General features: G+C 43.8%; 1 protein-coding gene across 1 annotated transcript; it reads right to left on the bottom strand.

The window, feature by feature from the left end:
• Positions 1–37310: 37310 nt before the first annotated feature.
• MAT2B (methionine adenosyltransferase 2B) lies at positions 37311–52109 on the bottom strand. Its single transcript, XM_054037598.1, has 7 exons — positions 51966–52109; positions 46270–46464; positions 45184–45298; positions 44612–44764; positions 42866–43059; positions 40773–40886; positions 37311–38922 (listed from the first exon to the last, which is right to left on the bottom strand). The coding sequence occupies exons 1-7, from the start codon at positions 52026–52028 to the stop codon at positions 38752–38754; spliced, it is 1005 nt and encodes a 334-aa protein (XP_053893573.1). The 5' UTR covers positions 52029–52109; the 3' UTR covers positions 37311–38751.
• Positions 52110–72089: the final 19980 nt, after the last annotated feature.

Genomic DNA, 72089 nt, shown 5'->3' with positions numbered 1-72089 from the left:
TCAACACCTAAAAAGGATGAATCAGTCCAAACACTGCTTGAGCAAATAAAATTTTTTAATGTACAGAAATAACCCTATAAAGGAACTTGCAATCTGGCTTAATAGCTTAGTGCACTCCACTTTAGCCTCCATAAGTCACAATAAAATGGCAGAGGATTTCAGCCCTGCATCCTCTTAAGCTGCAATAAATCAGTGACAGAAATGGCAAACAGAAACCCTGGCAAAATTCAGGACACTACTATTTATTTTCCTGAGAATATTTTGTTCTAGGGCAGAAATGCCAAGGACGCTTGTAATAGAATTGTTACATAAACTGGGAAAACGAAATAAAACAAATACTCTAAAAAAAAAAAAACCCATATCCAACATATTCGCCAAAACTGTGTTATACATACTGCAGATACATCATTTGTCAAAGGTATGAATCAAAGTCTTGTAGTAGTATTTCAATTGTTTCAAATTTGCCCACTGATTATTCTACATATATTAAATACAAGTTTAGTTATTACAAAATATCTTCTTTCCAATCAGATATTGCTTATAATTAAGGCTATGATTTAGTCACAGGTATTTTCAGTAAAAGTCATGGACGGGTAACAGGCAATAAACAAAAATTCACAGCCCATGACCTGTCCATGACTTTTACTATAAATACCTCTGACTAAATCTTGGGGCTGCAGCTGGGGGGGGGGGGGGGGACATGCCTCAGGGCCCACTGCTGCAGGGGCTACTGCTGTGGTGGGGGCACCCCGGGGGGGGGGCACTGCTGTGGGGGGGGCTGCCCTGGGGGGCCAGCTGCTGGGGCCGCTGGAGCAGTGGCTGCTCTGACCACCCCAGGGACTGCTGCTTGGGCAGTCTCCGGGGCCAGCCTCATCAGCCGCTGCTCGGGCGGTCCCCAGGACCGGCTGCCTGAGCAGTAGCCAGTGCTGCTAGCTCCGGGCTACTCCAGCTGCCCTGAGCCAGCTGCTGCAGAAGTCACAGAGGTCACGGAAAGTCATGGAATCTGTGACTTCCGTGACCTCCATGACAGACATGGAGCCCTATTTATAATATAACAGGTATCCAGTTTTCTAATACTGGAAATATTTGTGTATGTTGCACAATAAGTTTGATTGCACATACTATATGAGAAACATATGAACATTATAGGAATTGGCACACGAGATCAGACCAGTGGTACATCTAATCCAGTATCTGATCTCTGATGGTGGCTAGTACCACACATTTCAGAGGAAAATGCAAAAAAACCCACAGTGGGGTAGTTATAATATAACCTGTCCATACGGAAAGATACTGTAGGTGTCCACAAATAAATGTGAAAATCATGGCTCCAATAAAATGACACTACTCATGTGAGTAAAGTTGCTTATGTGTAAGTGTTTGCAGGACTGGGGCCTATGTGCACACATATTGTTGAACGCGCACTTTAGAAGGTCTGGGCAGTATTCTGCTGTTTTAAATATTAGGTCCAGTGTGTGGAATGTTAAACATAGTCCCTATTTCCACAATTGGCAAATGTATGTTACTTTTTATTTCAAATTAGTGAAGGCTAAATTAGTTTTACAGGTGATCCTATAAACAGCAATTTACATGCTGAGATCATAAAGCCAAATGTAAAACGCCTCTTTCCCAGGATCTGAAATCAGCTGATTAATTTCAACTTGACAGTGTGCCCTCAGGACAACAGAAGTTTAATTCATCTCACTCACGATACTTCTAACTAGTTTTACATAGTCACTAAATAACTAACGAAGAGGAGTTATTTTGTAGACGAAATCCCTCTAAATGAACACAAATTAAGTGAAGTGGATCAAGAGTGCCTGTTTCTGATACCAGAGAAAGTAAGTAAGTATCCTTCAGTGCTAGAGAAGTGGAATATATTCCTATTACAAGAACTTTAGACAGGGTGAGATAACAGCTGTGTTTAATACTCTGAATCATTTTCGTTCTCAGAACAAGATTTAATAATAGAGAAGGAACTCTAGTGCACTAAAAAAATACAGAAAAGCATTAGTAGCTGATAACTAAATGGTGACAGCAGAACATGATAAAGTGACATCCTGATTGGGGCATCTCCTGGCTCATTAATACACAGAAGGCTCTAAGTATTTAAACAAATATTTTATATAGCTACATGTGAAGACTTTTGTCATAACTATAAAGGGAAGGGTAACAGCTGTTCTGTGTACAGTACTATAAAATCCCTCCTGGCCAGAGACTCCAAAATCCTTTTCCCTGTAAAGGGTTAAGAAGCTCAGGTAACCTGGCTGGCATCTGACCTAAAGGACCAATAAGGGGACAAGATACTTTCAAATCTTGGGGAGGGGAAGGCTTTTGTTTCTGCTCTTTGTTTTGGGTGCGCGTTCGCTCTTGGGACTGAGAGGGACCAGACATCAATCCAGGTTCTCCACATCTTTCTAAACAAGTCTCTCCTATTTCAAACTTGTAAGTAAATAGCCAGGCAAGGCGTGTTAGTTTTCCTTTGTTTTCTCAACTTGTAAATGTATCTTTTACTAGAGTGTTTATCTTTGTTTGCTGTTCTTTGAACCTGAGACTAGAGGGGAGTCCTCTAAGCTCTTTAAGTTTGATTACCCTGTAAGGTTAATTTCCATACTGATTTTACAGAGATGATTTTTACCTTTTTCTTTAATTAAAAGCCTTCTTTTTAAGAACCTGATTGATTTTTCCTTGTTTTAGATCCAAGGGGGTTGGATCTGTATTCACCAGGAGTTGGTGGGAGGAAGGAGGGGGGATGGTTAATTTCTCCTTGTTTTAAGATCCAAGGGGTTTGGATCTGTATTCACCAGGGAATTGGTGAAGATTTCTCAAGGCTTCTCAGGGATGGGAATTATTGGGATGGTGGCAGCGGACCAGAGCTAAGCTGGTAGTTAAGCTTAGAAGTTTTCATGCAGGCCCCTACATTTGTACCCTAATGTTCAAAGTGGGGATACAGCCCTGACAACTTTATATTTTGTTATTTATTAGGCCTTATGCAAGACTCCTTGGAGTTGATGGGAATCTTTCCATTGACTTCAAGGTGCTATGGATCTAGGGCTTAAGTCCAAACTGTAAACTCCCTTACATCCATACAGCCCTACTCTGGATATCTAAGTTTACTCAATGGACACAGAACTAAGAGAAAACCTATTAGGCTGTCCATGTCATCCAGCTGCCAGTGCAGGACTTCCATTTGTGTTAATAAAAAGGTGACACTGAATAATTAGGACTGATATATTCTTTTAATAAAAGCTCAATAAAAACTACCCCCAATATTCTAATGTATGTTTCCTCTGCATTAGAAGGTGGATGTGTTTTCTGCATGGTATATTTCCTGAAGACATTATAAGTACAGGCCTGATCCAGAATCCAGTGAAGTCTGTGGGACATTTTCGATTTACTTCAGTGGGCAGTGGATCTGGACCTATATGCGAGCCAGCACTAGACTCAGAACCTGCCTATGTGAATGTTAAATAGAGACATATGGAGTTGCTCTTTTGCTCATACTACATAAGGGAGCAGTGAAAGGATGTGTCTGCTTGAGTAGTATCTGCCATCCCATAGGAAAGGTCTGTCACTCCAGCTGTAAAAAGTAGCAAGAGTAGCAGCTCTTCAGAAGTGTTTTAAATTATCAATATTTACACAGTAATTAAGGGATTGATAAAACACATCTCTATTAAGCTTCAGCTTGTATCACCATTATTGTTTTGAACTAACAAGGCCAGCGGCACATCAGAGAATAGTTAGGGGCTGTGCTCCCATGTAACTGCTTTGCCACCCCCCTCCCACGCCACTTCAGATGCTAACTCCTAGAAATGTCACTGGCACACTGCAAACATCACAGTCAATTCCAGAGGTCACAACTTGAATTTTCTTTTTGGAAGAGCTGAATTTCATGAGCATGAAAGCAAGTCAATTCAGCACTAACTAGATACCGGCACTGCGCTGGCAGCTGCTTTAGACCCCTTAGCTCATTTTTGTACAGTGTAAAATTGTGATTAGAGCAGTGTACCTCACTAGTTCACTTCAGGTGAAATTCGCCACTGTGCAGAAGACCAACTTGAGGCCTACACATTGCTAAGCCCCATTCAAGCCTGTTCTGAGGGAGCAAGTGGGAACTAACATAGTGTTGGCTTTGCACTTACAGCAGATCAGAAAAAAAATTGAATTTCAATTTAAAAAAAAATCTGGAAAAAAGTCACAAAATAGTTCCCCTTTTTTGACTAGCTTTACTTGTGCTGGCCCTCTATACAGGGCTGAATTTCATCTGTAACAGCAGACAGGTAGATATTCTATCCCACCTTACCTGCCTCACAGAAGCCAAGTCTGAGAAATATGACTGGACCTAAGAAAATGTAAAAGTCCATTTTGTGGCAAGGACATTTTCTATTCCTCAGAGGAAGCAAGACTATGCTCCTTCATAAAACAATGAGTCCGTATGATCTTATTGGAAGGTCACTATTTTATTTTATTGAAGCATCCACAAAATTCATCCCCAGTGTCCCAATGTCAGAAGAGGGTGCAGAACGCCTAGCTATTAGACCATGTGAAATACCTGAGCAGCCCAGAAGGAAACACATGCATGTGTCCTAATATAAATTTGACAATGGATCTTTGCAAATGTGATGACACACAAAACCTGCTAACCTATTACAAATGGATGAATTCATTCAGCCCACCCTCGTTAGGAGTTCAATTTGTACATCCAAATTTCTGCAACATTTCAACACACTTTTTGGAAGACAAGAACGACTTTTTGGAAGTACAAAACTCTGTGATTTTGCTTTGCCAAAATTCATGCAAACTCCCTCTCTGACTCAAGTCTAGGGGGGGATTGTTGCTACCTCCTCCCACTTCCCCAAGCCTCTTGTTGATATTTTGAGTTCAAATCAACTCCCCACAAACCCAAAGTAAAATTCTGTAAAACTTGCCAAGATTCACCTGGTTTTAAACTACGTCTGCTGCCTGACTTCAGTGCAAAACCATGTGGCTGAGATAAGTTCACACCAATAATTTGTGAACCTGTCAGTGATAGAGCTGAGAAAACTATGGCAGAAAAACTATCCATGAATATTCATTTGAATTCAAAAGTGAATTTCAATTTGGCTGTGTTCAAAACCCATTTGTGTTCATTTTCTGTGGACAATCAGGTGCTGGAGTTTTATTCATGAAAATGAATTTGAAGCTCAAATAATTACTAAAAGGGAATTTTGAGTAGCATATTCAATTGCAGTTTGTGCCTGCCTTGGTGAGCTACATAAGTCACCTAATCAGGGAAGAAAACACAAAGAACAGTAACTTACGTACCTCTCAGTGCAGCACAATTTGTGAATATTCACAAGAAAGTGTTTACAAATGATCCGCAAAACAAGGACTTATTCATTGAAGAGTATGGCCTAGTGGCTAAAGTATTGGACTGGGACTCAAGAAACCGGGGTTCTGTTCCCAACTCTGTCACTGACTTTCTGGGTGACCTTTGACACTTCACATCATCTTTCTATGCCTCAGTTTCCCCATCTGTAACATGGGGGAAATATTTGGTAAAATTACTTTGCAATCTAGGGATGAAAGTGCTTCTTAAGAACTAGGTATTATTCATGAACCTGGGAATTTCAAAATTGTTTGCAGACAATTCACAAGCAGCAGTAGAGGGAGGAAAGAAATTATTGGCTGTGAACAATTTACATAGCCCTAGAGGACAACCTGGTTTTAGTTTCAAGGCAAGTGTCACATGGTTTTACATTCATTATGCACAGCACGTATGGTGTTTGTTTCGGACAGTTTATCTCTTCTGTTCTTTCTATTCGATGAACCTCTTGCAAAGTGGACAAGTTTCCACAGATATACAGTACATTAGATTCAAGGAGGGCAAATGGCAACTTTGTGTAATTGGAATCCATCATGAGCTACATAGTGCCATCTTCTTCTTCAGATTACATGAAAACCCAAGAAATGCGTTACATGAGATTTAAGTCAGAAAAAGATAGAGCCTGAACAGTGAGGCTCTCTCACATCTCGGACTTTCAAATTCTTAAATGTGCCCTTTACTTAAAAAAGTCAATGATTTCACCAAGAAAGTTTGATTAGTTTCTTTTACTTTCTGTAATGAAGTGCCATCCTTTTTACACTTGAAAGGATCTTTGTAATAATGCAACATTGATCTTTTGAATACAGATGAGCTAACCTAGATAATAGGATTTGGTACCCGAAAGATGGGACTTCGGAACATACCTAAGACTCCACTGCCATCAAGTGGATTTTAAAAACAAAGCACTGATTAACTGAGCAAATTTTAGATTTGCCAGTGTCCCTCTACTGATACTTTTTTTCTCTTTCATTATATTTTTTAGTTGCTCTTTTCAGCCCAAGGAAAAATCCTATGACACAATTGAAAATTTAACATATGCATGACAACCTGGGGATACACAACCAATCATACATGTTATATACAGAGTGAGAAGCAGCTACCAGCAGATCCCAGTGACATATATTTCAGAGCCTTTTTTCTTTTCTATAGTTCATGCTATGCCATCATGTCTAAATTTACAATCATGTAACAATAACTTCTGAAGGCAGCTAGAAAACAGGAACAGTTTGATGGGCATTTTGAATGCATCTGCCCAAATATCAAGAAAATTGATTGAATTTAAAACCATCTGTTATATTTAAAAAGTTTTCATAAAAGCAGTGATGCCACCAACAGTGCCCCATGAAAATTGTCAGATTACATATTTGTTTGAACAAATGCACGCTAGTCCCAATTTTCAATCAATTGCCTACATTCAAATCCAACAAGTGAAGCAGACTGGGCACTGTACTGGGATTCAAGAGACCGAAATTTTCTTCCCAGCTGTACCACTGACCTGCTGTGTAACCTGGGCTAGTCACTTCATATATCTGTGACTGTTTCCCCTCCTACCCTTTGTCTATTTAGACTGTTCCTTACTATTTTGTTGTAGAGGGCCTAGTGTGACAGGGCCCTGATCTTGGTTGAGGCATCTAGATAATAAATATATGTATTGGCTGTAAATGCCCATTTGTGCAACCAAATTATTATTATTTAACACCTGCGTGTCAAATTAAGTACCCAACTGCAAGATTTGGACATCTAACAAGGACTTTTAAGTTTGAAAACTAGGCTCCATGTATCATCATTACTGAAAAAAATCTCTGATTTTCAAGAGTCTGTTTCCTCTGTTTGTAAAGGGCTTTCATGTGATAGCACAGTTCAAGAATTTAAGTAAGTTTTTTAGGATGTTCAAAAAATTAGGGGCTTCATTCACCCCTACTTCACTCCAGTTTTACACCTGTGTAACTTCACTAATTTTAACAGAATTACATTGGTATAAGTTACACTGAATTACAATTGAAGTAATGCTTGGGTGAAACAGGCCTTAGATATATAACCTAAGAACAACCCTAGAATGTGGGTTGATGGGGGTGCAGAGTGGATCTAGATCTAACTTAAAGGTGGAACGAACTTTAACAATATTTTATTTTTCTATGGGAAAGCCAGTGTCTTTCTAATAGGTTAGAGCTCTTTAAGTTGAATGAGAGAATTAAACAACAGATGCTATGTTCATCTGAGTTAGTATTAGTTGCTCCTTAAAGTGGCAACCAAACACTTGCCAATGAGTTGTGTGTCTGAGGCCCAGCAGCAGTCTCAGAAAATGCACGTAATCTAGTAAAGTCTGAGAGAAGTGTCTCAGCACTGCAGAAAATGATGCAGGAAAAGTTGTGTGCATAGATAATATGTAGTTTCAGGCACGGGAGATTATTTTAAGTGTACAAGGTCACTGGGCTTTGGAAAAGCTTAAGTTCACCTCAGCAAGTCCACCATTTGCTGCTCTCTAGATATTTCACATACTTTCTAATATATAGTCATTTTGATGGACCCTGGCCCTTTGAAATTTAAATCCTTACACCTCAGCTACATCAAGAACAGGGCTATGGTGAAAGCTGTGTTAAAAAGCAGTCCAAGCATGGTTCCCACTTATCCATGTAATAATTAATACATGTTAGTCAGCAGGTAAGCACAGCACCAAACAGTGTCAGGAAAACTTTCAAAAAATATGGGCCAACCTTGGCTCTATAGGGTTGTTTTGGTGGGTGGGCGGGAAGTGAAAGAGTTTCTAAAAGGTTATTTATAGGGTTGCCAACCCTCCCAGTTTCACCAGGAGTCTCCCAAAATCAAGCTCTATCTTTTGGAGGCTAATGAAGCCAAACCGGAAGATTTTAGGCACTAAAAGTCCAGTGTCTCAGCAGGGCTAAGGCAGACTCCCTACCTGCCCTGGCTCCACTCCACTCCCAGAAATGGCCGGCATGTCCCTGCGGCCTCTAGGGGAGGCTGGGGGTCTCTGCATGCTGCCCCTGCCCTAAGCGCCGACTCCGCAGCTCCCATTGACTGGGAACTGCAGCCAATGGGAGCTACGAAGGGGGAGCCTGTGGGCAGGGGCAGTGCACGGAGACCCCATGACCCCCCACCTAGAAGCCGTAGCCACAGGGATATGCCAGTCACTTTCAGGAGCCACCCGAGGTAGGCGTCACATCCAAACTCTCTCCCAGAGCCCGCACCCTCTCTTGCACCCCAACTTGCTGCCCCAGCCTGGTGAAAGTGAGTGTGGAGGAAAGCAAGTGATGGAGGGAGTGGGGATGGAGTGAGCGGGGGGCAGGGCCTCGGAGAATGGGCGAGGCAGGGGCGGGGCCTCAGGGAAGGGACAAGGCAAGCATGTTTGGGTTTGTGCAATTATACAGTTGGCAACCCTAATGGTCAGCCTGCAAAACTACTTGAGAGCTCAGTTTAAACCCTGTTTTAACAGTTTTCACATGCAACTCTATTCCAAGTGTATATGGAGCCTTAGAATAAGATAAGGTAAGAGTCAGTTCAACTGACCTTTCTGAAGTCCTTTTTACTATATAACCCAATAATAGACTTATTGGGGATACATTTTACACTGTCAAGATTCATATTGCACTTGATAACTTTATTTGGGTGTTATTCTGTGTTAGGGTGACCAGATAGCAAGTGTGAAAAATCAGGATGGGGGTGGGGGGTAATAGAAGCCCATACAAAAAAAAGCCCCAAATATCGGGACTGTCCCTATAAAATCGGGACACCCTATTTTGTGTGCATAAATCAGAGTTTGTTCGCACTAGTGCACACATGCCATTATTTCACTTTCAGCTTGCCAGGCTCTGAGATTGTTTAAACACAACAATTCTATATTCAGAACATCAAGTGCTTCTGTTAGACCAAGATAGCAGCAGGATATCTCCTGACTTTTCCTTTGCAAGGGCCTTCGGGCAACACCTATAGATCGGTAGCTTGAGAAAAAAGCCAAAGTGAGCCATGGCTTTACTTGTAAACAGGGTCTTTGAAAGAGCAAAGGTGTGAGTTTGCCTCCACTAAAGCAAACTTACTTTGCTGTTTGCTTTAGGCATTTTTGTGATAAATCTGACGAGAAGGAATGGATTTCCTGTCGGTCCCTGCAAACTTGCCTTTTACTGAACCAAGCAAAACTGCCGGGATTTGATTCCAGATGCAAGCAGATATGTCAGGGTCAAAGACACAGGGTTAAAAGAGCATTTTATGATTAGGTGCATTTCTTCTTAACCTTCATGCAATCTGAAGTAGCAAGTTAAAATGTAACACTAAGACTTTGCGAATATGTAAAAGAGACAGAATGATAGAACTCCTGGGTTCTCTTCTTAGTTTGTCTATTGATTCATTTTGTGACCTGTTAAATTGCCACTTCCCAAATGAGGTAGATACTTGCATCCAATTTACAGCTGAGTAAATTGAGACAGATTAGTAATGTGTCTTAATATTTCGAATATATGATAAACCCCATCTCTGATGTAGTGCTTTCCAGCCACTGATCTCAAAGCACTTTACAAAGAAAGCTAAATATCACTCTCCCCCTTTTAATGATGGCAAAACAAAGAAATGAAGTGACTTGCCCAAGGTCCCACAATATGGCAGTGCCAAGAATAGAACCCACATCTTCTGACTCCCAGTCTAGTGTCCATCTACTAGGCCACACTAGCTCCCAAGACCAGTGTATAGTTTTTGTAAAAGGCATATGGATTATTATAAAGTCTCCTGCATCTCTCCTTCACAGCTGAATAATGCATATCCAGATTCAATGCCGCAAGAACCTGAGATATGAATGACAGGACTTATTAAATGGTGTCAAGCTTATATATATTATCTTGGTGACATTTCCCACTAACAGCTACGTATTCCACAAGCATCATATCAAAGGGGAGATGAACATTCTACTCAGATTGTTAGCATGTGTCTATCAAGCCAGCAAATGAAGATAAATCGGCTACTCCGCCACTTCCATCAATATAAATACACAAAGAAATAATATACAATATAAATTTTTAACTATCTGTCTGGTTCTACCTGCAAACATCAAATTCCCTTGCGCTTCCATAAACAAAAAATACACTCAATGAAGTCTAACAAATGTGCCATCTGTTCTGGAGTAGCTGAGAAAACAAAACAGCTTGTCATGGGGCAACACTGGCCCCTGGTGGCACAAATAAAGAGTAACACCCTAGAATTGATAGGGAGCAGCAAAAGTTTGATTTTGAAAACTTGAGGCATTTCCATAAATATTATTATTTATTTGGATGTTCATGGTGCCTATGATCCCAGTCACAGACCATAGACCCACCATATCTGGCACTGTATAAACACAAAATACTGTATTTACAATCAGAAAACTTAACTTTAAGCAAATGCCATGTGAGTTGCTGTAAAAGTGAAATTGGCACAGACACAGCTTGTCGGTTTGTTCATTCATGATGCCTTCCTTCTATTTAATACAACCAACAAGGGTGGATTAGAGCATGGCACCTGTACTATATGGGTATTGTAGTGCTTGAGCCCAGATTCATCCCAGTGCAGAGACAGAGAAAGAGATGGGAAGTTGATGTGTCTCCCTACTCAGAGACTGCAGGAGTCCAGTGCAGAGTAGAGCGGCCCTTGAGGCTGGTCTAACTTGTGCACCTGTAACACTAGCACCTCTACAGCAAACCATGGGGTTCAGGTTCTCCCTAGCTACACTCCCCTCCTACTCACACTCCTCTAAGCTACTCCCAGCCCACTCCTGAATGCCTTTGCACCAGGGACTCCTGTGGTGCCAGCTCAGCCCCATGGCAAAGAGATGCTAGGGGAATAATGACTCTGGCCCATGGATCCCAGGAGTGGTGGCTGATCAGGTACAGAAAAGCTCATGGTGGTTTAGGCTGACTAAAAGATTCAAATTCTTATCGTGAAGAGGGCATTACAGGAACTTAGAAACATATAACTAGAGCACTGCAGGAATTCCCGTGGCCTGGGAGTCATGGAAGTTACCCCAGGGCAATAGTGAGTGTATGTCTAGATTTTAAATTTTACTCCTCCAAAATCAAATGGTCATTAAATCTGGGAGTGTCGCTGGAAATCAGGAATAGTCATGGGTCAGGAAAGAGCCCTCAGGGCTTTTACTTGTAAGCATAGGATTTTTTAACTACCTTCTATTTCAATGTTTGGAGCCCATTTTCCCCATGCTAAAGCAATTTACCATAGAGGAGGAAAAGGCAGAGGCGTGGGGAAGGGGGCAGAAAACCCTTAGAAAGGTTAACCCAGGAAGGGACTGAAACTGTATGTGACCCCAGCTGCATAGAGAAGTAAAGGGGAAAAACCTGTTGCTGAGTTCCTGGTTCCTTCAGCATTGCACTCTTCCATGCGCAGTGCAAAGAAATGAAAAGCCAGGTTCCTGCAGGCTTGGTAACACTCCCGTATCCTCCTGGGTGGAGGAGCACTGAACACCTGGCAGAAACCTGCTCACTGGTGCCATTTTGAACCCTGTGACTGAGTCTGGGAGGGTGAGGAGTTCAGCTCATTTATAAATGCACACAACCCCACCTGGTGGCAGAGGTATTGCACTGCTATCTTCCATTAGAACCAGGGCCGGCTCTAGGCACCAGCAAAACAAACTGGTGCTTGGGGCGGCACATTTTTAGGGGCGGCATGGCCGGCGCCAGAATGCCACCCCTGCCACCCCTAAAAATGTGCCCCGGCCGCCCTAGCTCACCTCCGCTGCTGCCGCCTCTCGCGCACTGATTCGCGCGCCACTGCTCCCCCTCCCTCCCAGGCTCTCAAACCTGGAAGGGAGGGGGAGATCCCGAGCGGCCGCGGCATGCGAAACAGCCAGTACTCAGGGCGGGGGCAGTATGCCAGTCCCTGGCTATCCCAGTGCCTAGGGACCGCAGGGACGTGGTGGCCACTTCCGGGAGCAGAGCCACCCAGAGGATTCAGGGGGCCTGGGGTCTTCAGCGGCGGGGGCCCCTGCCGCCGAAGACCTGGAGCGGAAGAAGCTCCGGGGCCCCCGGAGCGAGTGAAGGACCCCGCTCCAGGGACCCCGAAAAACTCTCCTGGGGGCCCCTGTGGGGCCCGGGGCCTGGGGCAAATTGCCCCACTTTCCCCCCACCACTGGGCGGCCTATCCGGGAGCAGCACAGAGCTAGGGCAGGTAGGGAGCCTGCCTTAGTCCCGGATCCCACTGCGCCACCAACCGGACTTTTAGTGCCCCAGTCAGCAGTGCCAACCAGAGCCCCCAGTGTCACTTTTCAACTGGGTGTTCTGGTCAAAAGCCGGATGCCTGGCAACCCTACTATCTTTCGTTTCATGTTGTTTTGCTTTCTTTTTACTTGTGGAAGGTGCCGGTGCCCCCTGATGGCTAAGGGAGCATAGTGTTTATAATGGGAAATAAAAGTTGCAGCATTCTGATTACTTTAACCCACTACACTTCAAGTACTATCTGCTGCATTGAAATGTCATAAGAATTTAAGGGGATATTGTCTAGCAGATTAGGCCACGAATGCAGGGGCTAATCTATAGAAAAAAGACAGGCAGATGCATGTGGAGACAGAGCTCTAAAATCCAGTTTGAATAGAAATTTAATTTATTAAATTGAAAATACATACAAGAAAAAGCAGGTGCTGTTTGTGTTATTTAAACGTTCCCTTGCAATGCAGGAAGCCCAAATCAAACAGCACTGTTAGTGTGTGAGAACTAGAAAATGAGACTGTCTATATTCAAGAAGTTAATCTAACCAGTTTAATTTCCCTATCTCAGCTGGGAGATATTCAGGTTGTAAACAAGCCATGCAGTGCAAAAGGAAATCAAGTTTGTCGAAGTATGTCAGTTTAGTGGTCCTTCTCTCCCTCCACAGTAGCTCCGACTGAAGTCAAATTAGTTTGCTTTATGATGGAGACAGCATTGCTCGTGCTTAGGTCAGTAAACTCTTTAAGGTGGGGACCACCTTTTGTGTTCTGTGTTTGTACAGTCCCTAGCACAATGGGGTCGTGGTCCATGACTGCGGTCCATGAATGCTATCACGCTACCAATAAATAGAATAATAATAAAAATTAATAACAGTGATAAGTAGGGTATGACCCAGAACCACTTATGCATATGCTTAACCTTATGCATTTGTGTAGTCCAGTTACTTAAATGGGACTACTCATATGCGTGTGTGTGTGTGTGCGTGTGTCATTTGGATAGTGACTGGAGTAATCCCAGGACAATACTGAAGTTATTTATATCCTGTGAAAAGGAGAACATGACTTCACAGTGGTGTTAGTAAGGCATATGGGACCAGATGCTCAGCTGATGTAAATCAGCATAGCTCCTTTAGAGTCTGGCCCAAAGGTGGTTTTGTTTGTTGGTGGGTTTTGCCCAGGTCCCTTTAAACATTTTCCACAATTCATATCAGGCATGTTGGTAATGCTATTGTTACATTGGGTTCTCATCGTCTCTACTTCTGTTAATCTCTTTGTAACTCATATTTATGGACTTTGAAAATTAGTCACATTTTGGTTGGCCTGGATAAAGAGATATTCCCCCCTTCCTCTGGTAATCCAGATAAATTATATCTACTCTCTCTGTCCTGTCTACTTCAAGAAACTAAGCACATTTATCTGGCCTAATCTTCCTTTCTGCACTGACTCCCCCTTAAGCAATTACATATATCTAAATGTTGTGTGTGCATAATTGCTCTCCAGGTATTTTCCACAGCTGAGATCAGATTTATGAGCATGCGGTGTTCTCAATCTTCCTTAGTCATTCTGCTATTAGATGCCCTACAGTGCCTGGTGCATTTCTTTGTTCCCTTAGTAAATTGTCAGTAAAATCAAAAATAAATTACTAAAAACTGAAAGCAGCCAGCCCCAACTACAGCAGAGGGCTCAGGCAGTAAAGCTGTCCAAATTCACTGCCCCCCCTGGACTCAGAGGGACCCACATGGGCACCAGGCCTAACAGTTTCTCTTCCACTCCATAGGAGGACCAGCAAGGAGGGTGGACTTTGGAGCACTCTAGTCCCTCCGAGCACTTCCGCAAAGCATCCAGCATCCCAGCTATGACCCAAGGGCTAAGTCAGGGTCTTTTACCACCCCTGCAGCCCCATTGGACCTTTCACAACTTCCTGACATCATCATTCACTCAACTCTGAAGCCCGGATGCTGGATCTTTTGTCCTCTCTGTTTGTTGTATTGCCATGTTGTGGTTCTTCCTTCATCCCGCACCTCTCCAACCTTTTTTCACCACTCCTCTCCCATACCCACTGAGTATGCCTTCCCCAAACCAACACAACAAATAAAAACCCCAAATCCAGATCTCCATTAATAATAGAACTAAAAGAATGACGAAAAGCTGAGAGGAACATCCTGCTGGCCTTCCCACTGGCCCAACCAGCCCTGAGGGCCTAATGATTAAAGGGTCCTTGCTGGGTGCAGTTGGTGACTAGCCCAGGGGCAACTCCTGATATGTGTCTCCATTTGAGTCGGTAGGTGCCAAGAGACTCCTGAACTTTTTAGTGAAGACCTAGATATAGGCTCCAGGCCCTCCAAGCTCAGGTTCTCCTTTTGTGTGGACTGTGTGTTTATAACAAACTCCCGTCTTGTATGGATCTCTGCTACCACAGTGATGGACATCAACCTGCTAGTGTGAGGCCTGAAGACAGAGCTTCTAGATCTGTGAGCTGTGCTTGCACTTATCAGTAAAACCTCTTGGGTCTCATTGGGAAGCATCAGCTACCAAGCCAGGTTGTGGGAGCTGAGGAAATGCTATTATTTCTTCTTGCTGAAATAAGAGATATTTGTTCTCAGCAGCAGGCTGGCACCCCGTGTGTTCCCAGTTTTTAGGAGAATGCGGCACCATGTAAAAACCCACCACTAATTGATTATCCTGTTTCTAATGAACAGATGAAACTATTAAGAATGGGGGGAGATTTTCAGGGGTACAAAGAGGTATTAGGCTTACAGCTCCCATTGACATCTGGGTGTTGGGTGCATAATTCTCCTTTGCACCTTTGAGAATCTCCTTTGAGATTCATGCTGGGTTACAATTAGCAGGAAGCATCACTGCCTGAAGCCACTGCTTCCCCCCTGTGGCATAGGCAGTTCTGCACAATACCTGTTGACTACAATTTGAGAATTAGCCTGATAGACACTCCAGCACTTGTTTCTACTGCCACCTTTGACTGTGCACATATTGACTATTCTTTGCCTGTAGCAATTGTAGGACTGTTAATTTACTATTTATATGAATTAACTTTGATCGAAGGCAAGAGATCTCTTTTTGCTCTTATGTAGACAGATCCCCCACTTCTTCTCAATCCCCCATGAAATTAGAGCAAATAAAAGACCCCTCCATATTGGGACCCCTTTTAAAAAAAAAAATTTCTGTCCTTGCTCCACCAATCCTACCTCTGCATTGCCTACCTCTGGTTTCACAAAGCATGTGCTACCCAGAACATTTCCTTCCCTATTCCCATTAGAACAGTGACATTTGTCACTGTATCTTGTCAACTTTGTACCTTGTCAGCTTTTAATAGTTCTAATTGTCTGTCTGCCCCAGCATAATCATAAAACCTTTTAACATCTCACTCAATTTGGTTCCCAGAATTTGACTTTCTTCAGCCTGGCTCATGAATAATGGGCCAAACACATTCATTCATTCTGGCTTTTGGCAACATCAGCATCATCCATCTTCATCTTTCCCCAATGACTTCTCTCTAGCTGTTTGCTGCTTATAGATTTAAATTACCTTTCACTTCTTTCTTGATTTCCTTGGCTCTTTTAACTCTCCCCTCTCCACTGAGCACATCCATATCTCTAAAAAAGATCCCATTTTCTCCTTTCCCCATCAACATCTCAGTAGACCACCAGTGTCATGGTCATTATCCGCCCAGATATAGAGAAAGTGTTGGGGTCTTGCTGCTGAGCTGACCAATGCACGGCCAATACTATTGAGTCAACCTCCATTCCCTTGAGAGTGAGTTGCACTACTTTTGTGGCACTCGTACCCCCGCAGAACTAAGTGGCTATCACTGATAACAGAACCCAACTCTCCTTTTTAGCTTCTGCTTTTCCTTGGTTTCTAAAAGACTCCTCCATATTGGGGTCTGAACTCCCTAATTCAGGACTTTTGAAAACTCTGGCCTGGCTTTCAAAGGTGCTGACCATTCTCAACATCCACTAAAGTCCCTGTTAGATGATGTTCAGCACCTCTGAAAATGAGGTCATATATTAGTTGGCTCCAAAAACGACCACAACAAAGTACAAAACAATCACGTAGTTGAGTCAACAGCAGAAACTGAACCTGGGACCTTCAGCTTCAAAGTACAGGTCTCATTTGTTTGGCTGAAGGAGAAATCCCCTGTACTAATAGCAGTAGTAGGAGCTTATCTTTTACATGGATCAGCCACAAGAAGGAAAGAAAAACCTAATTAGCTAGCTTCTGGATGTGACGCTGGCAGACCAGATGCCAGCTCTTACCCAGGCTGCAGGTAGCAGCTAAGAACTGACCGACTCAGAGCTGGACACCAGACCAGTATGTTAGTTTTGCTCAGAATAGGTATTAGTCTTATGATGTATTTAGAGTTTAGACTCTGTGAAATGCTTGTAAATTGCTGCATTCATTAATCTCACTTGTAATGTCTGTATTCCATGTTGTAAAAAAAATATGTAAATTTTGCTTTATAACTTTGGAAATATTTGGAAACATTTGTTCTGAACTTGTGAGTCCAGACATGGGACTCATCCCCCTCCACCCATCCAGAAGGACTATCAAAATCAGATGGGCCATCAAGGAACATAGCAATACAAAGGGTTGGTTAATGGCCCTAGTGCACCTGGGAAATGCTACGTGCAAAGAAGCTCATCCTGTAGACTTGGAAGCTGAATGAAGGAAATCAAACAAAGTCACAGGAAAGTTTTCCATCTCTTTGCTATTTGAACTCTGACAGGGCTAGAGACACCAAACTGAAGCCAGAGTTTCCAGGGGTTACACTGAGAGACACTCTGAATTGACTCAGACTCAGGAGGAACAATCAAGATCATCTATAGCTACAACCCTGTCCGTCTTAGGCTTTAGATGGTAATTCATTTGTTTGTATATGTTTATTGTTTTAACCTATAAATAATTCTCTTATTTCTTTTTCTCAGTTAATAAACCTTTAGATAGTTTATTACAAGACTGGCTACTGGCATTGTCTTTGGTGTAAAAAATCTAGGGTACCAAATGATCTGAGAGAAGTGACTGGTCTCTTGGGACTGGAAGCAACCTGAATATGGTGTGATTCTTGGTGCAAGTGACCATTTGGCATAAAGTCCAGTTTGTCTGGGTGGCGAGATAGATTGGAGAGTCTGAGGGGAGACTGTCTGTGACTCCATGGTAAGACTGGTATAGTGATGCAGAAGTTCATAATGTTACTGGCTTTGTAAAATCAAACTATAGAACACACCAGCAGTTTGGGGGTGTTTGCCTTGTTTGGACAGTCGGCCCTGAGGTAGGCACTCACAGTTGTGAGTCACTCCAGACAGCGTGACACATCAGGTCCACAGCAATTCAAATTCTCTTTGATGAGCTAAATGGGGGGAAGGGGTTGGGAGAGGCTTTCTAATGGTGATCTGTACAGGGGTTTAAACTGCTGCAGACCTCGGAGAATTAGGGTGAACTCCTGGGGACAGAGAAAATGTGTAATACCTAGACCCAGGGTGTCTTTTTTCTCCTGTAGTGACTGACACACATGAAGGGATAAGTGTCTACTATTACCAGCAACTGGCTAAATGAGTTACTCCTTAGCTGAAATGGTAAAGGTCTGTGCTTTGGAGATTGGTAGATCACTTCCCCCTCACTGTATCCCCTGCTTCCTCACCCCAGTGATTTTTTTAAAGCCTGTGTGAGCACCTGCCTTTCCCAGGCTGCTCTACAACAAAGCCCACACCTCGGGTACAGTCAAGAACTCACCCCTTCCCACGACTTGTTTCATTAACAAAGAAATGAACTGTAATGTGAAATGCAGCTCAAGTCTTCTCAACAGGCTGCTCTTACTGCTGCTATTGCAGAATTGCTCAGCCCATGCCTAGAGTCTCTTAACAGACCCACTCACCTTTGTTATATCAGGTGAGGTTGCCACCAGCTTCCCTGACACCACAATGCAAAGATATGGAAACTCCTCCTCCTCTTTTATCCCAATGTAAACCCTACTGAGTCCCATAGAACTACACTATTAAAACCCAATCTGAGAGAAGAATCAGGACCAATATTCATAGTCTTGCTCCTTCTCAAGAAACTTTCATGTTCTGATGAGACAAAAATTTATGCACATGCTTAACTGTATGCACAGTGAGTAATCTCAGTTAAATCAATGTAAAGGTAAGCACGTGCATAGTCTTTGCAGGATTGGGGACTAACACATTATTGAAATACAATAACTAAGTCCTGGAGCTACATGCTTTCTCTTTTCACAGTTCCCAAGTACAATTTCTGATGCTGACAAATCACCTGAAGCCTTACACAACAGTAATTATTTTGGGATGTTATTGTCATAAAACCACCAAATACTCCTCCAGAGCCCTTTCTTGGGTTATAAAGAAGCCAACTCAGGCAGAATTCTTTTCACCAAGGTTTTTATTAAAAGCAAATTTAGGCAAATGTAAGTTGCAAAGTAAACACAACACTGAAAAGCCACAAGTTCCTCAGCCCAAGGCTACAACTCAGTGTCCCTCAAGAGTGTTAAACCTATCATTTGCTCTAGCTGTGAACTCCAAAATCTCATCAAAAACAGTAGACATAGTACCAGGCTGCATAGTGCCATCCTATTATGGTTGTGATCTCAACTTCTGTTACAATCAAATCCCTAGTGGTTCAAATGCATTTGTATGTTGTAGTGGTTGACGGTCAACTGAACACATTCATCCAAGACAGGGCCTAACTAAAAAATATGCCCAGTAAAAAAAATCACAGCCTTTGCTGTGATGCCAACAAAAACTCAAAAATTGTTAGGCAGCTGGTAAGCAAATACCAGAGCTGATCATACTGACTAATATTGTCTCATTGTTTCCTTCTACTCTTTGACATGTCTATCTGTATCCATTACTGTCTCTTGTCTTATACTTAGGGTATGTCTACACTACGAGAGTAGTTCGATTCTACTTAAATCGAATTTGTGGAACCGATATTACAAAGTCGAACGTGTGTATCCACACTAAGAACAGTAATTCGACTTTGTGAGTCCACACTAACGGGGCAAGCATCGACATTGGAATCGGTGCACTGTGGGCAGCTATCCCACAGTTCCCGCAGTCCCCACTGCCCATTGGAATTCTGGGTCGAGCCCCCAATGCCTGCTGGGGCAAAAAATGTGTCGAGGGTGGTTTTGGGTAACTGTCGTCATTCAACCGTCACTCCTGCCCTCCCTCCCTGAAAGCGCCGGCGGGCAATCAGTTCGCGCACTTTTCTGGTGAGTGACAGCGCGGACGCCACAGCACTGTGAGCATGGAGCCCGCTGCGATCATCGCTGCAGTTATGGCCGTTGTCAACGCCTCGCACCTTATCGTCCACCTTTTTCAGAGTCAGATGCTGAGAAATCGGGCGAGGAGGCTACGGCGGCGTGGTGAGGACATTAAGTCTGAGAGGGGCACAGACCTCTCACAAAGCACGGGACCCCGCGCCGTGAACATCATGGTGGCAATGGGTCATGTTGATGCTGTGGAACGGCAATTCTGGGCCCGGGAAACAAGCACGGACGGTGGGACCGCATAGTGCTGCAGATCAGGGATGAATCACAGTGGCTGCGAAACTTTAGGATGCATAAGGGAACTTTCCTGGAACTTTGTGAGTTGCTGTCCCCTGCCCTGAAGCGCAAGGACACCCGGATGCGAGCAGCCCTGACTGTCCAGAAGTAAGTGGCCATAGCCCTCTGGAAGCTTGCAATGCCAGACAGCTACCGGTCAGTTGCAAACCACCTTGGCGTGGGCAAATCTACCGCGGTGGTTGCTGTGATGCAAGTAGCCAACGCAATCATTGAGCTACTGCTGTCAAAGGTAGTGACCCTGGGAAACATGCAGGTCATCATAGATGGGATTCCCAAACTGCAGTGGGGCTATAGATGGAACTCACATCCCTATTCTGGGACCGGACCACCAGGCCAGCCAGTACATTAACAGAAAGGGCTACTTTTCAATGGTGCTGCAAGCACTGGTGGACCATAGGGGACGTTTTACAAACATCAATGTCGGATGGCCGGGCAAGATTCATGACGCTCGTGTTTTCAGGAACTCTGGTCTGTTTAGATGGCTGCAGGAAGGCATTTACTTCCTGGACCACAAAATAACTGTTGGGAATGTGGAGATGCCTATAGTGATCCTCGGGGACCCAGCCTACCCGCTAATGCCCTGGCTCATGAAGCCCTATACAGGCACCATGGACAGTGAAAAGGAACTCTTCAACTACCATCTGAGCAAGTGCAGAATGGTGGTGGAGTGTGCTTTTGGACATCTCAAGGGGAGATGGAGAAGCTTACTGACTCGCTCTGATCTCAGCGAAACCAATATCCCCATTGTTATTGCAGCTTGCTGTGTGCTCCACAATCTCTGTGAGAGAAAGGGGGAGACCTTTATGGGAGGGTGGGACGTTGAGGCAAATAGCCTGGCTGCTGATTACGCCCAGCCAGACAGCCGTGCGATTAGAAGAGCCCAGCAGGATGCGCTGTGCATCCGGGAGGCTTTGAAAGCTAGGTTCCTCAGCGAGCAGGGTAACCTGTGACTATTACGTTTGTTTAAAGAGAAGCTGAACGTGCCCCCCGTTTCTTTACCCAGTTAATGTTGACTATCCTCTCCAGCTACATACCCCGTTCACCCCGTTCTCCACCTTCCAACACATGTTTAAAAATAAAATAAATGGAACTTTGTTAATGAACACCGTTTTCTTTATTGCAGATTTCGCGGTAAAGTGTTGAAACTGGCAGACTGTGGTGGGGAGCGGGCGTAGTGGTGGAAAGAATGCTTCTAAACTTGAGGAATGACAGGCTCCTGCTCCTAGAGCGGTCCGCAGTGGTGGACTGGTTGTTTCAACGGAGCCTGCCACCCCTCCTTTTTGGGACTCTGTGTGTGGGGGCTATGTGACTTTGTGGCGGGGGAGGACGGTTACAGATCACCTGCTGCGTGGCTCTGTGATCCAGGCTAAGGACCACTGCATAAGATCTCTAACCGCCCTCCCCCGCCACAAAGTGACATAGCCCCCCACACACAGAACATGAAAACCATCTCCCAGACTGACCAGGGTGCCTAGTGACTGCAATGTGTGTGTGATCTTCTGCTGAACCTGCCCCCATGTCTGTACCCTGGTAAAGGTGACTGTCCTCTCCAATTACCAACCCCCTCCCCTCCTTCAAACACACTCTCCTCTAAAAGAACATGACGGAAACAGTAATGAACAGAAACGTATTTTTTATTAGCAACTACACAGTTAGGGGATGAAACTGGGACGGGGGCTTGGGTGAGGCGGGAAGGAAAAGACTTATCAAATTTTTGGGAATGAGAGCCTTCTGGTACTTGAGCAGTCTGCAGGGGTGGAGTGACAGTTTTCACGGCCCCTGCCGCCCCTCCTTCTTGGGACTTTGGGTGAGGGGGGTATGGGACTTTGTGGCGGGGGAGGGCGGTTAGAGATAGACTGCAGCGGGGCTCTGTCCTCCTGCCTCCGGTCCTGCAGAACAACCACAAGGCGCCGGAGTGTGTCCGTTTGCTCCCTCATTAGTCCAATCAGCGTTTGAGTCGCCTGCTGGTCTTCCTGCCGCCACCTCTCCTCCCGTTCACTGTGTGATCACTGGTATTGCGACATGTTCTCCCTCCACTGGGTCTGCTGGGCCGCCTTGGCTCGGGAGCAGCCCGTAAGTTCTGAGAACATGTCGTCCCGTGTCCTTTTCTTTCTCTGCCTAATCTGCGCCAGCCTCTGGGAGGGGGATGCCGCGGTAGGTTGGGAGACAGTCGCAGCTGTGAGGTGGGAAAAAGGGAGTGAATTCCTCACAAAGATACATTTTTGTGAACAATGAACATAGTCTTTCTCTGAACAAGACCATGCCCAGCACCTATCACATGCGCACTCAGGACAAGGTCGAATTTTCTGCCTTCGCATTTAGTGCCTGGGGTCTTGCAGTGGAGATCAGACAAGTGGGGCAGGACAGCGGAATTCGGGTAGCAGGCTGACATGGTAAGCCGTAGACTTTTGGCTGCTTAAAACTTAAATTATAGCAGTGCCCTCCTTTCACGTTCAAAGCAATGCTCCTAGCATTGGCCAGTTCCTGCTGCCGGCAATCCGGCAAGCATGAACTCTGCCCCTGTCCCACCCCTCGCGGCCGTCCCTGGGAAAGATCCCTGTATGCTGCCCCTCTCCCGCCTCCACCGCATGGCTGTAAACCGCCAGTTACAGCTATGTAAAGGAACAAGCAAGCAGTCCCAATACTAACATTCCCCTAATTCAAAGCAGGTCACCATGAGCGACATCACTCTAATGAGGATTTCTGACACAGAGAAAGACGGCATGCTGCGTGAAAGCCAACAAAAACCAGGGCCGTATGCCGCCATGCTCTGCAAGGCAATGATCCCAGAGTACTTGATGATAGCCTGGCGCGGAAAAGTTTCCTACCACGTAGGATGCAATAAGGCCACTCTCCCCAGGAACCTCATGCAAAGGCTTTCCAATTGACCAGGAGAGTTTCGTGGAGATGTCCCATGAGGATTTCAGCTCTATCCCCGGACATATAGACTTTATTTTCCAGTAGCTGCACTGGAAAGGACTAAAAAGTAGAGCGCCTAGGGCAAACTAATCATGATAAACCGGACATTGTTAGATTCTTTTGCAGTAGTTGCACTGCCAAGGACTAAAACGTTAAGCGCCTAGGGCAAACTAATCATGAAAAACCCATTGTTAATATTCCTGTTCTGTTCAAAATAAATATTTACATGTTTAAAACACTTACCGACTAATCCTTCCCCTGATTCAGGGTCCGGGTTAAAGCCTGGGGAGGTTTGGTAGGGGATCTCCGTGAGGGTGATGAAGAGATCCTGTCTGTTGGGGAAATCAGCATTGTAAGCGCTGTCAACTGCCTCGTCCTCCTCATCTCCTTCCTCATCTTCCCCGTCCGCTAACATCTCCGAGGAAGCGGCCATCGACAGTATCCCATCCTCAGAGTCCACGGTCAGTGGTGGGGTAGTGGTGGCGGCCGCACCTAGAATGGAATGCAGTGCCTCGTAGAAACGGCATGTCTGGGGCTGGGATCCGGAGCGTCTGTTTGACTCTTTGGTCTTCTGGTACCCTTGTCTCAGCTCCTTGATTTTCACATGGCACTGCATTGCATCCCGGCTGTATCCTCTTTCTGTCATGGCTTTTGAGATCTTCTCGTAGATCTTCACATTCCGTTTCTTGCAGCGCAGCTCCAAAAGCACGGACTCATCACCCCACACGGCGATCAGATCCAAGACTTCCCGATCAGTCCATGCTGGGGCCCTCTTTCTATTCTGAGATTGCATGGTCACCTCTGCTGGAGAGCTCTGCATCGGTGCCAGTGCTGCTGAGCTTGCCACGATGTCCAAACAGGAAATGAGATTCAAACTGGCCAGACAGGAAAAGGAATTCAAATTTTTCCGGGGCTTTTCCTGTGTGGCTGGTCAGAGCATCCGAGCTCGGACTGCTGTCCAGAGCGTCAACAGAGTGGTGCACTGTGGGATAGCTCCTGGAGCTATTAGCGTCGAATTCCATCCACACCTACCCTAATTCGACATGGCCATGTCGAATTTAGTGCTACTCCCCTCGTCGGGGAGGAGTACAGAAATCGAATTAAAGAGACCTCTATGTCGAACTAAATAGCTTCGTTGTATGGACGGGTGCAGGGATAATTTGATTTAACACTGCTAAATTCGACATAACCTCCTAGTGTAGAGCAGGTCTTAGATTGTAAACTGTTTGGGCAGGGACAGCCATTTTATTCTGTTTGTACAGCACCTAACAGCAGGAACTGGTCCATGATTTAGGGCCCCTAGGAGCTATGATAATACACATAAATAATAATATAAACATCTGGACTTGAGATAATTATAGCAAATTGTAAAACAGAATAGTGGGTATTTTCTCCCATTGGATCTTTAGCTGACAATAGGCAAGTTAGCAAGAATCCTATTTGCTTCTTCTAGGCCTACTCTTCCATCAATAACTGGAGCTATTAATTTCTAGAATGGCATAAATGGGGCAGGGAGCTGGATTATAATCTGGCCCTGATTTATTTTCAGTGATTGGTAAATAGTACTTAAATTTGGTAGGATGCTAGTTTGGAAGATCTCACAGATCCATAACTCCTTAGCTGTTGAGGCCCAACAGGAGACAGATGTTTAAAACATGTACTGAGGACCTCACATTACCAGCACCTTTTGCAGCTTGCTTCTCTCTCCATCCTCAGGCTATTCTCCCTTGTGGTCACCTGACCACAGAGTCTTCCAAAACACCTGATGGGAAAGGACAGCTTCATCCATGCCTTGTTGATTGAGGCACGTAAGACTCCAGCAACACTTTATCCTTCTCTGCATTTCCTGGGAGAATGAGGGAGTTTTGCTCTCTTTGGGACAGACTATGAGAAATTACCTAAATCAGTGTAAGAGTAAAGATTTTAAAAGCATCTAAGTGACTTAGAAGCCTAAATCCCATTGACTTTCAGTAACACTTAGGCTCCTAAGTCCTTATGTCACTTTTGAAAATGGGATTTAAGCTCCTAAGAGTATGTCTGCACTGGAGCTGGAGGTATAATTCCCAACTCAGGTAGACATGCCCATGCTAGAGAGCTATAAATAGAAGTTCATGAGTGGGGGGAGGGGCTAGCGAACTGAGTATGTACTTAGGGTCCTAGGCTGGATCACACTTAGGGGGACTAGACCTTCCCTCTGCTCATGGTGGCACAGTTACACTTCTACTTTTAGCATATTAGCCAAGTTAGAGCTAGCCTGGGTACCTCGACCAGCTGGAAATTACACTTCCAGCTCTAGTGCAGAATACCCTAACTCACTTAGATGCTTTAAAAAAAAATATCCTAAGACTCCCATCCTCTTCTTAAACCAGAGGGAGAACTATAGTAAATCAAGAAACAATTAGTAGGATGTATTTAGATGAAACCTCTCCTGCAATAAAGTAGATAAGGAACATGCATCCAACGAAGTGGGTATTCACCCACGAAAGCTCATGCTCCAATACGTCTGTTAGTCTATAAGGTGCCACAGGACTCTTTGCTGCTTTTATAAGGAACTCTGTTACTGAATATTGGAAGGAAAATACATCACATTGCTAAAAAGCATCATCCACTTCGACCCTCTTGCTAAAACAGCATGAAGACACCATTTTCTTTCTGTGTCTCTGTGTCTAGCCCTGTTTATCAAGACCCTGTTCAGTGATTCTGTTTATCTCAAAAGGTTTTATGTCAGGCTGAGGTTGCATAATCATTTCCTCAAAGTACTGATCAGGCACATTCTCCACAGGAAATGAAATAGTCTCTGGTTCCTGATTCCAAATCCAGCATTTCCAAAGTCACTTTGTTTTTCAAAAGTCAAAGTGATTGAATTCTCATTTGCATGTCCATTGGCTATGGATGTTATAGCACATGATTTCACTCTGAGGTGCCGATACACAAAATGGTTCTAAGGCCTTGTCCACACACAAAAGTTATACTGTTTTACCTATACTGGTACCACACTACATTATATTAAAAACACTGGTATAGTTAGAGCAGAACAACTCCCCTCCCCACCAGTTTGCAGATGTATTGGTATAAAAGTGCGTATGCTGGTATTGCTATTCTTGTACAGCTATACTGGCACTCTTATACTGATATAACTACATTCACAGTCAGGTTTGCACTGGTATAACTTTCAGTTAAAAAAAAATCATATACCATAAGCAAAATAGTTATACTAGATATAAAAACTGTGTGTATACCAGACCAAAGAGGTAGAAGGTATTTTCTCATAAATCCTTTACCAATTTTTTTTTTTTGCTATTAAATATAGACAGATATCAAACTCTCTATCACACCCCAAATAATAAAAACATTAGAAACATAGAAGGAAGAGTGAAATAATGCTGGATTCATTTCTTTCCTGCATATAATGTTTTTCACAATCTCCGCTGCAAGAATTTTGATCATTTATAAGAGAGAGTTAATGTAAGCCACCCTTATGTAAATCTAGGGCAGAACTGAGTGACAGAGCTTGAAACTAAGTACACCTGACAGGCAGCCACAGACCTGCCACAGTATACTTATCTGATGTGTGTTCTGTTTTCACTCAGTAAATACAATAGATTTAAATATCTGTTCTTGGACCTACATAGTAAAACACAAAAAGGCAGTGAATGTTTCGGGTGATCACAGCACAGCTGAGAGATGTTATGCACAGCTGGCTGAGTGATTTCAGCCCTCTGTGAAGTGTAATGATGCCTTAGGAAAGTATGGCCAGGAAAGTCTCATCATTAATGTGAAGTATTTTTAATGACATTTCTCTGTGCGCTGCCCCCACCCCGAGTGCCGGCTATGCAGCTCCCATTGGCCAGGAACCATGGCCAATGGGAGCTGTGGGGCAGCGCCTGTGGGCACGGGCAGCATGATGACCCCCCTGGCCACTCCTGTGCCTAGCAGTAGGAGGGACAGCTAGCCACTTCTGGGAGCCACCTGAGGTCAACACCTCCCAGATACTACACCCTGAACTGCCTCCTGCACTCCAATGCCCTGTCTCAGCCCTGAGCCCTTTCCCGCACCCAAACTCACTCCCGCAGCCCGCACTCTCTCCCACACCCCAACCCCCTGCCCCAGCCCTGTGAAAATGAGCGAGTGAGCAAAGGTGGGGGAAAGCGAGCGATGGAGGGAGGGCGGATGAAGTGAGTGGGGGCAGGGCCTCAGAGAAGTGGCAGGGCACGGGCGTGGCCTCAGGGAAGGGGTGGAGCAAGGGTGTTTGGTTTTCTGCAATCAGAAAGTAGGTAATCTATCATGACAGCCATCGCTTACAAAACCCTAAGACAGGAGTTTCTCTTTGGGCACATCTCCCGAGAACCCAAGCATGACACAGGCAATCAAAAGCTGCATAGCAAAGCCCACAGTGGACTTTATGGAGGATTCTGCTCTTTGTCCTTACCAGAATCTAGGGAGCTCTCTGTCTGAGGCTTTGTCTATGTAAACATACACACAGATATATACATTCGCTAAATCCTTCAAGTTACAGATGTAGATCTTTGTCTAAAAGTAGAGCTTTGCAGCATTTCCTAAAAGCAGTCTGACGTTTCAGTCTAATCTTCTCTGCGAGGTCATTACATAGCTAACCCCATCAGCTAAGAATGCTTTAGCGGTAGCTCTCATGTTTCATCCTGGGCTTTGTTATAGCTGCATTTTCTCAGAAGAACACAGCTGCTGTGGTGGTCATGGATGTAGTTGTCCCTGCCACAGCTGGAACCTAACCCATTCATAACTGAAAATCAGGACCAACGCTTTGAATGGGCCTCTCAGATCAGGAGCCAGTAGAGGAATCTACACCTGGGCATGGTGTGCTCAGTGTCCCCACCTGTTCAGGAGGGGGGGGGGGGTGCAGCATTGTGCACAAGCTGGTAGCCCACATGTCCTCACATATAGTCAGCTTCACCAATCCATCTAAAGGTGATGAATGCATGGATCAAAGAGCTGGCTTTGATCTGTAGCTGTATGGTGTCTAGCAACTTTCAAATATGTTTTTGGAAAGTGATTCTTAATAAAGCACTGAAATGAATTTTGTACCTGGGGCCAGATTTTCCTGTTTCATTTCCCATCCCATCTCCCCATAAGCCCCATTGTTTTACTGTGAAATAGAGAGATTAGAGCCATGAAATCAATTTAATTTCACTTTCAATATCCTGTGGAGTATTTATTAAATTGGAACATGGAACTGCATCCAATTAAATTTTATTTTTGGAGTTTGTCAACAAAACTCTCACTAGATATGGAAGTTGGGGGCTGACACTGCTGGGAGTCTTCTTCAAACTTTAAGTTTCAGTTTTAGAAAACTAGCAACATTCCACCTCTCTCAGAAATCTATTGGCCATGAAGTTCAGCACTGCACAAAGGCCCATAGAGATTACATTGCTGGCAGTGAAATGCTACAGAACTTCTATTGGAAAGCAAAATGCTTTTAATGCTTCAGTGCTTTCCAAAATGGCCAAGAAATTTCCCCAAATGACTCACATCTGAAAAATGTCATATTTTTATTGAACTCACGGGTGCCCAACTTTCTGGGAAATTGGTAGTAGATATTGCTTCACGGCTTGGAGTCTGCTAGTCCAATAAGGAGCCTGTACCTTTGCTTGATGGTCTTTGAGTTTATCAGCTGCAGGCAGTGAACTGTGTCATTATTGGAACTGATTCATATTTCTTAAGTTATTTATGGCAAACTTTAATTGCAAAATGGACTCAAGTGAGATGGTAACAACTTTGTGAAAGTTTATGTTGACCAGCAATGAACCACAAAGGACATCTGGCAGGGTTTGGAGAGACAAATCAAAGCCTTGTTATGCTCTCATTATCACACCTTGATCCTCTTTGCTAGAAAAAGTAATGCATGAAGGTAACGGTCTTGAAGCCCAGGAGCTGAAGGTACTTCTGAAAGTTATAAGAAGGATTCAGCAGCAGATCAAAAAAACTGCCTTTTCCGTGAAAATTCTGGAGTGCCTGCTTGGCAAGGGGTAGAATTCTGTGAGTAGCTGAATATGCATGTGTTGTGCAGATGGGTTGTATACAACAGTAAGTTAGATTCCACCTCCTCACCAGAATACATGGGCGGAGTTAAGAACTTGCATTTTAAAATAAATTATTTGAGAATCAGATCTTTCCTGCTGACAGCAAAATATCTATGAGCCTAAACCTACCCTCCCATGGAAAGGGTACAGGGGAGCCAGGAATCTGTGAGGAGGTACTCTCCTATTCCTGCATATCTTCACCTTGAGTTTAGAGGCCACTGAGGAGGTAAACGGTAAAGTCCCTCTGCAATGTGCTTCATGGGAATCTGCAGCCTGAAAAATAGTTTTGACCTCTGCTTTTTTCACCCTAGCTAACTGGATGCAAAAATGTCTGTCACCGAAAGGATGGTGCAGGCATGGAGTGCGAGTGATGGGGCTATTCACTTATCCATGACCTCAGGAGAGGAAGAATGCTATAGAGAATGGCTCCTCTCCAAAACTTTGGGGAGAACAAGCCCACAGATGAGCTTTTACAGGGTCCCAAAGAATGGGGTAGAAAATGCTGCAGCGGCAGAAGCTCCCCTCTGACATGATTTGCCTCAGAAACATCCTCTCCATTCACAGAAGTGAAGAGGACAACCCATTTTTCCACATTCTTTGCACTATTTCAGCTGTTTTTCTCCTCTGATTGTTGATACCACAGATTCCTGAACTCGAGCTACACTTGGCATAGAAAGAAAAGAGGAACTGGCGTTCCTATATATTGTTTAAATATGTAAAGAATGTTACTGATATATTTAGATTAGAAAAACAAACAGACGTTATGGATTTCCCATTTAAAGTATTAAGCACCTGCCAGTTCAAGGTCCCAGTCTTGATTGCAGTCTCATGCTCTATTGTAATGCAAATTTAAATAGTAACTTTGGCATAAGCACTCCCCATCTAACTTGTTTTCAGTCATTTCTCATCGTCTCATTTTCTTTTTAGGCTGCAATTTTCAATGCTTAGGCCTTGCCTGAATGCAATTATTTTGTTAAATGGTTGAGCAAAGCCTGTTCTGTCTTTGAAAAATGAGTTTGAAAAAAAAAACCACTATTAGTTATAAAAAAATATTTTTTATGATCCTGCTAGAGTTTTTCAGTACCCAAAAGCCCAGATTTAAAGCTCAAGTTCAGCTGGGGAAGTAGCCCTTTTGAAGAATGCCTTTGAATGTTCCAGAGAAAGTTGTTTTATGAACCTTTGAAAGAAGTTCTACTGAAAATGGGCGCTGATTTGGAGAACCTGTCTCTGAACAGTTTATGAATTCTGTTTGCTTTTGGGGGCCTTTTACGTGCATCTGTGTCAGACTACTGTTTACATTTTGAATCTGGGGCTTATTTGTCCTCAGGTGTCCCTCCATGCTGGACTGGAAGTCCAAGAGGTAGTGCCACAGGACTAATAATAGAGAGTTTTTAAACATTGATAGTCCTCACCCTAGACAAAAGGCTGGCTCCGACCCATGAGAACTGATTTATTAGGGGAAAGGTGGTCTTAGAACAAAGGCACCTGGTAGGGTCTGTGCTCACCTGTTGAGGCTACTCAGGTCACAAGATAGGAGACTGGAAGGTTATAAAAGGGCAGGAGCTGGTCTAATAAGGTCTTCAGCCATTTCCACTAGCTCAAGCTGAAGAAAGCTACTGACGGAGCATGATGTGGCAGTGTCCAGCAGGTAAAACTCAATCAGATCTGTGACAGAACAGAACAGTTGATTTTGTCAGATTTTCCACTAGGCTCCTAGCCCATGTAGCTAAGGGAGGCTGTCACTCTGTTATAGCTCTTGTCACTTTACACTTTCACCCCAGCACTCTTTGCCTTGTTGGTGCCCCTGTCTCCTACTCCTACTCTGGGTCTTCATGCCATTTTCCTGATGCTCCCAACATCTAAAGGTGCAGGTATCAAACTTTTTCTCAAAGGGATTTTAAAAAAAACAGACTAGCTGCTTTTATGTGAAAGGAGAAAAGTTTAGGCCAACATACATTTCATATTTGTAAGCAACTTTACTGTGGGCATAAGTGGTTTTATCCTACATGCTACAAAACGTTGACTGGAGCCTTAGTAAGGACAGCAGTCTTGTTTATGATAAAGGCTGGGAAGAGCCTCAAGGTCTGTACCTGGAAGATGGTGAAATCCAGAGACTCCAAAGTGCCTTAAAAAAGTGAATAAATGTTCCAGTATAAAGGGAGAAACTGAGGCACAGAGAAGGTAAGTGACTTGCTGAAAGTTTCACAGTAAACCAATAACAAAGCCAGGAATAGAAACTAGACTATGCTGCTTTCTAAAACTAGATTTTCCTGTATACGTGTATGGAAATAAAAAATCCATATGTGGACGATTTGAGGTTACTTTATCAAACAAGAACTGACCTTCCGCCCCAATGTTGAGATAACGTACAGGCTTGAAAAGTAACCCTATAGCTTATCCAGTGTTTCTGAACCTTTTCAGGGCAGTGAGTCCACCATCTTCTTGCGTGTACTATTAAAGCATAAGTAAAAATATTTCAAGAGGCGGTGTGATGGGGTGGGACTCAGCCAGTAGGAGGTGCTGCAGTGTTATCTTGGGAATTAGCTCTGCACCTTCTTCAGGTGGTGTCTCGTACGCCAGCACCTCTGCTCCTGGATCCGAGTCATCCCAAGGAATGCGGCGTCCTCGTCAGGACACAGAGACACTTGGTTCTCCGCATTTCCGGGGGAACTATAGTCCATTGTCCAGCCACTTCCTTCAGACCATGGCTACATTTGCAAGTTACAGCGCAAGAAAGCCACCCACAGCGCTGTACCTCACTCCCCGTCCACACTGGCAAGGCACGTACAGCGCTGTATCTCCACGGCTCCACCTCCCCGAGAGGAATAAAGAGTATTGCGCTGCCGCTGCTGCGGCACCAGTGTGGCCGCCTAATGCGCTCTGATTAGCCTCCAGAAGTATTCAACAGTATCCCACAATGCCTGTTCTAGCCACTCTGGTCAGTTCGAACTCTACTGCCCTGGCCTCAGGTGACCAACCATCAGACCCGCCCTTTATATTCCCCGGGAATTTTAAAAATCCCCTTCCTGTTTGCTCAGCCAGGCGTGGAGTGCTATCAGCGAATCTTTCCAGGTGACCATGTCTCCTCGCGCCAAGTGAGCCCCCGTACGGGGCAATAGCGAGTTGCTGGACTTCATCAGTGTTTCGGGGGAGGAAGCTGTCCAGTCCCAGCTGAGCCCCAGCCGTAGGAATTATGATACCTTTGGGCAGATATCAAGGGCCATGATCGGAACGCACTGCAGGATTAAAGTGAAGGAGCTGCGGAGTGCCTACCACAAAGCCCTCGAGGCAAACGGCCGATTGGGTGCTCCCCCCGTGACCTGCCAATTCTACAAAGAGCTGGACGCGATACTTGGGGGTGACCCCACCTCCACTCTGAGCACCACCATGGACACTTCAGAGTGGGGGGAGGAGGAGGAAAGCAGGAGTGAGGGTGCTGGAGCAGGGAGGAGACACCCCGGAATCCCTGGAGGCATGCAGCCAAGAGCTCTTCTCGAGCCAGGAGGAAGGTAGCCAGTCACAGCGGCCAGTACTTGGTGGAGGACAAGCAGAAGAGCAGGTTCCCGCTAAGCTGCATATGGGCCAGGGAGGAAGCCGCATTGCAGTAGAAGACCCACCCTTGCTTCCCAGGTCACCCTGAGCAGCGAAATATCTTCCAGGACAAACTGTGGAAAATGTTGGGACAGTGTTCAGTGTAGGTGCCCCCTGCAGCTGTTGGCTCTCCCTAAGGCACAGAAACCCAGAGGGCAGTACAGCAGCGAAACAATCAGTCCCCTTTACTCACCATTTTGGGGTTCCCGAGAGTTATGTGCGCTCTCTTTGGGAAAGGAAAATTATGCTATTGTGTAGACTGTGCGCGCCCTCCTTAAGTGAGGGGGAATCATTACTCTGTCTGGTATAAACAATGCTGCCTCTGTTAAGTGTTGCATTTTGCCTTTACAGATGCAACCTTGAGATCTCAGCCGTCCGTGTTATCACCAGTTGAGAGACTGCAAAAACTCAGGAAGAGACCGCGAAAAAGCAAAGACGACATGCTGCAAGAAGTGATGCATCAATCTCTTAAAGAGAATCAAAAAGCGCAGGAGTGGAGGGAGAACAAAAGCAGGATCCGCCAGGAAAATGCAGCGCACCGGCAGCGAAGAACGGAGCACCTGCAGCACAGCACGGATCGACTGATAAGCATCATGGAGCGCCAAGCAGATTCTATCCAGGTGCTCGTCGCCATGCAGGTGGAGCACTACCACGCCTGCCCCACACCCCCCGCAGCTCTTGTCCCAAAACTCTTTCCCTTGTGCCCCCATATCACTTCCAACCCACTTTCCCCAACATCCAGGTTCTTACCGCCCCAGCTGCCTCCAACACCTGTATCTTCACCACCCAGCCCTGAAAACTACGACCCTTACCTTCTGCACTCAACCCCCATCAACATGCAGTATAGCCATCTTGAAGTGCAGCACTCATTACACAGCACTCCAGCCAGGACATACGCAAATCTGTGATTGTACCGTTCCCCACCCCACCCCCTTGCCCTTTCTGATTCCCAAACAGTTGTGTTTCTTTTCAATGAATGGATTTTTTGGCTTTGAAAACATTCTTTATTATTGCATAAAAGTAAAAAAGATACCTTAGCCCAGGAAAGAAACAGGCACTGCAAATCAGCTTAGCAAACACAGATTCCTACTAACATTGTAACCACTGCACTTCACTCCCGTGCATGGCACCAGACATTACAGCTGGTTTTCAGCCTCAAATTGCTCCCTCAAGGCATCCCTAATCCTTGCAGCCCCGTGCTGAGCCCCTCTAATAGCCCTGCTCTCTGGCTGTGCAAATTCAGCCTCCACGTGTTGAACCTCGGAGGTCCATGCCTGACTGAATCTTTCACCCTTCCCTTCACAAATATTATGGAGGGTATAGCACGTGGATATAACCGCAGCGATGCTGTGTTCGGCCATGTCCAGCTTCCCATACAGAGATCGCCAGTGGCTCTTTAAACGGCCAAAAGCACACTCCACAGTCATTCGGCTCCGGCTCAGCCTGTAGTTGAACCGTTCCTTGCTGCTGTCAAGGCTCTCTGTGTAGGATTTCTTGAGCCATGGCATTTCGACTTCCCCTACTGTGATCTTCCACTCTGGGGAAAAAGTCCCAGCCTGCAGCTTCCTGAACAGGCCAGTGTTCCGAAAGATGCGTGCAACATGCACCTTTCCGGGCCAGCCTGTGTTAATGTCAATGAAATGCCCACGGTGATCCACAAGCGCCTGGAGAACCATAGAGAAATACCCCATCCGATTAACGTACTCAGATACTAGGTGGAGTGGTGCCAGAATAGGAATATGCGTCCCATCTATCGCCCCTCCACAGTTAGGGAAACCCATTTGTGCAAAGCCATCCACAATGTCCTGAATGTTACCCGGAGTCACGGTTCTTCTGAGCAGGATGTGATTAATGGCCCTGCAAACTTGCATCAACATGATTCCAACGGTCAACTTTCCCACTCAAAACTGGTTTGCGACCAATTGGTAGCTGTCTGGAGTTGCCAGCTTCCAGATTGCAATAGCCACCCACTTCTCCACTGGCAGGGCCGCTCTCAATCTCGTGTCCTTGCGCCGCAGGGTAGGGGCGAGCTCCTCACACAGTCCCATGAAAGTGGCTTTTCTCATCCGAAAGTTCTGCAGCCACTGCTCATCATCCCAGACTTGTATGACGATGTGATCCCACCACTTAGTGCTTGTTTTCTGAGCCCAAAAGCGGCGTTCCACGGTGCTAAGCATATCCGTGAATGCCACAAGCAATTTCGTGTTGTACACATTACGCGACTCGATATCATTGTTAGACTCCTCACTGTCACTTTGGATCTTAAGGAATAGCTCGACTGCCAAACGTGACGTGCTGGCAAGACTCATCAGCATACTCCTCAGTAATTCGGGCTCCATTTCCCACAGACCAAAACGGAACACAGATTGCGCTGCACAGAAACCGTTGAAAGATAGCGTTGAAAGATGGCGCCAAATGTGGATGGAAACACAGTGATTGCTGGGATGCGCAGCGATGTATCATGGGGTGCTGGGACAGGACCCAGAATGCCCCGCCCCCCCCGCCTCCTTCCCACAACCCACGACGCCAGAATGGGAAGAGGTGCTCTGTGGATAGCTGCCCATAATGCACCGCTCCCAATGCCGCTGCAAGTGCCGCAAATGTGGCCAGGACAGTGCGCTGTCAGTGTGGACAGACTGCAGTGCTTTCCCTACTCAGCTGTACGAAGGAAGGTTTAACTCACAGTGCTGTACATCTGCAAGTGTAGCCAAACCCTTAGTGGCAATCACAGCAAGTTGTCAAACTACTTCCTCAGTGGGGGCCGGCCCACTAATCCAGGTCCCAACCCAGGGATCCTGTAGATGGCAACCATGTGCTGTGTGCCCTCCAACCTTTCCATATTTTTCCCTGGGCCACTTCCTGTGGCCCCCAGCACTTCTTCGCCCTTACCTCAAGACTTCAGCCAGGAGCTCTCTCTCTTGCTCCCCTGGTCCTTGCTGGCAGCACTGCTCTGCCCAGGGTGCAGGCACACCTTCCTTCTGCTAGGAGCCTGGTCTTCTCCCCTCAACCTCCAGTCAGTTACTGAACTTTGCTCTGCCCTGCAGCCCTTCTTGTATTCGCCTGCCAGGCCACGATTGGCTATTCCTCTCAGCCCCTTTCAAATTGGTTGCTTCCAGCGCAGCCTCCCTAAGGCTGCTTTTAACCCCTTTTCTGCCAGGTAGGGGCAGCCGCCCCATCACAGGCTGACAAAATGCTTGACTGAAGGGTAAGAATATACAAGGAGTGACAATCTTTGCACTGGATTGTAGTAAAATTTTCAAAGCTTCATAAGCCTCTTATTGCCTTTCAGAATCCTCTGACGAATACTGCAACATCCTGCAATACCCTTGAAAAACCTTACTGCATTAAAGTTTAGTAGCAGTGGAGTCCATTCTATTAACAATGTACAGTTTATGTATTATTGTGGAGGTATATGTAACTTCTCTAAAAAGGAAACATGACCAAGGTAAACCCCTGGAAGTGTTCTGAGCTTCAAAGAACTATTTAAATAATGTCTCAGACATGAAAGAAACTTTTGGACACAAAATTAAGTGGGTTTCCGAGTAAGTCTCTAGATAAATGGCCAAAAAAAAAAAAAAAAAAAAAAAAGCCTTTTGAAATTACACCCTAAAAAGAGAACCAATGTCTGATCACCTGTTGCAGGAGGACAAGCTCAGAGGCCCAAGCAGTAGAAAAAAAACCAGACAGATCTGCGCAGGATGGGTGCTTGTTCTGAGCTAACAGCTGTTATGAACTCATAACCACAGAAAAATGCCCCCGTGGAATTGAAGGACTCACCTCCCAGAACCCTTGCTGGAGGTGTGATCTCTGTAGGTTCTTTTATTGTTTTAATATTTTCTATTTAAGGCTTTCACCTTAATAGTAAATATGCTTGATTAGAAAATGCTATGTGGTAACTTATAACTGTGGACAGTTATGCTGTTTATAGCCTCTAAAGAGAAAGCAAAGTGTAGATGCAGATATAGGTCTCAGCCCAAGAGCGGTGATGACTGAGGAGCTGGGACATAAAGTGGGTGCTCTTGCTGGAGCATGAGGGTGAAGGGGGCTCCGGCTGGAGGGGCGGGCACTAAAAAGGGGCCAGGGATAAGCAGTTTGGGGTGCAGGAGGGTGTTCTGGGGCTACGGTGGGAAGAGAGGATTCCCCCCAGCTCTCTTCTCCCACAGCAGCACCTGGGCTGAGGGAGAAAGGCACCTCTCCCCGCCGCAGCAGTTGCGGGGCTGGAGCTACAGAACAGGCGCCCCTCTCCTGGCCGGTCTGGCCCAAGGGAGGGGCACCGCGGCTGGGTCTGGGCCGCCCCAGCAGCTTGGGGGCCAGGCTAGGTTGGGGCCGGGTGGTTCCCTGAGCGGCACTAAAAAGGCTGTTACGCAGCTGTCCAGCTTGCAGGAAACTTAGCACTCCACCCCCTCCCTTGGGGACTGTAGCCCATCAGTTGAGAAACATTTCTCTAGCCTATGGACTAAGGAGTTAAATTTACTTGAAGTACATCAACATGATTTTACCATTATTTCCTCCAGGGCATATGAACATTGTGAAGCGGGTTGTAACTAATTAAGATTTAGAAAAAATTCTTGAATCAACCACTGACGCTGATGCCAGCAACATATATTTATTGTCATTTTCAAGATATAACTTACTGTATACATATCAGGACTTCAGACTAAAACAAACAAGTTTATGATAAACTCTTAACTCACATCAGAGAAGAAATAAGAGGGACTGATTTTAAAGTTGGCCTGTAAAAGATTTTTAAAACTGGTGATCTTCCGCCTTTTTGATCCATAAAGGCCTGAAGGGTTTCCAGTTTTTTTCTATTTATTTTTGCCTCAAATCTAGAATATCAAATCCAGTTTTCTGTGGTCTCCCTGGAAGATCTCAGAACAGGCATATTGTAAGCATCAAGATCTTACTGGTAGTTTGAATCTTTAAACAAGGACATTAGTATACATCAATCTTTGAAATGTTAACTGGGCACTGAATTCAAATAAGTGTTAAGAACAAAGTTTTGAATAGTCTAAGACTTGTTTGCGTTAGGGAGCTTACACAGTTGTAGTTACTGAGCAAACCCTTAATGTAGGCATTGCACCAGTAAGACACTTTCCGCATCAGTGTATGTGCCTACCTCAGGAGTTTTCACAGGGGAAACTATGTTGTTGTAGTCAAGTTTTTGACTTTCTTCCCCTCAATTGTTCTGTTTTCACTTTTACTCTTTTTGATGTCCTTGTTTTACTACTTCTCCTACCACACAGTGTTCCAGCCTATACAGGATCTGAGTTTCTAGTATAACAAACAGGAAAATGAATATACACTTCAAGCCTTTACACAAAGCAAAGGAGGGCCCAAGCCCATTTCCCTCTCTTCTTCCCCTCCCCTACACTTGGCAGGTCATCTTTAAAAAGAGACAAATGCATACAATGAACAAATATATGAAGCTGCAGGAGTTCCAAGATATAGAACATTGTGAAAATATATCTCAAGCATAAAAACTACACTCAGTAATTGCAAAAATAAAGTTTCACATTCTTTTAAACATTTTGATCCAAGCTCAAAGCAAATGAATATTAAACCTCAATGATTCTCGCTTTAAACCACATTAGTACAATAACTTTAAAATTAAAAAAGTGGAATCTTTTTTGGTGATAAAGAAACTGGCCAGGTCCTTCAAAGGAGATACTGTACATATAGCAAAGACACTAAGCATCAACAGTATATTCCAGCCAAAAGGAAGTCTTCAGCTGACCTGTTTCATACTTAGCATCAAACGTTACTGAAGACTAAGAACCATAATTCACTAGGATCAGATATTAGGTTAGACCAGTACAAATAGAAGGAAAAACAAAACACTTTAAACAAGGTTCATTTTTTGCCACTGAGCTTTTTAGGCTAACAATTTCACTAGTGCAAGACCATATTTTTACCTGATTCAATGAAAGCTCATAAGTGTCACAATTTTTAAGAACACTCATACAAAACTATTTTTTTCCTTTTTTAAAAAAAGTGCCACATACCATACTTTCATTAAAAAGTTTACAAATTAATGGAAGACAGTCTGTCTCCATCTCTTGTCAACAAGGAAAGGCCAAAGTGATTCTCTGATCCCAACTCGAAACGGAGTTCGTTGTCCTATTCCCAGCATCTCTAGCTTGGAGCAGTCGAGCTGAGCATTCCTTGGACGAACAGCACCCACTACTGGGCTATCAGTAATCTTTAAAAAAAAAAAAAAAACACTATATAAACAGTTAAAAATGGAGGCTTTAAATAAGAATGAGTGCACACTATCATTTGTTGCTTTCAATAGGTTTGTTCCCTTCAGGAGAGAACCTACATAAGGAGTTCCTGCCACCTGAAATGCCCTTCCTTTCTCTCCATCTCAGACTTTATCTCAAATTAAAATCCATTTTCTCACTTACCTAAAATTTTTGAACAATGAAAAGCTAGGGAGACAAATTTTCATTTTGTAGAGCGTTTAGGGATGGCGTGTATTAACCAGCCTACAGAAAATCCCATTTTACTTGTACTCGTGTGAATCCTCTTTATGACACGTGGAAGAATTCCCCTTCAGTTAGACAGCTACAAAATGCATCACACCTGTCTGAACTGGTAAAGAGTGAGCCATTTAATGTTTTTTCACACCATTGTCTCCTCTCTTCCATATCTTATCCCCACTCCTCTGACAATGGCCAGGAAATCAGTAGATGTGGATAACAGATGAGAAGTGCACATTCGTGGGATGAAAAATGCTTTAGGAGACCTGCTTCATCCACCAACAAAAAAGGCTGTTAAATATATGATCTCAGACCAACCTAGTTTTTTGAGTGTAAGGTGTCCATGTCTTTCTTCCATCAGTACTAACTTTACTAATTAAGAATCCCTGAACTTGTGAGCTAAGTCTCACTTTACCTTTAAATATAAACCCTGGAAGTTAACAGCATCTCACTACTAACATATGTAGTAGATTTTTTTTTTTTAAACAAGTCTGATCCCAAGGTGCTAAGCATTTTCAACTTGCCCCTTTTCTTCAAATTTCTTCCTGTTTAGTTTAAATTTATATAAACTCAAATTTTTGAGTTTTTAAATCCACCATTCTAAATATCCATGGATATTTCTCAACAATGAAGACCTATTCAAATTCCATTCTCTGAAAAGAAATAATAGTAACTTAAACATTACGACAATACAAAGGAGATTACAAAATTTACTGTATCTTAATATGAAGAGAGATTTTTTCATTAAAGGAAGACTAAGAGGCAAAAATTAGTTACAACTTCATTGATTACTAAGAGAAATTGCTCAGTTTACAAAAAGTAGTCTGCGAAACTAAGGTATGCGAAATTAAATCTATGACTGCTAATTAAGTAGCTGGCTATTTGGTTATTATTCACTTTAAAAATATCAAAAGACTACGTTAGTCAGCTGTATCCTAGAAGAACGTTATACACTAGACTTGCACATTTCTATAAGATATACTGTACTTATGGGTAAGTTGATTTCTGATTGAAACAATACATCTGTTATAGGAAATCAGAATCCAGTTAACCTAGCAGCTGTCAAGTATCAGGGGGTAGCCGTGTTAGTCTGTATCTACAAAAACAACAAGGAGTCTGGTGGCACCTTAAAGACTAACAGATTTATTTGGGCATAAGCTTTCGTGGGTAACAACCTCACTTCTTCAGATGCATAGAGTGAAAGTTACAGATGCAGACATTATATACTGACACATAGAGAGAAGGGAGTTACTTCGCAAGTGGAGAACCAGTGTTGACAGGGCCAATTCAATCAGGGTGGATGTAGTCCACTCCCAATAACAATTTTCCTCTCCTGGAATTGACACCTCCTCATCTGTCATTTCCTTGCAGTAGAAGATATCTGACAATGTTGTTGGCAATACATCATACTATACTGAGGATTTTTGGGACTCTTCCTATTGCAATACTAACATGTAATTGTTCATACTATCAGAAGAAGTGGCTCACTTGTATTTTCAGTACAAGAAAGTGGCTCAAAAGAAAGCATTCAGCAATTTCTATACTTTTGTATAGCCTCAACATTACTTACTGGTCTCAAGTGGCTGCTGGGAAGGTTGAAAGCATCTGCTATAGCACAGGCCATTTCATACTTGGTCATCTGTTCATTACCAGACCAGTGGAATGTTCCTTTTATTGATGGATCCTAGAAAGAAACAAGCACAGATGAAGGGTTAGGCTGGCTCTTTTACAGAAACAGAATGTACAAGCTGACATTCAAACAAGATGATGCCATCCTGAAAAACAAGTTAATAATTAATTTAAATATTTCTGGAATGAATATATATTTCCAGAGTAGAGACTGAGCAGATGTTTGGGAAGTGAAAAATGTAGCCCTTATAAAGCTATCAGTGGGACGGACACAGTCCTGATACTACACATATTTGGCCTGACTTTTCAGAGACGCTGAATACGCTTGACTCAACTGTGCATGAATCGAATGCGCTCTTAAAGATGACACATGACATAAAAAGTTAAATGTATACAAAAATCCATTCTAAGCCAATCATTTTATCAAAATTCAAATAATGCAAGTGTGAGACACCATGAACCCTCTTCTCCCTCACATCAAATGAGGCGATGTAGAAGTACTCAGACTGAACAAAGGCATAACTTTTTATATATATAGGTGTTGACAAGTCCAAACCTGTCCACATAATATGGCTGCCTGTGCAGTATACCACACTTTGAGTCAATTTACTTGTCACCTCACACATACCGATTTCTGGGTAGTGACTGCCAAAGCTAATATTGCAAGACAATTTCAGTTTAGCATTTCCACATGTTTGCAGCTTGCTGAAAAGTTACAATTTTGCATTTCAACATGAATTTTTCCATGCATGGTTCCCATCAATACTTTTTGGGGGGGAAATTATGCCTGCCAGTTTTGAGTTAAATTGGAAAAATACACTTACCATTTTAAAAAATTCTAACTGCAGTTTTTAGAAGAGTGATGGCACTGGGATAGTTAGAAACAGCTGAAGGTTGAAAGATGGCTCTTGGACATGTAAGTAGCTCTCTGGAGAGCTGTACTTCTGCCAGGTTTGGGGGGGGGGGGGAAGGAGGAGTGGAAAAACCAACTTATTTTGGTTTTGCAGAACTATGAGAGTTTGAAAACCATCCATTGAATATGTACAGTCTAGAAGTGCGCACAATGGACAGATTAACTGACTGTGCCTGCACAACTCTGAAGTGTGCACTCTGCATAAAGATTCTGGGCTGCTTCCTCTTAAACTGGGAGCTACTGCCTCCTGGCTAGCCCTCTGAACCCTTATTTCCCCTGAACTGTGTTTGTTTGAAATTGGGATCATTAGAGAAAATTCAGTTAATGCTTCCTGGATTTTGAGCCCCAAAATGCACTCCTGGGCCCAGCATGTTTGAAACTTGTTACAGGGGAGTGCTTCCCCAAGCTTCTCTTTGGCCTTCTTACCTTCTCAGCTGGAGTCTGTCTACAGCAGCTAAATGTTATTACCAGGGTTATCTGCACATATGAATACCTCCTCCATGGTCCTACTTGGACAACTCAGCTGGAAGAGCTCTGTAGTGGCGGCTTAATGAGGATTGTATAAGAAGGTAACAAGATGGTAGAGAGCTCGTGCTCCATTTCAGAGAAATTGGAGCATTTACAGTTTCTCTGAAACCCCGACCTATCAATATCCACCCCCTTCGGTCTCTCTGCAGCTCCATCAAATATTTTATACCACACTCAGCACCACTGCATGAGTATCTTAAAGAACTGTGTCCACCATGAAGTCTAATCAACGTTGATCTTAAATTTTCTTCCCTTTGTGTTTTTTTGTACAATTTATTGCAGAAATACTACAGTGATGAACTGATGACTCGCATTTTTAGTCCTGGAGACGGTAAGATTCATGGTCATTATAATTTCTTGTGCGCAAACAGCTAAGAAAGCTGTGTGTCCTGCTCTCCCACTGTCATCCTTGCAACTTACAATGTCATCATTTCCCAAGTAGCACAACACTCATGGAGGGTCATGGACAGAGAAGCGGTTATTGAAGTAGCAGAGGCTCAGCCCAGTGCACTGAAAATTAGAACCAGAACCTTCAATTTGATACTGAACTGTACCACAGCAGGGAAAGGAAAATTAAAAACAAAATTTCTCACCAACATTCTCTTCTCTGATAGCTGCCGGCAAACACAGGCTACATCCTTGATGTTGGTGGGAAATCTCTGTTGCCAATGGTCCATATTGGCTGATTTGTTACTGAACTGCACTTTATCAAACATAACAGTCACAGCACTCTCTTCCAGATTTTCTACTTCCCCATATAAGATAGGAATTCTGAGCACTGCAGCACCTAAAGAGGAAAAATATATTTTTAAAGGGTTAAAAGGAAACTATGAATAGCTAGGACCTAATGAACCCTTGAGAATAACTCTAAGACAATTTCAAAATGTGAATAAAAATTGTTTGAGACATTTGGTAAACATTACATATATTCAGACACCTAAAAGAAAACCAGTATTAACTATGATTGTGTACGGTCTGCTGTCATCTCATTTTTAGTCAATATGAAGTTTTCAAATTTCATATAGAACTGAGAACATTTATATACAGTAAATTAGAGTTGCTAAAATTACACCAAAAAACATCTATTCCTTTTTGTATAAAGCAGACATTTATATAGCTAATACCTGTATTCAAAGTGTTTATAATGCCAGTGAGCTGTACTGTTAATGGACAAGGAGAGACACCTAAAAGGTGAATACCCAAGACTTGCAGAGAAAAGACAAGGACAATATAAAAAGAATGAGAGGGGGAAAAAAGGCATCTCACAAGGGAACCATGGTGGGGAGTAGGAGGGGATGGGGGACAATATTAGAGAGAAAGTGAGAAATTAGTCAACAGAGGGAATTAAATTAACTCAAGTGGCTACTTTAAAAAAAAATCATCATCAAAGAAAATATGTAAATTTAGGCAATTAGGAAGTGAAGATCATCATAATATAAGTTGCTGAGACAGTATAAGAGATTTTTTCATTAACGAACACTTGCAAAGCGTGACTATATACAAGACTGCTGCCTGGATGATATACTCCCTAAGATAGCAAGGGAATTACCATTTGCTTTGACACTCTGTTTTGACAGGTTATCAAAACTAAGACAGTGAAGAAAGAACAAAGAACCATTTTGGGTTGTTGGGTTTTTTTGTTTTTTTAAAAGGAAGCAAAGTGATCTCTCACTGCTTCAAACAAACAAACAAAAATCTAAGAAAAGCCACTAAAAACCTAATTGTAAATAGAAGTATTCACAATACAAATATATAAATATCTTGCAACACAAACTTGATTGGTTTCTTTTATTATAGAATTACAAACTTAATAGAGTGATCCATGTACTATTTGCATTTTAGTAAAACAATTGATTCGATGTATTATGATATCTTACTCAAAATCAACTTTAATCTGCTTACATAGGAATACTGCTACAGACTGATTACTGACTGAAAGACCATAACCAAAGGGTTATGAAACATAGCAAAGTACTGAGTTGGGGAAGGTGTCTAGTGTTGGGTCCAGTTTTACCTTCATTACCAATCCAGAAGAGGGAGCAAACAGCATCTTAATAAAATTCAGAGATGATACTAAATTGGGAGGTTTTGCAAACACTATTAGGATAGAAATAATACAAAGGCAGCTACGGAGTTCAGGAACATCAGCAAAGAAAATTAGATTCCACCGGTAGGAAAGAGAAAACAATCCCACAGGGACAGGAAGTTAGATTAGATGTTCTAATAGGTCTTTTTCAAATCTAGATTCTATGATTTTATTAATTTAATATGACCTATTAGCTCATCTGTAACAAAGTGAGAAGAAAAAAACTTCAATTGTATTTAAATTGTATTCTTACCTTCATTATTTTCAAGGACTGCCTTTTCTCCTTCTAATTTAGTTTTACCATAAAGATTTAGGGGATTTGGTGCATCACTCTCTTTATACGGAGGATTTGTTCCATCAAACACATAGTCTGTACTAATGTAGATCAGAAATGCTCCAACTCCAGCTAAGATAAAAGATTGGGGGGGGGGGGGGGGAAATAAAGAAAACTTACTATGAGCCTTTAGAGAGAAAGGGGGAAAATTGCTATTCATTGCACCTAAAGACATTTGTATTCTATTTCAAATTCACTATAATTCATACTTTCAGTACAAAACTACAGTCATGGATGGAAAAAAAATGCATGTTCTAGATTCAATACTATCCCCTTTGCCTTCTCACCCCTTCATTCCCTCACTTTGTCACTTTGCTAATCCTCCACACATACACGTGTTGTCTTCACCTACATAAGCTAGATAGAAAGCTTGTTGAGGCAATGATGGATCTTGGCTGTTTAAGTGTGAAGTGTTATGCATACTTATGCCACTGTATAAATTAATGCAGTATCCTGGCAAAAAAAATGAATCCATCTCATTGTCTCTTTACCTGCTTCTTTTGCTAAGTTCCCTGAAGCAGTCACATTGAGCTGAGAAACAGCATCTGCTTGACTTTCTACAACATCTGGTCTTCTCTCAGCAGCACAATGCACTATCACATGAGGCTGAAAATTAAAGACTCAATTTTAATGAGAAACAAAATAAAAAAATAGCAATTGTGCCCTCAACATAGAAACTAAGTCTGTCATCTACAGAGAAACTAAATAGTATTATAATTTAATTGTGGCACTGCTCCACAACAATCATCATTTATTGTGAAATCTCAAAGAGCTCTCTTTCCTTTGGAAATGCAATAGAATAAAGCTGCCTTAAGATTTTACAATAAATATCTAAGACTCTCATTCAGTAATTTTGTAGTCATGACCCTCAATAATATCTATCTTACAGCAAGGAGTTTTGTTCTCATCTGAGTGTTAAAGAGGATATGGGTTAGACTCAATACCCAATCATCCACAATGGTAATTAAACAATGCTAACCAAATTAGATTTAAATGGTATTCATGCAGAATTCATAAATGATTTGCTTGGCAGGTGTAGACCAGGCACAAGAGGTTTATAACTCTTTTCTAGGCTAGGTCCCTATTTATTCTAGAATAAGTGTTTAAAAAAGTTATTCCCTGGAAGCTGTGAAACAGCTTGGAAGTTTGTGAAACACAGCACTGACTGTTACAAGGAGATTTCTGCCATAACAGAAACAAGATATACAAATAATTATTCTGTATCTTTAGTGCAATGAAACCTTATTGTAACATTGCAGTGTCTCCATACAAATCATTACAGAAATGTAACAGCTTTTTATTTAACTACCAAATGTGTGTGTTTACACTGACTTGTTGTTGATTTTGTATCTAGGGATATTACACAAACACAGAGTAGTCACTGTACAAATTAGGGGAACAACAAAACTGCCATCTTCGTCCAAACTACTACCTCAGAGGATTTTGGAGTGCCACTGGGATCATATGAGCTAAATGATGTAAGGCACCTTAAACTTATTTGTTTAACGAAGGATACACATAGTCTCCAGTGCAATATGGCAAGTTGTCTGCTTCTTCTTGCCTTCCAGTAATCTTACCTGAAAATCCTGGATAATGTCATGAACCTCAACAGAATTCAGAAGATTAATCCGTTCAAATTTGGGTCGAGCTCTACTGTATCCACAGCCAACTGCATGCCAATTGTTTTCATTAAATTCTTTGTACACAGCTCTGCCAAGAAGCCCAGTAGCTCCTGTAATCAGAACACGTCTATTGGGAATATCAACATCTTCCTGGGTGGGGAAAAAAAAAAAAAAAAAGAACACACATTTTTATTTCTTTCCATTATACTTAATGTCTCAGTTAACGTTTTATTATTTGGATGCAACCATAATCAGTGCGAATGAGTGTGAGCATATTATTCCTGAAAAACATTCAGGTTTGCTTTCTTCACTGTTTTCAAAAATGTAATGATTAAGTGATACATGGAGCCCTATAAAGCTTTGTAAAATGTAAATACTTGAAAGCACAGGATAATGTTACAGCAGCAAATATAGATACACATTTCAGAGATCTGAACTGCAAAGCTTCATTCATAAACTTATGTCAGCAGAGGTGAACAAAGAATGAAAAAATATCAAAAACAAAGGGTCAGATATTTAAGGGAGCTCATAATTCAGTAGCTCCATTGCACAACAGGAACTGCTGGGTGATGAGTGCTTCTGAAGATCTGGCTCTGAATGTTTCATTGAAAAAGTTGTGAACTAATCCTGCAATGAGCTCCTTTTGGGCAGCCTCTGTACCCAGGAAGAGTTCCAGTCACTACAAAAGGATTCTGCAGAGGTATTCCCATGAGGCACTCACTGCAGAATTGAGATGTAAATTGAATATTTCAGGCACATAATTAATAAAATACTCACACAATTCATGTTTAGTTGAACAAGATGTGTCAGAAAAATGCTTTGATTATTCAACCTGCTCCAAATGTCCATGTGGTATACTAAAGCATACTTCAGTGCTTAACAAGATTACGTACAGATAAACTTATATAAATTACATTCAAAATGGAGAGTGCAAGAATCTTTAATAATGAAAAGTGACTATTAACCGCAATATAGGGGTTGTGAGCTGCTTCCCCTATAATTATAAGCAAAAATATGGTATTCTTAAATTTAGTCCAATAACTGGATGATGTTTTAGAGAATCATTCTGAATTTACAAGTCAAAAATTGGATGCTCATTTAAATTTGCACTAGAAACGGAGAACACATCAGATGAAATCTAAACAAAATGATCATCTTTAACAGTTTAAGTAGATGCAATTTGTATTCTGTTACTCTACCTTGCACAAATGAGTAAGCAAGTTTACAACCAGGAAACCATTTCAAACAGACTTGGATAAACAATCATGGGTCTTTTCAGCTTGCCAGCAGATAGCAAACATCTGCCATAGTTTCAGAACAAATGTATTCTAAGTATGAAATAGATCAGATTTTCCAACCTCTATACATAACCCATCCACAATAAGCATTGCATTGATTCTTTATTGAATGCTTCCCTGAAGCAACAATGTTTGCTCTGCAAGCAGATCCAGTGGCTGCCTTTGCTGGTGTTCATGGTTTTGTGTGTCAGTAGCAGCACTGACAGGGTGAACAGAACCAATGGAAGTAACAAGTCTTGTCAATTTTAAGGTTCCTTGGGAAATCAGCTACAGAGGTACTGGAGCGGTCTTTCTGCAGACTCAGAATGACAACACCCTATCTGAACCCATTTAGAAGTTTTTCCTTTAAAACCAGAAGATATGGAAGCTTAAATCCTAACTCCTGGTTTTGCTCCACATTCCCCTTTCTGTAAGAAAAGATTCCTGTTTGCTCCTGTATTTCTCTAGCTAAAGGGGCAGGGGTGAATATTATACATCTCTACCCCAACATAACGCTGTCCTCGGGAGCCAAAAAATCTTACCACGTTATAGGTGAAACCACATTATATCGAACTTGCTTTGATCCGCTGGAGTGAGCATCCCCCCCCCCCCCCCCCCACCCCCCCGGAGCACTGCTTTACCACATTATATCCAAATGTGTGTTATATTGGGTCGCGTTATATCGGGGTAGAGTTATCAAGTTATGTCTGGCAACTGCTGTGCCTAGGTAACTTAAACTGCACAGGTCTGCTAACTCTTTTTTGAGCTTGTTAAAATTACCAATCCCATTTTATATCAAATTACAAGAGGGTGGATACTTTGACTTTAATATTAAAACTGTGACATGACTGTTGAATGTCAGCCTGAGTTTTACTGTAGTCCTGCCTGATAAGAGGATACATCCAAAAAGCTAGTTATGGCTATGAAGGTTTCCGATAAGATTTCTCTCTATACGACTTAAGTTAAAAATATAAAACAACATAAAGAGTAGTCTGTAATGGTTTGAGTGTCATTCCGTTACACACAAATTTTATCAAATTAACAGATTCAAGTTACTGTTCAAGGAAGCCTCACTGTTGCCAGGATTTCCAGGCACTTTTTATAATTGAGAAGCAGTCACTTGCATTCAAACACTTCCAAATATGAATATAAAAGTTCCATTACCAGCTAATTTGCAACTGTACCCACTATTTGAGTGGTAGAATAAAGCACTGTACAGATATGTCTCACTCTTCTAGAAGTTCAGTGTTCACTGAGGATATAGGCAAAGGAAGTTTTGAAGCACGAACTAGGATGTTAACCTGAGTTATTGAACAGTAAAGTCTGAAATAAGATCAAAAGAACTTTAATCAGAGATCTCTCTTTCAGATAAAAAGAAAAGAATGAATATGCAATGACACCAAAAGCTGAGAAACAGATTATTTTAAAAGACAACATTCTTCTGTAGACACTACTTGAATGTAATTTGAGAGTATGAGTTTTCAAAAAAGATGGAAAGTTTCAGCTTTCACCTTGAAACTGTTATAAAAATATTTTAGATGAAATCTAGACTACATAAGGAGTTATGAGCTTGACAGCATCATAACAATGATGCAATCCAACTGTTAAAATCCTTTAAATTTCAAACCTAATATAATTTAGTGATGACAACACACAGTAATTGGCTATGAATTGGCAACCAATGCAGTTTTGGGCTGTACTATGCACATAAAATATCAGAATTGGGAAGTCACCATCAAGACTATCCCCAGAATAATCCAGTTAGTTTTGGACACCCTCAACAACAAAAATGAAAGGGAATACAGAAAAGAGTAAAAGTGATTAAAAGACTGATATATTTGAATTGTAAAGACTGAAAAGTGAACATATCTAAACATTTGACTAGAGCAGGGCAGGGCAAACTACGGCCAGCGGGCCGGATCTAGCCCATCAGGGCTTTCAATCTGGCCCGTGGGATTGTCAGCCCTGTGGCACAGCAGGGCTAAAGCAGGCTCCCTGCCTGCCCTGACTCCAAGCCGCTCCCGGAAGAGGCAGGCACCATGCCCCTGAGGGAAAGGGAGAGGGTGCGCAGAGGGCTCCATGCTCTGCCCTTGCCCGCAGGCACCACCCCCTGCAGCTCCTGTTGGCTGGGAACGGGGAACTGCAGCCAATGGGAGCTTCGGGATTGGTACCCTCAGGCGAGGGCAGGGTGGAGCCGCCTGCCCCACCCCATCCACAGGAGTCACTGCCAGACATGCCGGCCACTTCTGGGAGCAGCGTGGTGCCAGGGCAGGCAGGGAGCCTGCCTTAGCCCCACTGCGTGCCGCTGCCACCTCAGAGCTGCTCTAGGTAAGTGGCTCCAGGCTGGAGCCCGCACTCCAACCCCCTGCCCTGAGCCCCCTCCCACACTCTGCACCCCAGCTCCCTGCCCTGTGTCCCCTCCTGCACCCCACGCCCCTACCCTGAGCCCCTTCCTACACACCACACCCCCCTGCCCTAACCCTACACTCATGGCCCAGGATACAATTTCCCTACCCATATGTGGCCCTCGGGCCAAAAAGTTTGCCCACCACTGGATTAGAAGGAAATTTAATCTCTCACTTATTTACCAAAATTTTGAAAAACACTTCTAACAGTATTTAAAAAATACAATGCAAATATTAAAGACAAAAGACACCTATAATCAGTAGTAAAAACGTTGCTACAACATGACTATAAAACAAAATTATGAGAAAATTAGTCATTAACCTATGTTCCATCAATCAATGAAAACCTACAGGACCAAATAGGCACAGGTGGATTTTCCAAAGCAGCAAATTCAAATAAGAGGCCTGCACTAGAAACATTCTTCTGCAAAGTAAAAGCATTCCTTAGGTTCTTCACTGTTGTGATGGAATAAAAAGGTAGACGGGTCCCAGATCATTTAAGTATATGAAGCTTGTAAATTCTCTCAAGCTAAAGAAAAAGATATGACCACAACCGTTACCTAGCAAGTTACTAGGAGTCAGAATTTCTAAATTCTAATCCCAGGCCAATGTCTCCAGCAAAGTTCGGGGGACTCAAATGATGTAACTGGTGCCCTTAGACTATTCGGAAAAAAAAAAATTCTGACACAAAATCTGAGCCACTTGTACAAGCGGCAAGAGCTTTTTGTATGCCATGTCTACCTTTAGATGTTTGCAAAGTTATGGGTGATGTGGTTATACAGAAAATATCTTGACAGGTTTCAGAGTAACAGCCGTGTTAGTCTGTATCCGCAAAAAGAAGAACAGGAGTACTTGTGGCACCTTAGAGACTAACAAATTTATTAGAGCATAAGCTTTCGTGGACTACAGCCCACTTCTTCGGATGCATCCGAAGAAGTGGGCTATAGTCCACGAAAGCTTATGCTCTAATAAATTTGTTAGTCTCTACGGTGCCACAAGTACTCCTGTTCTTCTTTTTTTAGAAAATATCTTGTGAACAATGACTCCCGTTCTTCCTCAGTAGATAAGGATGGAGTCTTAGACCATCACAAAAAGAGTGCTATTGTTCCCCCCGGAGGCGAACATCTGGATGAGGCACAAGCCTGATTTATTAAAATCAAATTAAAGAGCATATACAACAGAAGTGGTAGTAATGGATCTCACTAAATGTAACATTATCTTCAAGTAAATGGAATACATACTTTTAGATAATGCAGAAAGAGATTACTCCCCCAGGAACAGGAAGCTGAAGGAACCTTTTCATCAGTTTATCTGATAACAGTTTCATAAATAACTACCTCTTACCACCCAGAAATCTAATTAGACTTGTTTTCCTGCATTATGTGCAGTGATGTTTATAATGCGGTACTGATGAGCGCTGCTGTCTGGCTATGTTTGGTGTAGGGCTACATCAGACAAGGCAGCAGGGGACGAGGGGATTCATTGTGCAGTGGGCTGCTTGTTTGGGGCGCTAGGTGACCCTGGCTGGCCTGGGGAGCTGGGGTGGGGCTGGGCAGGCCCGCTGATGAGCGCGCAGGCTACTTCGGAGCCGGGTCTCCAGTCAGAGTCATGCCACAAGGAGGTAGCTGTCCCGCTCCCCGAGCCCTGCTGCTGGGGTGGGGGCAAACAGCGCCACCCGACCCAGCCGGGAGCTTGCCCGAGGCGGTGCCGACGCAAGGCGATGGCTCTACGGGGTGATGGCCTATCGGGGGGAGGGGGACTAGAAACAGGCCGCAGGTGCCGCCCGCGGGGGAGGGGTCTGGCGAGTCGGTCACGGTGGCTAGAGCCCCCGCCAGGGGTTGCTACGGGACAGGCTGATCCTCCCCCGCCACTGCCCCCGGGAGGCGCGGGGAGCCGGCCTAAGCCCCCCCGGCCGCTCTACGCGCCCTACCCCTGCCCCAGCGCTCGGACCGCCAAGGCACCCGCTCACCTCCACCAGCTCGCACTGCCCCGGCATGAAGCGGATCTTGAGCTCCTTCTCCCGGCCAACCATCCCCGCCGGCCTCGGCCTCCGCCTCCCGCTGCGCCACTGATCCCCTCACTCCGGGTGCGGCCAACGACCGCTTCCGAGCTCACTGCGCAGCTCGGCAGCTGATTGGTTCCTCAGCCGGGAGCGATGGGGTGTACGTGAGGCACGCAAGGCTCCATCCCGCCAGCTCATTGGCTCCGCTCTCAGCTGGCGCACGCGCGGGGCTCAGTTACGAGCCCATTGGCCGGCGGTGGCCTCACAGGCACACAACGCTTCTTAAAGGGGCAGCAGGCTTATTACGCTTGTTTTGACTAGTAGGAGAAGGTAGGGGAACTAGCCCAGCTCTGCTGCTCCCCACTGTGGGTGCAGTGACAGCGTGGGACTCGGCTGCAGCTGGTGCCGCCTAGGCCACACTTAGATCAGACTAGGGTGACCAGACGTCCCGATTTTATAGGGACAGTCCTGATATTTGGGATATTTTCTAGAGGCCTATTATCCCCCACCCTCTGTCCTGATTTTTCACACTTGCTATCTGGTCACCCTAGATCAGACTGAGTTGGCTGGTGCTAGCTACACCCTGGTCTAGACAAGCCCAGCGGCAGGGGGAGGTGCTGGTGGGGCCCGGGTCAAGCCCTCCATCTGCTGGGCTGAGGGCATCGGGGTCAACAGGGCTGGTCCCTGGACCTGAGCAGGCTCCAGCACCGTGCCAGAGCTCAGCCCCCTCTGCTAACTAAGGCAGTCCCATCCGCACTCGTTTTCAGTGTGCTGGGGTAGGGGTGTCGGAGGGGCTGAGGGCTCCATCTGGGGGTGGGGCTGGGGATGAGGGGTTTGGGGTGGGGGGTAATTAGAGCCATATAAGAAAAAGACCCAAAAATTGGGACTGTCCCTGTAAAATCGGGACATCTGGTCACCCTAGGTGAGGCAGAGAGGTTCAGGATGTGGGAGGGAGCTCTGGGCTGCGGCAGGTGGTTAGGGTGCAAGGGGGTGAGGGTTCTGTGTGGGGGTGCAGGCTCTGACATGGGGCTGGGGATTTAGGGTGCAGGAGTGGGCTTTAGATGTGGGGGTGCAGGCTCTGACATGGGGCTGGAGATTAGGGATTTAGGGTGCAGGAGGGGGCTTTAGATTAGGGTGGGATAGAGAGGTTCTGGGTGTGGGAGGGGGCTGGGTGCAGGGGGAGGGCTTCATCTGGGGTGGGGCCAGGGATGAGGGTTTTGGGGTATAGGAGGGGACTCTGGGTTTGGGGACGGGGCTCAGGGTTACCTTCAGCGACTCCCAATCAGCGGGGCAGCTAAGGCAGACTTTGTGCCTGTCCTGACTCCACGCTGTGCCCTGGAAGCAGCCAGCTGCAGTTAGGCTCCTAGGCGGAGGCACAGCAAGAGGCTCTGCATACTGCTCTTGCCTGCAGGCACCACCCCCGCAGCTCCCATTGGCCACAGTTTCCGGCCAATGGGAGTGCAGAGCCAGTGCTCGGGGTGGGGGAATCACACGGAGCCCCATGGCGTCTGTCCTCCTCCCCGACCCACACGTAGGAGCCCGCTTTGCTGGCCGCTTCTGGGATGCAGCGCGGAGCCAGGACCAGTAGGTATTAGCCTGCCTTAGCTCCCCAGCAGCACTGATTGGACTTTTAACGGCCCAGTTGGCGGTACTGACCGGAACTGCCAGGGTCCCCAGATGTTCCAATAAAAAACCCGACACCTGGTCACCCTACCCCCTGCCTAGCCCTGGATGGAGGGAATGGAGCCAGTTTGAGGTGTGCAGTGGCAGAGACCACCTGTCTCCTCCCAGCCACAGGGGGTTGTTTGGATGCTGCAGCTCCATTAACCCTCTACAGCAGCGGTTTTCAGACTGGGTCAGGACCCCTTTCAATGGGGTCATCAGGACTGGCGTTAGATCTGCTGGGGCAACGCCTGAGCCTCACCACCCAGGGCCCAAGCCCAAGCCACACTACCCGGGGCCCAAGGGCTTCAACCCTGGATGTCAGGGCTCAGATTACTGGTGCTCCCCTGCCCAGGGCTGAAGTCCTTCAGCTTTGGCTCCCTGACCAAGGCAGTGGAGCTCATGCTTTGGCACCCCAGTCCAGGGTGGCGGGGCTCAGACGGGCTAGTGCTTCAGTCCCCCATCCTGGGGTCACGTAGTATTTTTTGTTGTCAGAAAGGGGTCACGGTGCAATGGAGTTTGGGAACTGCTGCTGTATAGTACTTCGTGTCCTGGGGGTTTCTAACGCCCCAGTCCATCGCAGCTTGTGCTGTGATAGTACATCTGCCGCCTTGCACATGGAGCTGTTACCCTAATGCTACTTTCTCAAACCACTCTCAAGCTGCATACAGATTGGCGGTGCCATCCCTGATACCTGGAATCCCAGGAACAAAATTCTCCTATCAAAATAGTGGCTGAACAATTAGAGTCTTTGGCACTGGTTTTCTAAAATCATAGTGCCCAATTATGAGGATTTCAGAGATGGCCAGTGTAGCTGGATGTCCTTAAATTATAACTATACCCGTGCTTCAATGAAGAAGAATCTCTGAATGTAACTAGAATCACTTAACTCACTTATGCACAGAACTTGGCCTTTTATATGAAATTCAATTAAAATATATTAAATATTTTAAAATATTAAGTGTGTTAAGATTGGAAAGTGAGGCTATAAAAAAAATCAGGAAGTGTCAAAATTAAGGTTGCCTGTGTAACCTTCACTCTGCCTCCTTATGTGAATAAATATGTGACTTAAGCGATGTAATTTTTCCCCACAGGACCTTGAATCCGTGTAAGGCAAGGTTATTTAGTGCATTAGGCTGGGGTACCTATTTTGCTATTTCTAGACTGGAAAAGTTACCCATTCTTGACAGTAAAAAGATACTGAATCAGTGTGGAAGCTGGTTGTTCCCTGTTTACATTTTAGCTGAACTATGTGATGTTCACCTGCCCCCGCTGCTGATACTCATCGGGAATGGACTAGTGAAGACCGAGCCAAAAAGGAAAAACAGTAACAATTTTTCTTTACGAAAAAGGTAGTGATGACTCTCCAGCATATCACTATTGTTGCATCCATGGTAGACCTGATTAATGTTAATAGCAGTATTGCCAACTTCAAGCATTCAAAAATTATCAGGCCTCCAACAGTCATAAAACTGGCTTAAAAATCATGACTTTTTTTTTTTCCATTATACCATTTGTTTATTTTTTATTTGCTTTCTGGTTTTTGAGCATTTAGGCCTGGGTGAATTTGATTTAAATCAAATTGATTTAAATCATTAGTCAGGAAGACTTGATTTAATCATGGATTTCTACATAAAAGTGCATTCTTGTTGGTTGTTATAACCTTAATACATATTCTTCACAACTCAGAGATAGATACATTTTTAAAGTTTGAAATTTTGAAAACTTTTCAGATTAGTTTTACAGCTATATCAGAAAATGACTGACTGTTTGGTTATTTCATTTACCAAAGGTAATTGAAGCATATATTTATGAAGTCACTGGGAGGTGAACTATCTCCAGTTCAACAAGTTAATCATTAATATTTGGAGGATTTTCTTGCCATGCTGTATTAGGAGACACATCACCAGACAGACATTTAAATTGTTTTATTTAACTAAAACAACAATGTTATGTATTCTGGAGTTTTTTCTTCAACATCAAACACATAATATTTTAACAAAACAAGCATATGAATTTTTGAATTTAGTTAAACATTCTAGTTTTTTAAAATCAGGTTTGTTTTTGTTAAAATCGTTTTTAATGAAAATGGTTAAATGAAGTATTTAAAAAACAAAAATTAAATCGACTATGTCAGCCAGGTCAACCTGAGAAACTTAAAATATTGGCTTCTGCAGCTAACTCAGTCATCTTCACTTCATTTTCCTGTTTGTTCATAATCTGGAAAAGAAAAACAAGCCATCCTGCTTTTTCAGGTCCCAAATGGTTTCTCAATTTGGAATGAATTAGTCCAAAGGAAGAAAATATTCTTTCTACACTGGCAGAAGAACCTATTGCTGTTAAAAGTGAGATTATCACTTCAACCGTTTCTGAATCCAAATGTTTAAGTGACTTCCACCAGTTCATTGGTGTGACTTTCTTTAAAACTTCATCAGCAAACATATATTTCTTGAATGGTTCACCCTTTGCTCTGAAGTTTATTATAATTGGCATTATGGAGGGATGATTGCTGGATGTCCATGTCATAGCCAACTCCTCTTCTTCAGCAGTTAAGGTTTAACCCTAGTACCGAGTATTGAGAATATTTGCAAGAAAATGAGCTGGAAATAGTGCTTGTCCCATTCGTTTTTTTTAATGCTTGTAATTTAACTCTGGCATTGCATATTTCTCTTTTTAAGATCTCACTCAGTTCTTTTCAAATTTCAACAGCGTCAGCAATAAAACAGCTATTTCCTTGCATTTTGTTCAAGGCTACAGAAATAGGCTTCGGGGTACTCAGCATGTGTTCAATATTTCTCTTAAGCCCAATGTCGAGAAATTTGGCTGTGACAGTGCCATCTATTTTTTCATGATTTTGTTCACAAACCGTCATCAGATTAGAGCAGTTCTTGATATAGTGCTCAAAACAGCCCACTACTGAGTTCCATCGCACGCCTTGTGGGAGAGTTAGCTTGGTTCCTCTCACTTTTTTCAGAGTAGCTGCTGCAAAGTGGTTGTTATGGAAGTATTTTGCAATTTCAACATTATTTATTTCTGGAACGCTGATGTCTTTAGCTAGGAGGTGCATCAAATGAGACTGCAACTGTATGTTATTAGCTTGGGACTCTCTTCTAAATAATTTCTTCTCATCTTGGATACATTTGCAGCATTGTCTGTGACCAAGCTGCATACTAAACATTTGAATTTTTCTTCACAGTTTGTCATAACTTTTACTGCTACTTCTTGTAAGCATTCTGCTGTGTGTGCATTTCCTGGTGTATCAATTGTTTCTGCAAGGAAGACATTCCCGTCTTCTGTTGTCAGACAAGCACATACAACAGAATCATTGTGGACATTGCTTCACCCATCAAGACTCAAGTTGACAATTTTACCCTCTAGGCCTTTTGCACACTGCTCAATTTCTCTTTCATACACTTTATCCAGCAATTTGCCTGCGACATCTGCTCTGTTGGGTGGACTATATCCTGGTCTTAATGATTAAACCGTGTTAATGAAGTGTGGGTTCTCAATCATATGGAAAGGAGAGTTTGTTGCATAAACAAACCGGGCAATTTTTTTCATCAATTACCTCTTTTTGTAATCTGCTGATTCTTATCACAAACTTATCTATGGTTGTTTCTGGATATACTGTGGCTATGTGACATACATTATCATTGGTAGATAACTCTGAAACTATAGAAAATGATGGTGATCTTGAAAGTGGATAGTCTTCAGAATCTTGTATGTTGACGATGGATTCTCCTAACCAAAATAAGTCAATGCAGTTATTTAATTATTATTACCTTACTGCTCATTTAGTATTACTCATTACAGGTGAAATTGTAAAAGGAAGAACTGCCTATTTCAGGTATATATTTTTTATCACAATGGCATCTAAAATTATAATAGCATAGAACAACTACTATATTTTTTTGCTCAAACATGAGAATTCAAGAATAGTCCAGAAGGAAGACAGGCAGTTCTTAAGAAAGAAGTATGAAATAAAAAAAGTTTACCTGAAGATCCTGCATGTTCAGACATGTTTCTTTCATCATCATCCTTCTCAGGAGGAAGCTGCGGTGAACACTTCTCATGATGTTGTTTCATTTGGGCAACCAGGCCTTGCATTTCTTTGTTGCACTGTTTGCATTTTGCACACATGCCTGTCTTACCCACAGGTAGAGGAACTTCATTAAAATATTCCCAAACTGGGTCTCTTTTACAGCCTGCTGCCATTATAGGTTTTCCCTTCTAGTGAGAGAGAATGGTATGGTGGATCTCAAATCAATGAAGGCTACACGCAGACCTCAAGACTTCTGGAATATGCTGCTCAAAGTTTCACTTTTGTTTCTACTGCCCATCCCTCCCGTCTCACATTTATCTCCAGACTTCTTCTCCTTGTCCAGATCTGTTCTGCCCCCAACTATCTTCTATTCATTGAACTTTTAGAAACTTCGCACTTTTAGAGAAAGGTAAGGGATTGTGTACACAAATTTGCAGAGAGACAAGAGGGTTGAGGTCTGTTATTTCTCACCTCTATATATTATTTATTTATTTAAAAACATTTTTGCTGTTATCAATCATGTTATCTCTGGAGACACAAGTCCACAGTTTGAGAACTGCAAAACTAAGCATTTCTGATGGTATCTTCTAGACTGAGCACTGAGTCCCATTGGGTAGATAAAAAGATTAACCTAAATAATCTATACAGAAGCCCCTGGAACTCCATAAGATTGGTTCCCTAATCCATGAACTATTGGAACTCATTTACAAAACTTTTTTTAAACATTACATGAATATATTGTCTACTACTATAGAATTAGAATTTATAATCCCTATTTCATGATGAGATATCTTTGAGATACATTACATCTTAATTAAAACTATCTTTAGATAGGGTTTTTCCTCAAAAAGCATTTTATCAACAAAATCCAATTTAAATAAAAAAAATCAGATTTAAATTAAAAATAATTTTTTTATAAAAATCATTGATTTTTATCCACCCTGATTTAGTCACATTTTAAAGCTTCCTTCAGCAACCAGAAAGTCTAGAAACTAACTTTAAAAAATGTAAAATATTCACAGAAAAACAACTCCAGGAGTAGTGTTTTAAAAAAACCACAAAATATAATGAGACTCATATTAAAATTAAGAGAGTTGGCACCATTTTAGAGGCCCCATATCTGTTGACTTTACAAGTAATAAATAAAAGTGACATTCCTAGTGAGCGAGAGTGAGAAGAAAATATTGGTGGAGGTTTAGCCACTCTGCTGTAGATGACAATTCTGAAGCCTGACTCCAAAGGAATAGATGGGACGTGTAATATATTTGGAGCTTGTTATTCTTGGATTACACTGAATAATCTTTCACTGCAAACTAGACTCATGATAGTTTTTCTAGCAAAGATAGGGTTACCATATTTTGTGCCTCCCAAAGGAGGACACTCCACGGGGCCCCGCCCTCAGCCCCTCCCCCGCCCCCGCCCCAACTCCGCCCCTTCCCCCAAAATCTCCGCCCCCTCCCCTGCTTCCCGCGAACATTTGATTTGCGGGAAGCCTGAAGCAGGTAAGGGGGAGTGTGGGGGGAGGAGGCGCGGCCCAGGCTGGCCCTGGCCCTGGGGTGCCGGGCCCGGCCCCCGGCCGACCACCCCCGGCCCGCCCAGCACTGCGGTCCCCGGCCGGGCCCCCGGCCAAGCACCCCCGGCACCGCACCGCCAGTCCCCGGCCCGGCCCCGGCGGAGCCCCCGGCCCGGCCAGCCTGGCCCTGGAGCCCCCGGCCCGGCACCGCACCGCCGGCCCGGCCCCGGAGCCCCCGGCCCGGCCCAGCCCCCAAGCCCCCGTCCCGGCCCCTGAGCACCCGGCCCCCGAGCACCCGCACCGCCGGCCTGGCATGTCCCGATTTTCCCGGACATGTCCGTCTTTTTGGGCTTTCCCCCCGGACGGGGATTTGGAGCCCAAAAAGCTGGACATGTCCGGGAAAATCTGGACGTATGGTAACCCTAAGCAAAGACAGGGCTTGAGTCTCTCCCAAGCCAATGAATTTAAGTTAATTTTAAATGTGTGTTCCTGTTTGTCTTCCCAAGTGTACCTATTTATGACTTTCTAATGCTGGTAAGTATGAATTCTGTAGTCAGAATTCTTTCTAGAATTCACTGGAAGTAGTATTGTTGCCTTCACTTCGCTTCTACTTGTTTATATCAGAAACTGTTTGTATCCACAGTGGCTCCAACTGCAGAAATTAGCTCTCCACAGGAAACAGCTGGCCATTCTCCTCTTAGTACAAATGTGGGAGGGACAAGGATTGGTGCCACTCTATTCAGATAGTACAAATTAATCAGCCTCCAGACTCTGAACTAGATAAGGAACAGATTAGTTCTTTCCTGCTCGTAAACAAAAGTAGATTTAATTGTAAGACAGCATGATCATTCTTCTCAAGCAAATACAGCCTCATCAAACAAGACTCCTGGTCTCTACTGAAACATATGGACTAGGAGTAGAAAGTCAAATTCTACAGCTGCTGAGCTCCTTCAATTCTCAGTGTTTCCAGTGGGAGTTGAGGGTGTCTGTGACCAACACCTTGAAGATGGGCTCAACATACAGTGTTTCACAAATCCAGTTAAACAAATGTGATCTGTGCACATATGCTACCATTCTGAAAATCATCATCAAAATTAGTGCAACATTCCTACCAAACACCAGGAGTGGGGAGGGGAATTACCCTTTTGGATTTATTTAAAAAAAACAAAACAAAAAAACACAATTAGGTTCCTTTACTATTCACTAGAGTTGGATAGGAAACTGTTTTCCCATCCCATGAGAAATTTAAAGATTGAAATTTTACCTAATCCAAATCAGGATGAAAATTTGCAATTTCAAACATATTCACAAACCAATAAGCAAAAAAAAAAAAAAGGATTAGGTCAACAAACATTTTGTTTGGATTATTTTGAAAAGTTTCATTTTGATTTTAACCTTTAAAAATCGAATCTTTTTAGTGTAAAACATTTTAAAACAAAAAAAGTCATTTTGAACCAGAAAATTAAACTTTTCATTTTGAAAATGTCAAAATGGAATGTTTTGGCAATTTCTAAACTTTTTTTTTTTTCAAATATTTTTCTACTTGGGAGGTTAATTGAAGTAGATACACCTCTACCTCGATATAACACTGTTCTCAGGAGCCAAAAAATCTTACCGCATTATAGGTGAAACCGCGTTATATCGAACTTGCTTTGATCCACTGGAGTACGCAGCCTCGCCCCCCCGGAGCACCACTTTACCGCGTTATATCCGAATTTGTGTTATATCGGGTTGCGTTATATCGGGGTAGAGGTGTACTTTCCCATAAACAATTTCAGTTTCAATGAAGTGACATTTCCTGACAAAAAATGTTTTGTTAGAAAATGCTTGACATTCTACTATTTACAGGCATGCATTCAGTTTTATGAATTTATAGGTTTGGTTGTATCATTTGCTTTTGCATAGTTAAGCAAAAATAAACTGATAGTCACAGGGTCTTAGTATTTCTGAAGGTAAGAATTCAGTTGTATTGCCTCGACATTACCCAGCAAATCCCAGGAATAATTGTTCATTATAACAAACAGACATTAAAGATGCTTTTTTGGCATAGGGAAGTTTAAAACCTTATAGAATGGATGAAGGTCAGTTGCTCTCTATCCCAAAATTTACAACCGAGAAAAACTCTTTTACTGAATTCCATGATAAATAGTAAATAATGTTCTGTCTTCTATCACTGTTAGGAAAAATTCTATCCAGGTGTGTAGATAATTGGGTTCTGTGCTTTATAGAAGTTGTGAAACTTGAATCCTGGTCATTTGGAAAAAAATCTATTGGTTATTTTTAATATTTATTTTTCTCATGTTATAATTTATGTTACTGAGTAACTTTGATAAGAATGTTTAACCCAGTTTAAATCATAATTATATTCTTTTGTAGAGTTCTAAATTTCAGTGAAGTCCATGAGACTACTCATTTGCATAAAATTAAACACGTATGTGTTTTTAGGATCAAGGCCTACAGTTATATAATAAAAAGAGGTCTTGGAATTCCAGGCCAACATACAACTATTAATAACTCATTTCACACCTAAGAAAAACCATCCACACATTTCTTGTAAACATTTGATGCTTGATACAAATAAAGTGTAGCTCTCTACTTACAATTATGAATGAAAAATAATTTAAATAAATCAAGTAAGGAAACAAACTTTAGAAGTAATTGTCACTTTTGCTAAAACAATTGAGAAAACCCTGAAATAAGCAAAATGTATTGCACATCACTGACACAATTTCCATCATATTCTCTGAGGGTAATGTAGTGTTTTTCTCATGACTGCTATATTATGAGCCGACATATATGAGCGATCATTGTTACAACTGTCCTTAGACCACATTACAATGACAAGGTGGCACAAAAATAATTATTTATATAAATTATATTAAAAAAACAAATTAAATCTTAAATTATGATAGTTTTTGTGAGAACAACTTTGAAATGAAAGACGTATTTGTATTGCTATCACATGACACTTCTGGCACTCACAAAAGCCTAAGTCCCTGGTCCTGCATGTACTTATGCATGTGCTTAAGTTTAGTATACACATGGTAGTAAAGCTAAGGATGTGTATAAATGCTTGCAGGATGGAGGTCAAAGACAATCTTTTGGCTACACTCACACAAATCATGTCTTCACCTACTATTACTTCAGCAAATAACAAATCTGCTGATCTGATCAAATCTAGGGAGGAAAAATAGCTGATGTTTTAGGAACTAACACAAACCTGAAAAGCAAAAGACAAGCTGAGGGGGGAAAAAAGAAAGAAAGAAAGAAAGCTATACAAAATTGAATAGAAATATGTAGATAAGAATAATTAGGGGGGAAAGTTGTTGATTCTATAATCTGAATTGATCCAGGGATATAGTATTTATTTATTGTAAACTGTTGACAGCTTGACATTGAAATTTAAAATTTAAAAAAAAAAAGTGTGTACAAAAGCAACCTCAAGATTTTCTACAGTCACCTTCTCCCTCATGATTGCTACAGCACTTCCATTATTTTTCTTAAAATTAGAATCCATATACATGCAATTGCTTTATATATTTTTTTAAATAAAAAAAGTAATTTAGTGGATCATATACAACTTTTAACCCCTTTGTAAACTCTTCTGTATAATACAAGACAATAAATACCACAAAACAACAGGAGTTTGATACATTTTTCATTAGAGGAAGTCTTTTGGGGGATTTAAGTTTTCTAAACATTGAAAACTTAAAGAACAAAAGTTGAAATCCTTGATTAATGATTAAGTATTGTTATTATTATTACAAACTTATTGTGATCCAGGAAGCAGTAACACTGAATAGGTGTTAAATTGAGTGTTAAGCTGGTATATTAGTCTGATATTTTTATGTGCATTTTCATTACCAATATACTACAATGACATTACAATGTAACTAATTTTATCTGTAACTAATAATTGATCTTTAAAAAGCATAGAAGGATAAAGAATCCTGAAATCATACTTATTTTGTAATGTGCACAGAATTTTAGTAACTTTTATATAAATCTAATCTGTATTTCCTACCAGTTTACATCATTGTATGTGTGCTTGCATACTATGATCAGATGGAACATCAGAATCAGTGCAATTGACATTCAGTTACAATGTAATTTACAAAATGGTCACCCAGAGGTACAGCAAACAAGATATAGCTGGTCAACTTGCTCTTTCAATTTATCTTTGGACCACTTGATGATTACCTTTTCTGTTCATTCTCTCTGGGGCACCTGGCATTGGCCACTGTCAAAAGATAGGACACTGGGTTAGATGGACCTTTGGTCTGATCCAGTATGGCCGTTTTTATGGTACTCTGACAGACGGGGCAGTTAAAAAAGTCTCTCTCTCCCTCATTGACCATCCCCTACCCCCAGGTTTCAGCAATACATGAAAGTATTTTGCTCATCTTCTTAATAAATATATAGAACCTTACCTGTTCCATTTCCATCAGTATTTCAGGCATTGTCCCAAATACACAGAACAAATTATCAGGCTTGCAAACTGTCAGAATACTGCCTCTCTCCTTTGTCTGCCTTTGTCTGCAGAGAGCACACGGATTGGGATAAGTGATAGCTCATTTGACCTTTGAAATAAAAATGTTATTTCCAGCCCCAGATCATGTGTGACTCTCAACCCTCTATTAAAGATATCCTTGATTCCCTGTGGCAAAAAATTAAGATGTACAGTGAGAACTTAAATTTTGATTTCACCAAAGCCAGTATGAGATAGCAGAACCATTTTATGTACAGAAATTATTCCAGGAAATAGCTTGCTGTTGAGATCTTATGCAATTTCCCTTTTGTAGGAAACAGTAGGTGTGTCTAAATTGGTTAGGTAGTTAATTCTTGTTGCTAATCTCTTACATGTAACCATAAATATCACATATATGTCACTACAGTACAATTAAGTTGCAGGACATGTCAAAAATCTCATTTGTTTTCAAGCTATGTATTTATATCAATAAATTGTGCAGATACTATACTATGGAAATAAGCAATTCCTATGTTAATAGGCAAAATATTTAAAATATATATTAGTTTTATACTACTGACAACTGGTTTTTTTCCTGCTAATTAATCATTTTAAAGATTTGTTCAATGAAGTTACCTTTAACTAGGGGTATGTCTATACTACGAAATTAGGTTGATTTTATAGAAGTCGATTTTTTAGAAATCGATTTTATACAGTCGATTGTGTGTGTCCCCACTAAGCGCATTAAGTCGGCGGAGTGCGTCCACAGTACTGAGGCTAGCGTCGACTTTTGGAGTGCTGCACTGTGGTAGCTATCTCACAGTTCCCGCAGTCTCTGCTGCCCATTGGAATTCTGGGTTGAGCTCCCAATGCCTGATGTGGCAAAAACATTGTCGCGGGTGGTTTTGGGCACATGTCATCAGACCCCCCTCCCTCCCTCCGTGAAAGCAACAGCAAACAATCATTTCTCACCTTTTTTCCTGGGTTACCCGTGTAGACGACATATCACGGCAAGCATGGAGCCCGCTCAGCTCACCGTCACCGTACGTCTCCTGGGTGCTGCTGGCAGACGTGGTACTGCATTGCTACACAGCAGCAGCTCCTTGCCTTCACGGCAGCAGACGGTGCAGTACGACTGCTAGCTGTCATCGTCATATCCTGGGTGCTCAATGAGGTCGGTCAGGGGTGCCTGAGCAGACCTGTGTGCTCCTGGCAGACCTTGGTGAGGTCGGTTGGGGCGCCTAGACATAAATGGGAGTGACTCCAGGTCATTCTCTTTTTTAAGTTTCGGCTCATGGAGATTCAGTCCTGCCTGGAATATCATGCAAGCTGGAGGCTTCTGCCTCAGCCTGCTCTCCCAGCCTAGGGCACCGTGCGGTCGCACCTACCCCAGCCTACCCCTTGCTCCCATGACTCGTGAAGCCTGGACAGTAGTAAGGAGCAGTTCAACTATAGGCTGAGCAAGTGCAGAATGGTGGTAGAATGTGCATTTGGACGTTTGCTGGTGCAGTATACTGACTCGGTTAGACCTCAGCGAAACCAATATTCCCATCCTTATTACTGCTTGCTGTGTGCTCCACAATATCTGTGAGAGTAAGGGGGAAGATGTTTATGGTGGGGTGAGAGGTTGAGGCAAATCGCCTGGCTGCTGATTACACGCAGCCAGACACCAGGGTGGATAGAAGAGCACAGCAGGGCGTGGTGCGCATCAGAGAAGCTTTGAAAACCAGTTTCATGACTGGCCAGGCTACGGTGTGAAAGTTCTGTTTGTTTTTCCTTGATGAAAACCCGCCCCCTTGGTTCACTCTACTTCCCTGTAAGCCAACCGCCCTCCCCGCCCCCCCTTTGATCACCGCTTGCAGAGGCAATAAAGTCATTGTTGTTTCAAATTCATGCATTCTTTATTAATTCATCACACAAATGGGGGGATAACTGACAAGGTAGCCCAGAAGGGGTGATGGAGGAGGGGAGGAGGGAAGGACAAGACCACACTGCACTTCAAAACTTATTGAATGCCAGCTTTCTGTTGCTTGGGCAGCCTTCTGGGATGGAGTGGAGTTCTGATAGCACAGATTCCTCTCCCCATACAGCGATCAGATCCAGTACCTCCCGTTCAGTCCATGCTGGAGCTCTTTTGAGATTCTGGGACTCCATGGTCACCTCTGCTGATGAGATCTGCATGATCACCTCTGAGCTCGCCACACTGGCCAAAGAGAAAATGAAATTCAAAAGTTCGTGGGGCTTTTCCTGTCTACCTGGCCAGTGCATCTGAGTTGAGAGTGCTGTCCAGAGTGGTCACAATGGAGCACTCTGGGATAGCTCCTGGAGGCCAATACGATCGAATTGCATCCACGCTACCCCAAATTCGACCCAGCAGGGTCAATTTCAGCGCTAATCCTCTCATCAGGGAAGAGTACAGAAATTGATTTTAAGAGCCTTTTAAGTCGACAAAAATGGCTTTGTTGTGTGGCCGGGTGCATGGTTAAATCGATCTAACGCTGCTAAATTCAACCTAAACTCATAGCGTAGATCAGGGCTAAGTCCCTTTGTCACATTCAGCACTAGACTAGCAACAGGAATCCTTAGATTGTACACTGTTCAGCCCCCAAGCCCACTCCTCTTCATTCCCACCTCCCTTCAATACCTTATTTTTATATTCAGTTCAGTTCACTTTGGGCTATTTTTTCAATATGCAGCAGCATTATTTTTTTTTAAATAAAAATTGAAGCAGAAGCACCAGATTGGGTCTGTGATGGAGTTCTAGGGCTTATACGAGGAATTGGGTCAGGCACAGTGTTATTCAGCTGATTGTGTGGCCATTGTGATGTGGTCAACCAGTCAGATTGCACACCAAAAGATTTTACAGGTGCAAGAAGCCACCTTTACTCTTCCTCCAGCACCAGTCTCATCAAGATCAGCTTAGCTGGAGCACAGGATTTGGCCTATCATTCATCTGAGCATTCAGAAAACTTTTGTCAAAGGGCCAAATTTTTAAAGGTATTTAAGCACCTAAAGGTACAGATTAGTGCCTAGTGGGATTTTCAAAAGTGCTTAAGTGCCTTTGAAATCGATGGCACGTAGGTGCTTTTGAAAATCCCATTTGGTGTCTAGCTGCATTTTAGGTGCCTAAATACCTTTTAAAATGCGCCCCAACATCTTTCACAAGAGGCTAGTAAGGGAAAAGTCTGAATAGAACTCACTTGTTCAGGTTTCATTTGCATGGCTTCTCCATGGTCATAAACCTGCTAGTTTTCTGGCTGTCCATAACAAGCAGAAAAATTTAAAACCCAGCTTTCTTCTTTGAGTAATGTCATTGTAGGTGCTCCACTTTAGGTGTTGGTGCATCCCTGCGCCACAGATCGGAGATTTTCAATAGCAGTGCTTGGTCAGGACACGCGTCATCTCATGGTGCTGTTGGCACCTCATGTAGTGCGCTCCCGACACAACTCTTCTGTTCCTTCTTAATTGTCCTCAGCTGCAGACGAAGCTCAGTGGCAGTGCTGCCTCTTTGTTTTTTCTCTCTATAGAAAGAGATAGATTAGCTGTAGTTTAGTAAATTATTAATACCACTTACCGGCAAACGAGCTGACAGAAAGTACTTTGTCCCAGCTAAGAGGATGGACTTTCTCTTCTCTTATCCACAACCCAATTCCCTAGTTCTGGAAGCCGCCAATCACCGCAGCAAACAATTCCAGTCCAGGTATACTCATCGGCTACACTCCAATTCAGGGTAGCCAATTACTCTGCCCTTCTAGCCAAGTACAATTTTGATAACTATGGTAACCTGCAAGAATTCCTTGAGGTCTTAACAGAGGAAAAACATCCTCAACTCAATGCTATCATGACAGAGGGGCAACTAATTGCCCGTACAGCCCTAAAGGTTTCAATGGACATACCGGACAGTGCTGTGAGAATGACGGCGACAGCTGTCATAATGTACAGGGCCTTGTGGTTGCAGTTGTCTGGGATCCCAAAAGAGCTCCGACTCAAGGCGGAGGATCTACCTTGTGGAGAAAAGTTTCTCCCTAAAAACTGACAACGTTCTTCACTTGATGAAGAACTCTTGGGCCACTCTATGCACTTTAGGCATATAGACACCACCAAAACAAACAATGTTGATATCAACCATACCAAAAGGGTAGAGACACCTCTTTCCATCGCCCACAATAATGGCCAGAACAGAAATAAAGAACACTCACAAGACATAGGGCTCTCCAAACTCAGTCCTTGTCTTTGCAACTATCTACCACCAAGCCAGAGTTTTGAAGTCTTGGTCAAGGGCATGAACAACCTTCCCCACAATACAGCACTGTTAGATACTCCTACCCAACCTTATGGTCACTGCCTGCACCCATTCTATCATGCCTGGGCAGCAATAACAATGGACCAAGGAGTACTGGAGATTATAAAATTGGGTTACGCCATCCCTTTCTTCTCCCTTTCCTGTCCCTCTTCAAGGACGCCTCTCATGAGCACCTTTTACAGCAAGAAGTGAACTATCTTCTACAATTGGGTGCTATGGAACAAGTTCCAACTCAATACAAAGGGAAGGGCTTTTACGCCTATTATTTTCTCACCACAAAGAAAAATGGTGGATGGAGACCAGAAGCTCAACAAATTTGTGAGGAATCACAGATTCAAAATGGCCACACTGGCCACTATCATCCTAGCGCTTGACAAGGGGGACTGGTTTTCAGCCCTCAACCTCCAAGATGCTTATTTTCATATTACCATACATCCGGCTCTCACATGATGATTTCTAAGATTCATGGTGGGCCTCAATCACTATCAGTGATACATGACAGTGTCCTCCAAGCGATATTCCAAGAATGGGGCTTTCCATCAGTAGATCTGTGTAGGTCAGCAACAAACCACGAGTGCCCACTTTTCTGCTCCAGAGAGGGAATACCACCCCAATCCCTAGGGGTGCCTTCCTCAACACGTGGGACACAGCACTCATGTACGCATTCCCACCGATGCCTCTAATCCCATTAGTCATTCACAAGTTACAGACTGACAGGGCCATATTATACTGATTGTTCCAACGTGGCCCAGACAGACTTGCTTCCCTTACCTGATGTGCTTGGCAGTTTGTGCCCACGAGTTCTCCCCTTGAGGGCGGACCTCCTCTCACAGAACAAAGGCCAGACTCTCCACCCAAATCCGGAGAAACTTCACCTCAAAGAATGTCTTGTACATGGTTTCAACGCAACAAATTAGCCTGTTCAGAAAGAGTGAAACAGGTGTTATTAAATAGCAGGAGATCCACCACTCACCATACCTACCTCCAAAAATGGAAGAGATTTTCACTATGGTGCCAACAAAAAAATTTAACTGCAGTCACGGTGCCTTTACCGATCATACTGGAACTCAAAGAATCAGATTTATCTATAAGCTCAATCAAAGTACACGTAGCGGCTATTACAGCCTTTCACCACAAGGTGGAGGGAACATCAGTTTTCTCTCACCCAACCACTAGACCAGGGGTGGGCAAACTTTTTGGCCTGAGGGCCACATCAGGGAATAGAAATTATTTGGCGGGCCATGAATACTCACAAAATTGGGGTTGGGGGTGCGGACTCTGGAGTGGGGCTGGGGAGAAGTTTGGGGTTTAGGAGAATGCTCTGGGCTGGGACAGAGGGGTTTGGAGGGCGGAAGGGGATCAGGACTGGGGCAGGGGTACAGGTTTCAGCTGGGGGTGTGGGCTCTGGGGTGGGACTGGGGATGAGAGGTTTGGGGTTCAGGAGGGTGCTCCAGGCTGGGATCAAGGGGGTTGGAGAGTGGGAAGGGGATCAGGGCTGGGGCAGGTGGTTGGGGCATGGGGAAAGGCTCAGGGGTGCAGGCTCTGAGTGGCGCTTACCTCAAGCAGCTCCAGGAAGCAGTGGCATGTCCCTTCTCTGGCTCCTACCCAGAGGCGCGGCCAAGCGGCCCTGCATGCTGCCTCATCAGCAGGCACCGCCCTTGCAGCTCCCATTGGAGCGCTTAGGATCTGGAGCGGGGCCATGCCGCAGCTTCCGGGAGCCGCGTAGTGCGGCCCTGACCCTGCGCCCAGCTGGAGCACCAGAGCAGGGTCGAGCCACGTGGTGCGGCTGCGCCCCGGCTGGAGTGCCGAAGTGGGGCCGAGTCACGTGGTGCGACCCGTGACCTAGCATCCTGGCCAGAGCACCGGAGTGGGGCCGTGCCACATGGTGCAGTCCCCCAACCCAGCGCCCCGGCTGGAGCGCTGGAGCGGCCCCTGACCCAGCCGGAGCACCAGAATGTGGCCGAGCCGCGTGGTGCAGCCTCTGATCCGGTGCCCCAGCTGGAGCGCTGGAGTGGGGCCGAGCTGTGTGGTGTGGCCCACGACCCAGCAGGGCTGCCCAGGGTGGGGCAAGTGGGGCAATTTGCCCCAGGTCCCACAGGGGCCCCCACAAGAATATAGTATTCTGTAGTATTGCAACTTTTTTTATGGAAGGGGCCCCCGAAATTGCTTTGCCCTGGGCCCCCTGAATCCTCTGGGCAGCCCCGCGACCCAGCGCCCTGGCCAGAGCACCGGAGCAGGGCCATGCTACGTGGTGCAGCCCTCCACACAGTGCCCCAGCTGGAGCTCACGGGCTGGCTTAAAATGAAATGCGGGCCGGATCCGGCCCACGGGCCATAGTTTGCCCACCCCTGCAATAGACACTTCCTTATTGGAATACAGAACATGTACCTGGAAGTCTGACAACCTAGCTCCTCATGGGACTTGAAAAATCTTGTAGTCAAATGCCTCACCAGAGCATCTTTTGAACCATTCGTGACTTTTTCACTCCTTCATATTACTATGAAAGTCATGGTTTTGGTAGCAATCACCTCAGCTAGACGAGTCAGCAAAATCACAGCACCTATGGCTGAGCCTCCTTACACCGTGTTTGCTAAAGACAAGATCATGTTGCTGCCACATCCAATTTTTTTTTACCTAAAGTAGCGACATCTTTCCATGTAAACCAAACCATACCTCTCTCCACATTTTACTCAAAAAACCCCGTGGGGATTCACAAGACGCCATCCTACGTACACTTGATGCCAGACAACCCATAACGTTCTATTTAGACAGAACCAAACCCTTCCGGAAATCCCCAAGACTGTTTATTTCCACAACAGAACGCTCCAAGGACTGTGCAATATCGACCCAGAGACTAAATGGATCTCTACTTGTATCCAGCTTTGCTACCAGTTACACAAGGAACCTCCACCAGGCATCTGATCCCATTCATGCCGTGTCTCCATCTATAGCCTTTCTGAACAATGTCCCTCTAATAGATACATGCAGGGCTGCCACATGGGCATCAGAGGACACCTTTGCAAAACACTATGCCATCATTCAGTGCTGTATGTCAGACGCTCCACTAGGCCTGACTGTGCTCTCGGCCACAACACATACAACTCCGAAGTCCCTACCATCCACAGTAGGGCGCTGCTCTACAGACACCTAAAGTGGAGCTCCCACAGGGACACTACTCGAAGAAGTTACTCACTCTGTGCAGTAATGATGGTTCTTCGAGATGTGTGTCCCTGTGGGTGCTCCATTACCCACCCTCCTCCCCTCTACTTTGGAGTTCGTTCATCGAGTTCTGCAGTAGAGAAGGAACTGAAGGGTCGTGTCATGCGTGCACTACATGAGGTGTCAATAGCACTGCAAGATGACCACTGCGCATGCGTGTCCCGACCAAACACTAGGGTTACCATTCGTCCGGATTTACCCGGACATGTCCTCCTTTTTGTGCTAAAAATAGCGTCCGGGGGGAATTTGTAAAGCACTCACAATGTCCGGGATTTCCCCCCCGCAGAGCAGAGCGAGTGGCTGGGAGGGCTGCAGGGAAGTCCCGGGCTGGACTCAGGAGCAGCTGTAGAGGAGCCGGATCCGCCCTGCATTCTGAGCCGGCAGCTCCCTTGCAGCCCAGTCCGGCAGCACTGTGCAGGGCCAGACCGGGTTTTGTTGTGCAGGGCCAGGGACCGGGTTTTGTTGTGCTGGGGAGCTTAGCCACGTGTCCGGCTCGGCTGCACAGAGCCCAACACTCTGTTCTGAGCAGCAGGGTAAGGAGGTCAGGGGGCAGGAAGGTTCTGGAGGTGGCAGTCAAGAAACGGGGGGGGCTTTTTGGGGGGAGTGGAGAAAGTTTTGGGCAGTCAGGGTACAGGTAGGGGGTAGGGTCCTGGGGGGCAGTTGGGGGGGGGTCTTAGGAGGGGGCAGTTAGGGGACAAGGAACAGGGAGTCTTAGGTAGGGGGTGGGGTTCTGGAGGGCAGTTAGGAGCAGGGGTCCCAGGAGGGGGCAGTCAGGGGACAAGGAGCAGGGGGGGAGTGTTTGGGAGTTCTCGGGGGGGCTGTCAGGTGGCAGGGGTGGGGAGATGGATCGGAGCAGTCAGGGGACAGGGAGCAGAGGGGTTTAG

Source organism: Malaclemys terrapin, chromosome 8 (assembly GCF_027887155.1).
Source record: "Malaclemys terrapin pileata isolate rMalTer1 chromosome 8, rMalTer1.hap1, whole genome shotgun sequence".
NCBI lineage: Eukaryota > Metazoa > Chordata > Testudines > Emydidae > Malaclemys > Malaclemys terrapin.
Note: the sequence above shows the minus strand (reverse complement) of the source record. Positions and strands in the feature narration are given on the sequence as shown.

Coding starts and splice junctions, on each gene's coding strand:
- MAT2B (XM_054037598.1), bottom strand. CDS start 52,028: ATGGTTGGCCGGGAGAAGGAGCTCAAGATCCGCTTCATGCCGGGGCAG. Junction 45,299..46,269: donor ACATTATCCAGGATTTTCAG/GTAAGATTACTG, acceptor TTTAATTTTCAG/CCTCATGTGATAGTGCATTG. Junction 43,060..44,611: donor AGTCCTTGAAAATAATGAAG/GTAAGAATACAA, acceptor TTTCCTCTTTAG/GTGCTGCAGTGCTCAGAATT.